We start from the raw sequence: 71,685 nt of genomic DNA on the forward strand, positions 1-71,685 counted from the left end.
AAACAGAAACCAGCTAAACCAGAATGAAATCAGCCTGCCAGAATCCCTCCCACCTCCCTTTCCACCTGGGCTTCCTCTGACAGCAGGTGACCTTTGGGTGAAGTTGGCACAAAATGGCAAGAGACAGGAGTCCCGGTTGGATGACATTTTCAGGATAGAGCAGGTCTTTGTGAGGCAGCCTGTTCGGAGCCTGCACCAGGAATGTTAGAGAGCTGGGGCCGCCCTCTGGCTTCCTCTCCCCCTCCCTCTTCCCTCCCTCCCTCTCCCAGTCTCTATTTCTGCCTTTCTGGGCAGATTCCGTGATGGGTTCTGCTGACTCTCTCACTAGTCACCTACCTGTGGCAGACTGAGGATTCCCTCTGCAGGGACCCCCCCCCCCCCACGGCCAGGGGATTCCTTTCCCCTCAGCTCTTAGTGGGCTGGGCTGGTAGGCTTGGTAGCCTCAGCACCAACAGTGATGTTCTTCATTTGCTGTCATCCTGGCTGTCATGATGCATCTCAAAGCAAAGCACGCACAGCAGTGTGATATGCCTGTCTGAAAGGTGAGGCTGTTCCTCTCTCTGTCTTGGCTGGGGGAGTAAATTAAGGGCTGATGGAAGCATGGCAGAATACACACAACTGGGTCATTTTAACCCCTGACCAGCATTAGGACACGAGAGTTATTAAGCAATGTAGGGAAAGGAAAGATTCCAGGCGACTTCCTAAGAGGCAAGGGTTTGCCAGTGGGTAGCTAAGAGTGTCAGTCTGGGCTTGGGGGTGTAAGGTCAGCCAGCCACTTAGCTGTCAATTCAGGCAAATGGCTTATGCTTCCTGAGTCTCCTCTGTCCAGCAGAGATAGTATTAATACTCACCTCCCAGAGCTCTTGTGATGGCTGACTCAGTAAAGCCTGAGGAGCTCCAGCCTGGAGACTTGTCTGTGGGGTGCAGTAAATGTTAGCTGTTATTCCCCGGGAAGGAAAAATCATCAGGAACCAAGGCACCAGCAAAGGGCAGGCTGTGTGGGTCTGGCCAGCACTGGGGCCTTTCTGGGAGTGAAGGCTGCAGGAGTATCCTCCACCCCACCAGAGAGTCCCAACTGGAGACCACAGTGAACCCTACCACCGCCACGTGGCAGTGTAGGCCACTTCGAAGAAGCTATGCCACTGTGCAAGTCTCAAGATTTAGAACTCATCCCAGGGACAAAAAAGAGAGGGGAAGCCATACGTTTGTGGGTGGAAAATATTCACACCTGCTCCACCTGTAACTGTCCTGGCAGAACTGAGGCAGGGATCAGGGCGATTTGGCACATGGAATGGCAATTCACCACCTGAATCCACTCTTCTCTCCTTGAGGGAGCAGCGAGGATCTGATCAGAAGAACAGGGGGGCCTGCTGGGGCGGTCCAAGCCTCTGGATTCCTCCGAGCTTGGCCCTGCCACTGGGATTTGGGGAGGGGGATCCAGTGGTGGTGCCTGGGTGACACTGACTTGCTGCCTCAGCACACACACTGTGGTTCGTACGAGGTTTCTTCCCTTTCAAACTCGCGTTTCACCAGTGTAGCAGGGTTGGGAATTGGTGCCTTTAAGAGGAATGCACGTCTTTCTTGCCAACCTGGATTAGTCATCTCAAGAGTGAGCTCTCATAAAGCAGGTCAGTTCCTTTGTCCCTCCTCTCTTCCACTTGCTCCTGCTCACCACTCTCACGTACCCTCTGGCCATGCCATGCGTCTGCCGGGCTATGACCCAGCACGAGGCCCTGTGATCTCACCATTGTGAACTTCCCGCCTCCAGTAAGCTAAATAGCCCTTTTCTTTGTAAGTTATCCAGTTTCAGTTATTCTATGATGGCTATAGAAAGCAGACTAAGATACAGGGCAGAGTGAGGGGCACAGGGACAGGACGGTCATCGAGCACGACAACGGAGAGGCAGGTGAAGGGGAGTGGAAAGAAGAGATGGACCGTACAGACACTCAAGTGAGCACGGCGAGGAATTCACACTGGTGGGCAGTGACAGCAGTAGGCAGGCTGGAGAACGGTGATGTGGGAGGAGGGCCGGCTGGAGTGTGAGGGAACTGACGAGCATCCCTTTAGTCAAGCCGAGGTAAGGGCTGTCGGGCTGAAGCAAGTGCAAACATCACTGTGCTGTCGGAAATGGGATCGTAGGTCTAGAGTGGCCGCTCTCTAACTCTTGATTTTAAGGCTCCTTTATGCTCTTAAAAACTACAAGTACCCGCAGGATTTTGACAGAATGGCTTTTGCCTATCAAGGTTAAATGTATTAGGAATTAGACCTGAGTCAAAATATTTATTAATTTGTTTAAAAGTAACAACACATGAATATCAATAACATTACTAAATTCTCTGAGAAAAATTGTAGTGGTCCTTTTGGATTTTTGCAAATCTCTTGAATAAAAGATTTGGTTAATAAAAGAGATTTGGTTTCACAAAAGACACCTGGGTTCTCAGGGCTTTTACCTTCAAATTGTTGTAGAGTATATTGTTTTAGCCGAAGTTCATGAAGAAGGTCCAGAGGCACACAGATGTGTATTTGGAAACAGGAGGCTCTCACGGCCCTCCTCAGAGGCTGACTGGGACCCCACTTTGAGAACCACTGGCCTCGAAAGAGGTTATGGTGCTAGGGCCAGTGTTTTGATCTGCCTGGAGGTGGAAGCTAATGCTGTGACACAAAAGAACTCTTATTGAGAGAAGAAAGAAAGAGAAAGATGCAGAAAGCCTAGGTCTGAGCTTCGGGCACATTTATACAGTTGATTCTCATGATTCATGGATTCTACCTGAAATTTGTCTACGTGCTAAAATGTATCCATAACCCCAAAGCCATATCGTTGGCGCACTTTGGTGGCCATTTACAGACATACAGATGATGCACATGTTTCTGGCTGAGGTCTGCTGGGGTCCAGGAAGCAAGTGTTCAGAATGAAGGCCTCAGAAGCAAAGTTTCTCAGTGGCCTCCCTGCCCTGCAGGCTCTCCCCCTCCCACCTCCATGCTCCCCCCAGGAAAGCCCTAGAAACTACAGTTTCTCTTCCTCAAGGAGAGTCACAGACTCTAGAACCCCTTTCCCCAAAAGCCAGACAGAAAACCTAAAAAGATTGATCCAACGTTTCCCTTTATCTTTGTGAGGAGCAACTAGCTGTAAAAAACTGAAGACCCTTGGTCCAGGGATTTAGCTCAGTGGTTCTGCCGCCTGCCTTGAAAGTGCAAGGTCCCGAGTTCAATCCCTGGTAGCCCCCCCCCCCCAAATGAAGACCCTCTGCTCTGCCATAAAGGACAAACTTGAGTCATTTGTAGGAAAATGGATGCACCTCGAGACCATAATGTTAAGTGAAATAAATCAGACACAAGCTTAAATATCTCAAGGATTCTTTTATATGAGAAACCCGAAGTATAAATAAATTATGAGCAAACTAAAAGTCGGGTAATAGGAAACAAGGAGCTAGATCTTTGGGAAAGGGAAGGGGGCCAAGCGATGGAGGGGATGAGGGGAACGGGATGAAAAAAGAACCAAGACGTGTTACGTACACGGGCCAAGTCCCCATGAGCAATGAATGCAATCACTGTGTACTGGAAACAGGCACCGATAAAAATTCAAAAGAAAAAGAAATTAAGACCTCATTTCAGAGGGATCCTGACCCACACTTGCAGGGAAGAAAGGCTACCCAGAAAGGCCAAGGAGAATCTGAACAGCAGGCCTCGCCAGCTTCCCTACTCAGTCTACCTCCATTCTGAGATCCTTGTCGTCAGATCTATTTCTACACAACTGTCCCTGCTTCACAGAACCTAAACACAAAAATAGTTCACCTGGGTCTTCCAAGCTTCAGCCAGAAGCCTCCTGTGTCTGATTAAATAAAGGGGTGATGGATTTCTCTGTGTAACCTGTCTTTGGTATGGGAGCGTCCGCCATGATCCTCTATGCTGGGGAAGAGGGGACCTGCTTTTCTGTTCCTCTAGGTCCAACAAAGGGAAGCTCTGACCTCTGTTTCAGCTCTTAGACTATTACTGTCTTTTTCGCAGTCTATTGCATGCTACTTTTTTTTTTTACATTTTTGTGATTTTTCTTTTTTGCTGGTGATTTTGTTTGTTTAAACGGTCCCCAAGCCTAGTGCTGAAGTTCCGTGCAGTGTCTCTAAGCACAAGAAAGTTGTGACACTTCTTAAGGGAGTCAATGCACAGAAAAGTTTAATCCAGACATAAGTCATAGTGCTATTGGCTGTGAGGGCGACATCAATGAACACACAAAGTGTGGTTGAAAAATACAGTGAATGTTTAACATTTAAAAAATTTATTATAGTAAAAGTCACACTGCCATGAATCCCCCTCAAAATACTCCTCTAGGTTCAAAACTTATCCCATTGTTCTTGCCACTTTCTGAAGCAGCTCTGGAAGTCCTCTTTCTTGAATGCCTTTAGTTGCACTGCTATGGCTGCCTAGATGTCCTGAATAAATTAAAAACATTTACCTTGCAGGGTCATTTTGACTTTGCAGAAGAGCCAGAAATCACGAGGTACCCAGTCTGGAGTAAGGTAAGAGAGGACACACTAATGTTTTCATGAATCTGCCTTCAGTCAGATGGCACTCGCCAGCAGCATTCTCTGTATTTTTTTTTGTACCGGGGATTGAACTCGGGTCCTTGCACTTGCGCAGCAGACGGCGAAACCACTGAGCTAAATCCCTGGCCCTTCTCTATATTTTTGATCACACCTTGTAAAGACACTCACTACAGAGGACTCCTAGAACTGCTTCGGAAAGTGGCAAGAAAGATGGGATAAGTGTGTGTGACGAGAAAGGGAGTATTTTGAGGGAGATTAATGACAATGTGTCTTTTCCTGGAATCAATTTTCAAAATTTAAAATTTACCTTGTATATTGTGATCACACCTCATATATTAAGTAAGGCAACTTTAAACAGGAGCATACACGGGCTGGGGGATCAAGGTCTTAACCCCGCCTCTCCAGGAAATATCACTGACCCACCCTTACTGAAAATCCTTGTATACTTGCTCCCCCATTTGACCCCCATTTAATCAATATTACCTGGGTGACTGTACTTGTAATCTTATTGGTTGGTCATGGCTTTGCCCCACCTCATGCCCATTCTGTAAATTTCCATTGGGTCTTACAGATTTGTCCCACTGTGTACCCGCCTCACCACATGGCTCTGCTGTTATAAAACATCTTTGAAAAGTGGGGTGGGTGGGCAATCCACTTTCCAGTCCCCCTTCTGTCTCTCTTAGAAGCTTTCTTTCTCTCAATAAATTTTTCCTACTCTTAACCTCTGAACCTCTGTTGTTCCTAGAATTCATTCTTCGATTTTAGAGAACACAAAGTCGAGTTACGGATATCTAGTAGGTTTGGGAGTTACATCTCTTCCCTTCTATCAATTTGACAAAAATGTGACCAGAGTCTTATAAACTTATACATCCATGATGAGTTGATTCCCCTATGAGTTCAAGATTCACTAATTCAGTATTTGTGTCAATGACACGGAACAAAACTACCTGGAATAGAGAGAATCCACTGTCCCTGGAAGAGGGAGAGAAGGCTAGAGGACAGGTGAGTGAAGAGAAGGTAGCAGCTCGCAGGCCCGGTCAGGGAGAGCAAAGAGGAATGTTTGCCTGTCTCCCATCCCCACCCAGAAGCAGGCTGGGCACCTTCAGCTGGCACAGGTTTCTCCCAGACTGTTGCCTACCTCCTCAATAGGTGAACAGTGTGCAGCTCGCCACAGCTGCTGTGCATCCCTACCCAGGCAGGTACCCAGGGGTTGAGCCTCCCTCTCTTATAGGGAGCAGAGGAGGAAGCAAAATAAACAGTGGCAGCAAATGGCCCTGATGAGCTTATTGAAAAGGAAGACTTCCGAGTCTTGTGCACTTTTTAAAGATGAGCTCTTTACTTGTTGAGATAAAAAGATCACATTTGTCTGCAAAGGTGCTCTGGGTTTCAAAACAGATCTTTTAAACCAGGAATTACTAGAGAAGAAAACACCTTTTGATTAACTGCAGGCTGAGTACGGCCGCTAGGGAAGGAAGTCAGAACTCAATTTTTATGATAATCCGAGGCCAGGTGAGCTCGGCCTCCACCACTGCAGACCCTGCAGCCACAGCACGCTTCCACCACCTGGTGACCACACACTCAAATTGCAAGGTCTGCTTTTCAAGAAGCCCGTAAAACGTCCCGTGGCTGAATGGAGAAAGCCGACTGGAGGAAGTGACTGACAGCCGAGTTACAACGTTCTGTCTGTAAACGGTAACTGGAGATTCTAGATCATGCACAGTGAGCACTCCCTGCTCTGGACGAACGTGCATTTCTGGTGTGTTTCTCACCAACACTTGGTAGGCACTAAACTGTTCTTGATGATGATGATGTTGAGTAAAAGTCAGCTGGCAGGGAGGACCTCACAGGTCTTTCCCTCCTGGCTTCCCCAAGACTTTCAAACCAGACCCCAGGAACAAGCCCTGGAGCCCTGTTAGCTTTCTCCAATGACAGACTTCGGTTTGGCTCCACTGGGAGGATCTGAAAAGCCAAGGAAGACTTTGAAGTAAACATATTCCTTGCTCTGAGGTACCGAAGTACCAGGAACCCTAAAATCCCTGCAGTAGTGATTGACTCTATTTCCTTTCTGAGCATTGGGCTTTGAAAATATAGACTCCCGCTGTGAAGGGTAAGCTGTTAAACCGTTGACACTTAAGTGTGAATGAGTGTCTCAGCCACTTTCCTTAGGTGGGGCTCATAACTCCCAGGGGGTCCTGGGAGGGCGTTTCAGGAAAGGGCCCAAAGTGGGAGGGGAGATCTGCTTTTTTGTGATCCTGGGGCCAACAAGGTCAGAGAGGTCCCCTCTTGCCCAGCGGGCCTGAGGAGCAGCAGCCGACCCAGGAAGGGAAACGTGAAGAAAGTCCCATAATCTGGATCTCTGGCTTTCCCTGAAAGAGTCTGAGGGTGAAGGTAATGATGGAGAGGTGGCATTCTCAGTGATGAGACCTGAATGAAGGTCTCTTCTGCTGCTGGCTGGGGGCCTGAAACCATCTGAGGTTGTGTCTCTGCTCTCAAATACTGACAGGAATAACTAAAGCGATGATTGGAAGTACTGAAAATATCAGCAAGGACCAGTTATTTAATTTTTTTTTTTTTTTTTTTGGTACCAGGGATCGAATTCGGGACCTTCTGCTTGCGAGGCAGGTGGTGGAACCACTGAGCTAAATCCCTGGCCCTATTTAATATTTCTATAAGCCAGATCCTGTGCTAGAAATATTATCCACAGATGATCTCTAATTCTCACAGAAACAATGCTATTTATATTCCCATATTAGAGACATGGGAACCAAGAAAACAGGGACAGCCCTTACATTTGTATGCTTCTTTTCAATTTCTGTTAGAACATTGCTGCCGTAGGTTTTCTGGGGTATTGATCATGTATTTTCTGTTTATTTGTGTTTATTTTCGCAGGCAGAAGTGAGGCCAAGCAGGACAGTCTTGGTTGCAGTATTGGTGCTTCAGAGCCGTACTGTTGCTTGTGTTGGAAAAGTAAGCATTCATTTTTGACCAAGTCTTGCTCAGTTACTGCCTTAGATCAGACCCCCTTTTCCCCCGTTATGTTTCTGTGTGACAGCCCCATCTCTTTCAGGCCTAAACAACAACAACAAAAGAATGTATATGAGTCTTTTTGTTCCTTTAGGTCTTCACTTCTGGAGGTTCTCATGTCACATAAAACTTACATTAAGTAAATTTGTGTGCTTTTCTTTTGTTAATCAATCTATTTTTTTTTTTGTTAGAAGGGACTCAGCTATGAGCCTAAGATGTGAAGAAAAGGCATTACCTTTTCTCCTATATCATCATCCCAATAGTGACATCAGTCTTGGTCAGGTAAGAGTCAGCACGGGTCTAGGTCCAATGGGGAGACAAATTCAGTAATCTGCACAGGGAAAGTTTAGCAGAAAGAATCACACAGCACAGACCATGCTGCAATAGCACTTTGGGAGGAGTGGCGCTGAAGAGCCCCCTAGAGGTGAGCAAGGGCACGCAGGAAGGAACACTGGAAGGCTTCGATGGCGGAGGATTTGCTGGGCTGCTCTAGCCTGGAGCTAGGCCACCATGCCTGGCCACGCAAGAAGCAGCACTGCAGGTACAGGAGAGTAGAGGACATGGCCTGGACCGGTGGGCAGGAAACTCCTCTCCAGAGAGCTGTCAAGCCAAGGCTGAGAAGCCAGCAGCCACTGGGATCCAGTCACGGGGGCACTGCCAAAATCAGTGGGGGTCAGTGTCATAGTCCCTCCATCCCCACCACCTGCTGCTGGCAACCAAACATAGGAACAGAAGGCAGCAAAGCCCTGGAACCAGGAAAAGAAGCCCTGCCTTCTTGAGGTCATTCCAGTGGCCGGCGCTAGCAAATCTTTTGACATCATGCCAGCTGCAAAAAAGCAAGGACTAAGGACCAAGGACCTGGATGTTGTCTCACAGCTCTGCAACGCAGTGTGAATGCGGGGCTGATTGAACAGACCACACACTGGTAACTGGCATAAATGTTCACCGCTAATTGTATACAAGCCACTGACTCTCCCTGGCTTTTGTAGGATGTTCCTCTCCCACAAGACAGCAACGGTCTCTGTCTAATTCTGCAACATCCGGTACCAGTTAAGGGAGGGAGATGTGGCAGCAGAGTTATCATCACTGGGGAAAGGTTACACATCTTGAAATTCGCAGAGGCCACTGGGGCCTTTTCTCTCCCCACTCCCTTCTTCCCCTTCTGGTGAGCTCACAAGTGCCGCGCCCACTCCTTCTTCACCCACTTCCTCCTGGTTCTCAGCACCCTGCAGAGTAATGGAACGCTATTGTATTAAAGCTGAAACATAAACAAGGGGCAGGCAGTGGCTGTGACACAAGGACAAGCAGGATAGAGCTCAGACCTGGGCCATCAAGCTGGAAAAGCTCCCCCGACTTTCTTTCTTTCTTTTTTGGTTTTTTTTGAGACAGGGTCTCACGCACTACAGGCTGTCCTTGAACTCGCTATGTAGCCCAGGCTGGCTTCGAACTCATGGCAATCCTCTTACCTCAGCCTCTCAAGTGCTGAGACTGTAGTCATGTACCACCATGCCCAGCTACAGAAGCCATTTTTGATACTAAACTTTATACATCCTTAAGGACTACTATTCCAGACAAATAAACTGTCTTATGAAGTTGTATTGCCTTTCTCTTTTAACTACTAGTATTATAGCTGAAAAGTATTTTTCATAAAAAGTATTTAATTTCCACTCCCGCTCATAGAATTCGTATAATTTCAACCAAGCAAAATCCTACGGATAGGCTGCCTTTCCCCTACCCTACTTAGAGTCTTACTTTATTGTGACATGACTTAAAAACACATTAAAAATCTAACACATGTGTGGCTTATGGATGGGAAACTTGATTTTCAAGGTCTGCACAGCTCAGATTGAGCATGTGCTTACCAGGCAGGACCACCTGGATTTGATCTCTAGCACTGCAATATAAAGAAAGAAGTAAGTAAATAAATAAACTATATTTGGTAGCATCTATATATACTTTTTTGTATTAACAAATGTGTCTTACATATTAACATTTGCAGTACAATTATTTGGTTGCTATGCATACTTTGTATTCCTTGGAAACACAAAGACGAGACATACAGTAAAGGCTTATGAGAGATTTGTTGAATTCAATGGAAATTTTGATCCAATTGAATTATTTAATCATTGAGACCATTTTATACTTGCACTTGTAATTATATTTTTATATAGCATGTATTCCATTATTTCATAATTAGTCACACATTGCACACCAGTGTCTCATACGGCTATTAATTACTCATCACAACATTTAGAGACCCTTTCTCTGGTTGAAACTGTATCCCAGTGCCCACTAAGGGGGCACAGACCCTTAGCACTGACCTTGGGCAGGACATTAACAATGTAGATAGATGGAGCATAAGTGGTTTTTTTACAGTAGTTTTTTTTTCCCAAATATTTAAATAGGTTTTGTCCATGCTTAGTTTTTTAAAAAATATTTCTTTTGAGGACCAAATAACTTGAGGATCCAAAGGAATGTGAAAGCCATAAATATACATTCAGATGAGTTGATTGTAAGTTGCTATCCCTGGAAAGCTGTTCAGGCCTAAAATATAAAGGAGAATCAATGTTTCCTTAAAAAAAAAAAAAAAAAAAAAGGTTGGCTTTAGTTGTTAGTCTTTACTGAATGAATAGATTTTCCAACAAGGCAAAAAATAGTTTTCTACAACTAACACAGACAGGGAAGGAATAAAATGAGTCGGAGCAGCCCAATATTCAGATGATGGCAGACCCAGGGCTCTCTGGTTAGAGGTTTAAGTGCTTCAGACTATCTGAAATTGTATTTAAAGGAGAATAAAATGGTGGCCAAAGTAACTTAAGTGGCCCACAAAGGAGCCGGAACTTAACCCAAGTTAGAATTAAGATTGACTAAAGTTTGAACATAAAACAAATACACAAAAACTGAAGAACAAAGCATATGTGCATGTTTATGAACCTTGGGCGAGGAAAGACTCGCTAAGCTAAGGTGGGCATATGAGAGGCAGGGACGGAGACTGCAGAGTTATTTATAATCAGGAACTACTCCAGATGCTCAACTGTAAAGGGTGACACAAGTGGGGCACGCTATACGGAGACTGTTTTGCTGCCATTGTGCATGCATAAAATTCTAGAACAATTTTAGAGGGAATAACCAGGGAGCACAGTGATGAACAAGAAAGACACAGTTCCTGCTCTCTTGGAGCTGACATTTCCCTAGGGAAAGCAGACAGTAAGCAAGGAGACAAGTAAGACAATTTCAGGTTGCATCCTGTACATGGAATAAGGTGGCAGAAAGTCACGACTTGCTTGGGGAGGGATACTTGGAGGATACAGAAATTTCCAAGACGCTGGAATTGGCTGTGTGAGGGATAGAATGTGTGACTGGAGCAGGGGAAAATGAGAACCCCAAAAAGCTAGAGAAGTGAGCAAGGCCAGACCCCAAGGGCCTTCTGGGGTGCAGGTGGAATTTGATTGTGGTCTCAGGATGGAGAGGAGCCTTCTTGGTCTGGGAGCTGCTCAAGGTCCCAAGGCTCAGGCAATTGGGACATTGTTTTCATCCACGTTAGGGAGAGCAGACTAGCACAGAGCAATGTCAACTATGTCATTTCCACTCTAGCAAAAATGGACAAAAATCCAAGCTCGTCTCTGGACAATCAAAATGTGATGGCTATTATGTCCAAGTGGTGGGTCACCTGTGACTTGTACTTGTTTGTTGTATGCTTTTCTGTGTCTAATTGCACAATACTAGAGGTGATTTCAGAACCTGAGTGAGTTTGTGTCAGTCATAAAGCTTAATTGCAGATGACAGAATCCCCTTTCTCCTTCAAGTTGGAGGGGAATTTTTTTCCTGGGTGCTGGATTGAGCTTCCAGGATTATGGGGGTCCGAGCTTAGATGTCCCATAGCTAGGAACGATCTGGCCCAGATCATGCCCTAATCCCATCAGACCATCCAGCATGCGAAGCACTACTGGGCTTCCCAAGAAGGCTCAGACAGAGGCCCCTCTGTGAAGACCCCATGAAATGGGGACCACCTGTCTATGGGACAGAGTCCCACACTCACAGGCACAAAAGGAGGACAGGAACAGCGCCTTGCTCCTCCACCTACCATGACAGGTGTCAAGGAGGCTAATGAAGGAGGGGGTTCTAGGCAGGCTGAGGCCTGGGTGCGAGCCCAGGAAATGGAGAGGAGGCATTCTGGGTGGAGGGGGGATGGAGAGAGAGGAGCACATGGGTCAGGGAGGGAAGCGAGCTGGGAGTGGGGCTGGGCTGGGCCCCCAGTTCCTTTGGCTTGGAGTCCCTCAGCTCTGCTCCCATGACTGGAAGACAGCAGTTCATGAGCCTCCTTCCTGTCCTTGGGGCTTTTCCTCCCCACCCTCCACCCATCTCTCTTGGGTCACCAGCTTTGACCCTGGCCCTCTGTCATGCATTTGTCCTCTATGTCCTCATTCTCCTAGCCTTCTCTGAGTTCCCAGAGTCGGTGTGTCCCAAACTGAGCCCAGCTTGTTGCCCCAGGACTGAGTCCTGCCCACGTCCTCCTTGGTGATGGAAGGGTCTAGAGGGCAGATAGATCTGGGAGCCTGGGCCGTGGCCTCCTTCAGCCCAAGCCTTCAGGGTGTGTCTCCTTGAGATTCCACTGCGGCAGCCTCCCATTGTCTCTTCCCCCCACGCCCACCTCCTCCTCTTCACAGGGTCCCCAGGTGTGGGTACAGTTACACACAAGGACACTGAGGCCACACCAGTGGTGCCTGGGGAGATGCAGGAGTACGATTTTACAGCAGAGGACAGACTACGCCAGGGTGGCCACAGGAGGGCCACGGAGGGATGCGACAGGCACACGGCCACTGCTTCTTCATCCTGGAGAGGGGACTAGTCAGAGAGCCACCTCAGGGCCCAGTAGGCTGCTAGCCTTGTGAGGCCCACCCCAGGGCAGCCTCCCGCCATCCTCTTGGGTGAGCTAGGCAAATCACAGTTGGGCAGGGTCCCTGCGGAAAGCTGCGTGCCCTCCTATCTTCCAATGCTGTCCCCAGTCGCTGGCCCTTCTCCCCTCTTCACAACCACTCCACCCGAGTCACCCATCACACCTGGCCACGTGGGGGCCATGATTCCAAGGCTGCACCTCATGGTGACCAAGGGCCAGGCCCCTGCTTCAATGCCCCTCCTACAGTGGCTCATGTAGCTACTGTCACATCCATTTAAAGGAGAAACTTGTTCCGAGGGACAAGGACCTTATCCAAGGTCACACAGGGAGCTTGTAGCCTAAGCTGGCCTCTATCCCCATCCCCAAATATCGGAGCATCCCCCAAGGGGCAAAGCTGACCCTGGGCACTTCTGGCCTCTGTGTCCTCTCTTCCTTGTGCCCCAGGCCCAGCCAGCTTAGACATCACTGATGGATTCCTCCTTACTGAAGGGTTCAGGCACAACCTGTCTGCAAGGTTATGAAAAGTTAAACTTTAGAAGTCCAAAAATCTTCCATTTAACCTGTAATGGGCTGAATGCTTGTGCCTCCCCCTTCATAGGTTGAAGTCCTGAGCCCCGATGTGATGATATTCAGAGATGGGGCCTCTGGGAGGTCATAGGTTATCTGCGGTCCCCAGGCCCTCAGGATAGGACCGTTGTCCTTACAAGAAGACACATCAGAGGGCTCCCTCTCTCCCCACCATGCCACCACAGTGAGAAGGCGACCTTGGGCCAGCCAGGAAGAGGCCACAGAGGAACCTGCGGCCCTGGTGTCCTGATCATAGACTTCCAGCCTCCAGACCAGGGAGAAAATAAATCTCTATTGTTGAAGCTACACAGTCTGTGGCATTTGATCATGGCAGCCAGAGCAGATTAGTACTCAGTTTAAGGAAAGCTAAAGACCAGAAATGTGAAATATCTATTTGCAAACATAGATGTTAGGCGGCAGGTTCATAACCCCCAAATACTAAAACAATTTAAGACAAATCAGCTAGAAAAATAAAAATATCCCAACAGAAAAATGATCAAAGGACCCAGAGAGATAACTTACGGAAGAATTACAAATTGTCAATAAATGGGACGTATTCTCTGTCATCACTGTGAAAGAACAATGCCCCCAAATCTGTCCAGGTCCTGATTCCCACAACCTGTGACTACTTAACTTCCGTAACACAAGGGATTTTGCAGGGGCGATTATGTCAAGGATGTTGAGACTGTCCTTGATTGTCCAGTGAGCCCAGGGTGACCACAAGGGTCCCTAAAGGGAGAGAAGGCAAAAGAGTTTGCATTTGAGAAGGGGCTGAGAGTACGGAGGCAGAGGTCGCAGGGCTGCAGCTGCAGGCTTTCAAGCTGAGGTCACAAGCCAAGGACTACAGGCAGCTGCTATGTAGAAGCCAGAGAAGGCCAGGGAACGGATCCTCCCCTCAAGCTTCTAGAGAGGAATGTAACCTTAAACCTGTTGGATTTCAGCCTGAGAGCCATTTTGGACTTCCAACCTGCCTTGTGAAGTAATAAATATGTATTGTATTAAGCCAACAACTTTGTGGCAATTTGTACAACAGCAAAAGGAAATGAAAGCAATTCTTAGTCAAGGAAATATAATTTAAAAGAATGATATTTAGGCCATTAGATCAGTATAAATGGAAAGCATCGATATGGTGGAATATAGACACACACATGTTTTGGCAAGAATGGGGAGTGTCACTTGGGAATATGTTTAAAATCTTTAATGTACACATCTTTGAACTCAAATTTTTTTCTGTGACACACCCTAAGGCACTGGGTCTCCAGCTGCCAGTTCCAGGGATCTCTTTTTTCATGCCATGATGCAGAGAAAGCAGAGCTGCAATTGCTAAGCCATGTCTAGGGCTGGTGCTCTGGTTCCCAACCCACATCTCACCCCTGAAGGAACCCCAAGGGACCCCAGGGGATAGATACACTTTGAAAACCACTCTCCTAGAGGAATAATTGGACAGGCGAACAAAATCTGTAAACGAGGATGTTTACCATTGTTTTCAGTTGCAAAAAATTAGACACCGCCTATGTGCCCCTCAAAAAAAGTGACTTTTTAAGAGAAAGTGCTAAACGTCACATAAGCATCAGTAAAGCAGAAACTGAAACCACAGTGAGATACTTCCTCATGCCTGTTAGAACTGACTATTACCAAAAAGTGAACAATTGTTGGGGAAGACGCGGAGACAAGGAATTCTTGTACATGGTGGTGGGAACACAAATTAGTATAGCCCTGAAGGAAAATGATATGGAAGTTAAAAATAGAACCATTCTATGATCTAGCAATGCCACTACTGGGTTTACACCCAAAGGAATAGACATCAGTGTGTCGCAGGGACATCTGTACTCCAGTGTTCACTGCAGCTTTATTCACAATAGCCAAGATGTGGTATCAACCTAAGAATCCATCAATAAATGAATGAATAAAGAAAAAATACAGATAAGTGGGTAGCTATGTGTGTGTACACACACACACGCATATAACGTATATGCACACAAGAACACTATTCAGTCTTTAAAAGGAAGGAAATCATGTCATTTGTGATATCATTGATGAACCTGGATAACAGACACTATGCTAAGTGAAATAAGCCAGACACAGAGAGACAAATATTACATAATAATCCTACCTTACGTGGAACCTGGAAAAGTGAAACTAATTTAAACAGAATGGCGGTTGCCAGGGGCTGAGGGATAGGGGAAATGGGGAGATGTTGTTCACAACATCCAGTTTCCTTTAGACTGGAGAAATGAGTTTGAGAAACCTACTGTGTGGCAGAGTGATGACAGTTACTTTTTTTATTTTGTGGTACCCGGGATTGAACTCGGGACCTTGTACTTGCGAGGCAGGTGTGGTGCCACTGAGCTAAATCCTTGACCCAGATAGTTACTATTAATATAATGTATGCTTATAAATTACTGAGACTCAGTCTAAATGTTGTCCCAACAAAAACAAGTATGTCAGGAGACTGATATGTTAATCAGCTTGATTAACCCTTTTACAAAGTGTATATATATATATATATATATCAAAATATCATGTTGTATACTATATATATTTTGTCAACTATAATAAAAATAAATTTTAAAAGGTTAGTAAGATTTCTTTATAAAATAAAATGCTATGCACCCACTAAAAATAATGACATATTTTTATACTGACATGGAAAGAGTTGTGCAATTTACTGAGTGTCACATCTTTTCGTGGTATAATTCATTTCTCAAATATATATACAAACGTGTAGAAAAGATATATAAAGGGATGCAGATCACAGCATTAACAATCATCACCTCTGGTTGGCAGAATTTAGATGATCATTATTTTCTTCATACTTTTATGTATTTTCAAAAATAAGTATATATTCCTTTTACAATAAAAAAGCTGGCTATACCTTGAATAATGAGTGAACAAACCTAGACTGTGAGACAGAAGCAGAGCCAGAGTCGGAGAGAGCAGGAAGGCGGTTAGGCATTCGTCCATGAGTTTGGGCGGCTGCTCCAGTGAGATGTAGGCGTGACTGTGACAGAGTTTTCTGACTCCAGTCTTAGCCTTTTGCTCCCTGCTTGGGACCCAGGCCGGCTCCGCTTCTTAGGGTTAGCTTTCCTGGAGTCCGATGGAGATGCGAGTTGCTGCCCGCAGTGTGCTGCAGGCCACAGAGCCCTCCCTTGAGCGCCCTCCCTAGCCCTGCCGGACCAGCGTAACTCTCCTGCTTTGCTCAGCCTCAGGGTACTGCATGGTCCCTTGCTGGTTTCTGCCCATTCTACCCATCACTCCGAAAATTAGCTATTTGGAGTCTGTGACCCATTATTCCATCTAGAACCCTAGTACACAAGCTATCTCCCCCACCCACATTTATCTACTAGGAAGTGGGGTACTTTTCTTCAAAATATCTTAGAATTCTTAATTAAAAGTCCTGGGTTTTTTTTCCCTCTATGTGGGAAGCAGGTATCATACATCTCAATTCACAACTATAAGCACTTAAAAACACTGTTTTCATCATTTTCTATAATCCAACTTAATTCTAGTTTGCATTTCCCTTCTACTGAGGAGGCAAAATGGGCACACTCTGTTTGGAACTTTCTGGCCCACCCACTCCTTCAGTTTTTGGCTAAGCAATGGGAAGCTTTCCATACGTCAAGGCACAGGTATGTGGGATGTTGCCTGGCTGCGTGGTTTTCTTTCAGGGGGAACAAAACTCCTCGCTGGACCCTCCACCCAATTTGCTGGTGGAGATGGTAGAGCCTCTTTGGAAAACAGTTTGCTAGGATCTCCCAAGGTTAAACCAATATCTGTCTGCGGGACCACCCAGCAAGTCCACCCCTAGTATTATCCCCTAGGAAATGAATCTGTGTACGAAAGGAGAATGTTTGTGACAGTATTTTTTTTTATTTTGAAAAGATTTTTTGTATTAGTACATACTGATTACATTCATTGCAGAGAGCTGATACATCTACAGAACACATCTTAGATCTTTTTTTTTTTTTTTTTTGGTACCGGGGATTGAACTCGGGTCCGTGCACTTGTGAGGCAGGCAGCGGAACCACTGAGCTAAATCCCTGGCCCAACATCTTAGATCTTTTAAAAATCCCCTTCCCTTCCTCTCTCTCCCTCAGCTAGAAACAACTCAGTGTCCCTGGAGATAAATCAATGCTCACACTATGGAATTCTGTACATCAAATGAAAATGAACCATAGCCACATGCAATGACACAGGTGAATCTCACAAATGCAATGTGACGCAAAAGCAAACAAGCACAACCGGATACACACTAAGTAACTCCACTTGTACAACCTTTTATTGGACAGGAAGTGCTCATCTCCAGCACTAGACGTCTAGAAGCTAGGGTGCTGCCGGAAGGGGAGGGGCTGCAAAGTCTTGAATCTGAGCTGACTGACACCTATGTGAGCTCACTGGGGATAGCACCACACTATCATTTATGACATCTGAACTTCATGCCTTTATACTTCAAAAAGAAGTTTATTTTAAAAATAGACAAATAGCTTATGTCCTAAATCCTTTATGGTCCCTAAAGAATCAAGTTTTCATTTTTCTCCTCTGAAGTAATGAGCCTGAAAGAGACCCTAACTGATACACGAGTGAGGAGGCAGGGGAGAGGAACTTGGGTTAATTTTTAAAACATACTCTGGGGCCGGGGATTTTTAGCTCAGTGGTTCCGCTGAGTGCCCAAGTGCAAAGTCCCGAGTTCGATCCCCAGTACCAAAAACAAAAACATATTCTGCTCAGTCAATATACTTTAACCTGTAAGAACAATTGTACTAATTATCAAACTGACAACAAATCTAATAACATCAAAAGGTTGCACATCAGATGAATATTATGTCGAGGTTCATAAAGAAAATCCTGATTTTCTGTGTTACACACCATATACAACTATGTATGTTTAAAACTTTGGAGGAAACAGGCTTAAGGTCAGCTTATGTACTCATTAAAGATAACACTGTACCTGGGCGTGGTGGTGCACAACTATAGTCCCAGGTACTGGGCTGGGTGAGGCAGGAGAAAGAAAGTTTGAGGGCAGCCTGGGGAACTTAGCAAGACTCTGTTTCGAAATACTGTAAATAAAAAAGGCTTAGGGTGTAGCTTAGTAGTAGAGCACTTGCCTAATATGTGCAAGGGCCCAGGGTTCAACCTCTAGTACAGATGGAAAAAATATTGCAATCCCCCAAATAAAAAAGCTGTAGCTCTGTTTTCTTTCCAAGCAATGTAACTCAGAGTCCCAATATAGGTACGTACGAAAGTTTCACAATTGAGAACTTTTCAGCCATCATTCCGGGAGCAGACCGGCTGGGACTGCAGGTATAACTTCATACCACTAGATGGCTCTGGGCCTCGCTGTGGCTGCGAACTGCGCTTCTATTTTTAGCCGGACCGCCGCCCGCGGGTTGGTTTCATAATCCTTTTATGTAACGCGCCGGCCAGCGCTCAGGAGATGGGCAGGGAGACCCTGAGGGCGAGGCCCAACACTTACCCTGCAGCCCCATCCCAGCTTTGGCCTCTGTGAAGCGGCAACAGCATGGGGGGAGCTGACACTCAGGGCCTACATCCCCCAGCTCCGGGGCGTGGTAGGAGCCAAGCAGCGGCCAGTAGAGAGGCCCATGGATGCCTGCAGTCTGACCCTTCCGTGTACCTCGGACACGATACCTAAACACTCTCGGCCTCAGTTTCTAAACTTACATAGAGTGGGGCTAAAAGTACTTTCCTTATACGCTTGGTACAGGGAATACCTGAGACAGCAAGTTACTAGTACGTACTGGCTACCGCTGTTAGCGCTCCTCACACGTAAGGCGTTAAGTACGCTGACGCTCACCTCCCTAACACGCGATCCGCATTCGCAGATTCAGCCAGCTGCGGACCGGCACGTAGGTAAGGCCCCGGTGGTGGCATCCTTACTGAACGTGTAGGCTGTTTTTCCTTGTCATTAATCCCTAACCAGTGCAGTGTAACGATGTCCGTGCCATTTACACAGTATTCGGTACTGTGAGTAATCTAGAGCTGACTGAGTGTACGGGAAGGCGTGTAGGTCATAGGCAGACACACACCATTTTGTATCAGGGATCTGAGCCCTGGGAATCCGGGAAACAGTCCCCTGCAGGGCAGTCTTGTTTTCTTGAACTCCTAACTTTTGTGTAGTTTCATATTTATTATCCTAATCCTGGGGGTGGAGGTGATTAGGGAAACAGTTGGATCTCAGTATAGACAGGTGCCAAGGTGACCGGGGGAAGCCGAGAGGGGAGAGTCTTGGATGGAGCGAAGGAGAGGGTGCAGAGCCTTCGGGCGGCTCTGGAGCTTTATCCCTGCCAGTGGCGCCCACCCTTTTCTAGCTGATGGGGTTGTTTATGGCTCTTCTAAATAGCAGCAGCCGGTGAAACCACTGAGCTAAGGGATTTAGCTCACTGTTTTCACCGCCTGGCTTGAAAGCTCAAGGACCCGAGTTCAATCCCCGGTACCAATAAATAAATAAATAAATAAATAAATAAATAGCAGCATCTGGGGGTTTAGCTCAGTGGCACCGTGCCTGCTTCACAAACTCAGGGTCCTGAGTTCGATCCCCGGTACCGCAAAAAAAAAATTAAAAATAAAAAAATAAAAAGCAGCAAAAGCCATGTAGAAAACTGTCCATTCAAACCCCACATTCACACAGTCTGCACAGGGTCAGAGTGAGATCAGGGCTGAGCTGTAATTTGGCAGCCCTTTCAAGTTAAATTTTGAGGCAAATACCTTGGTATTTATCAGCAGTGTCAGAGAGGAGCTGATTTCATACTAATAAACCATGCACCTCTTTGTGTTTGAATAAGAATTGGCCATAGACATTCAGTGTTCTAATTTTGTTTTTCTTTTTCTGAAACAGAGTCTTGCTTTGTAGCTCAGGCTGGCCTTCAATTCACTGTGTAGCCCAGGCAGGCCTCGAACTCGTGGTGATCCTCCTGCCTCAGCCTCCCAAGTGAGGGGTCACACGTGTGCGCCACCACACCCCTGAATTTTTGACTCCTTTTAAAAATTAAACAATTGGCAGCATCTTGGTAGTTGGCACAGGCCCATAGATTATTCCGTTGACAGTGAGCATTAAGGGGCTGTCACTGGCTGGGCACTATGCGAAAGTACTCAACAGATGGAGCCCAAGGGAGGGGCAGTCTCCTTTGCTTCCACATGAAGTGGAAATCGAGGGCAAATCAGAGTCTTCCACGTAGGCAAGGATTACACATAGGAAAGTTGGTTATCGGGCACCATCTTTCCAGTGTGACCAGTGTCCTTGGGGACACTCTCTCTATAGGTGAACACCACAGCACCTGCCCACTACCCAAGCTTCATTCCACACCTGGGTTCAGAGTCCAGACTAAGACACAGAGACAAAATCCAGGCCGGGGCTGCACACCAAGGAGGCCTCCCAGCTCTTTGTATGTGCAAAGGCCTTCTCTGTATGGGAAGTGTACAGTGAAGGGAAGAGGTGGCAAAGAGGAGAGGGGACAGTAGGGAACGTCCTGCCTGGAAGTCAGGGGGCCATGTCGGCTCTGGGAAGGGACCCCTGTCGGGTGGGGCTGCCCGGGTGCCTTGGCTCCATCTCTCCAGTGCTGACTCCCTCGAACGCTGGCCCAGCCTCTCTCTGCAGTCAGTGCCCTAGTCTGGACCTGGGATACCCTGAGGAGTGTTTGCTTGTGCCTCAGCTGTAGGTCTAGTCTTGATATTAGCTGGCTCAGGAAGCCCTTTCTGGGCGTGGTGGAATCCTAGTACGTGGGAGGCTGAGCCAGGTGGGTATGGCTATGAGGAGGTAGGGCTCGGGAGGCTGAGGCTATGAGTGTGAGGCCAGCCTGGGTTACATAGTGAACTGAGGCCAGCCTAAACTACTTAGTGAGACTCTGTCTCAAAAAACAAACAGCCAGGGATATAGCACAGCGGCACCACCTCTTCCTGGCAAGCGCAGGTCCTGAGTTCAATTCCTGGTACCGAATAATAAAAAATAAAAACCAAAAAGCCCTTTGTAGACCTCTTGCCTGCCCCTGCCCTATTTGAGGGCCTCCATTTGGGGTGCCTGCCAGAGGGTGGCCCTAGGCAGGTGTCGGGATGTCCCTAGGAGCTGGGAATCCATGGCACTGATTGTCTGGGTTTATCCCCAAACCCAGGCAGTGCTTGTCAGCAGTCTGCAGGGCAGAGGTTGTGTGTGTACAGAGACCAGGATCTGTGTCAGAGGCCTGGGCCCTCTGGGGCCTGTGCTGTCAGCTTCCAGTGGCCTTTGCTGACCTGGCCAGCACAGTGCTAGGAGGGGAATGCAAGGCCCTGGGGTTCTCAGCCTGGCTGGTGGCAAACCTGAGCGGTCACTTGGAACAGCACCATGCCTCAGAGGCCTCAGGAAGGTCACAGGAAGGAAGGCATTGATTGTCAGAGTGTGGTTCCTGAGCAGAGGTAGCAACGGTTGTTCCTGGGAGGCCACAGTGCACCCTAGGGAGTCAGCAGGCTCAGGTTACCTCGGGGACACCCCTCAGCCTGCCTTTTCCACTGCCATGGTCTGAATGTGGGTTCCAACACCCCCACCCTGCAGCTACCTTGGAGTCTTGGGGATGGAGCAGGGAGCTGCTGTCTGGCCCAGGCCCAGGCTTGTTATACCTGTGCCAGCACAGCCGCCCCAGGGGTGGGACCTGGAAACCGGAAGCCGGAAGCTGGCGAGTCCTTGGAGGTCACCTCTGCCTGGCTCCTTGAAGACACTCCACCCCCACACCTCTGTGCTGGGGACAGCAGCAGCTGGCACAGGGCCGGGGTGGGGACAGACGTGGGAGGTGAGTGGTGTCCTGGGCCCCTTGTGCTGCCAACTCATCCTGCAGTGAAGGCGCTGAAGAGGAGGCTGCACATTTCTGTGAATCCCCCTAACAGAGCCAAGAAGACCCCAGACGTGGCTGCACATGGATACTTCCGGTGCTTTCTCCTCTAAGCCAGGGGAAGAGCGCTGGGGGCCAAGTGAGTTTTCTTAGCTAATACTGGTGAAGGGAGCAGCCTGGAGGACACAGCTGAGGAGTGAGGCCCGCAGAGGACCTGACCCTGACAGCAGCAGCCATGCTCTGGAGAGCTTCCTGTAGATCGTTTTTATCCCAACTCTCCACTTCCTGGAACATAGTTTTCTCAGTTTGAAAACTTCACAAGCCTCTTCGATTGGGCGAGTCCAAAACAAAAACGACTGATCAAATCAACCGCTCCCATCAAGCTCTACAGCTCCTTGAGGTCACCTCTAAGTATCTATTTGGTCCAGGGGGCAGCACCGTCCTTCCATACCAGTTACACATACATAGCCTGGAGTCAGACTCTCCGGGTCTAAAGCCCAGCACTGTCTGTGTGATGTTAACCTCCCTGTCCCCAGTTTCTCCATCTGTAAAATAGCGTTACTACTAATAATAGCTACCTCATAGGAGCGTTATAAAAATTAAGTGAATTATATACATAACGATAGCTGGCATGTAGTTACCTGTGTGTGACATGAGTATTAAATATACTATGTAATGGGCGGGGGATTTAGCTCAGTGGTTTCGCCTGCTGCGCAAGCGCAAGAACCTGAGTTCTCAAGGACCTGAGTTCGATCTCCAGTACCACAAAACAAAAACAAACAAACAAAAAACCTCCCTACCTGCCCATTCACCCCCACCCCTGCAAACTACTGGTCTTTTTGCTGTCTCCACAGCTTTGCCTTTTCCACAATGTCACATAGTTGGAGTCCTGTGGGCTGTAGCCTTTCCACGTTGGCTTCTTTTGCTTAACCACATCCACTGAAGGTTCCTTGTGTCTGTTTGTGGCTTAACAGCTCATTTCCTTTTAGCACCAAGTAGGATTCCATTGTCTGGATGTACCACTGTTTATCTATTCACCCCTAAGCAGACATTGTCACAGGTTTTTAAAATTTTACCTGTGTAATCCAGATGATTAAAACCAGTATCTACCTCATGGAGTTGTTCCTAGGATTAAGCAGTGGGATGCTGGTGCTTAATGAATGGTCTGGATTGTGTCACGCAGAATTCTCAGTTGCAGCCACTCCTGCCGGCCCACAGCTTTCCCTTTTTCCTATTCTGGCCTTTCTGGCGTTGAGGAAGAGCTGGGGTCTGGGTCTGTCACCTCTGGGCAGAGAGAACGTAGCTAACAGGCCACGGAGCCACGGACACAGTCTCTTCCTGTTTGGCTCCAGGGTCTCCTGGCCTTCATGTGGGACACAGGGTTTAATCTAGAAGTCACTGGAAACATGAGCTGCTTGCTCTTCTTTTCTTCCCAAACAAAAGTTTATTTTTAAATAAATTGTTCCTTTCAGAACAAGGCTTGGATCATCCTGTTCAGTCTCTTTATTCCAAAGCAGACACAATAGTTTACCTCAGCTCACCTCAGAGCCAGGGTGCTGAGCAGTGGCTGCAGCAAGGCTGGCTCAGCCGTCATCTGTCCTCCTACTGGACAGCTGTCAGCTGTGTCACGCTGCTCACAGACTGTGAAACCCTCTGCTTTGTAGGAAGAGTGAGGATGAAACAAAAGTCCTCCTTGGGCTGCCCTTTAGGGATCTGATTGTACTGGGCTTGCCTTTTTACCGCCTGTGTCAAAAGAAAGCACTCCGAATTTAACTTGCTCCTCAGGGAGGGGTGTCTATGTGACCCCAAAATGAAATTTGTGATTCTGCTGAGGGCTGATGGCTTTGTGAATGTTTCACTTTCTATCCTTGGGAAGGAAGCCTGGGGATCAGGCCTGACTGTCAGGCTTTGGTCTGGTGTTCTGGTTTTGTTTTTTGTTTTTCGCATTACTGGACATTGAACCCAGGGCCTCACACGTGTTAGGTAAGCACTCTACCACTGAGCCCCAACCCAGCCCTTGTTTTTTGATTTTGTCTCACTAAGTTTCCCAAGCTGACTTAGAGCTTGAATCCTCCTGCCTCAGCCTCCCAGGTAGCTGGGATTAGAAGTGTGTGCCACCATGTCCAGCTAATCAGGTATATTTTTAATGCAAAGTGACAGGATTGCAGAGTATCCTATCACTTGCCCCCCACCCCAACTCTCCAGGGAAAGGGACATCACAGAGTCTGCTGTGGCTCCTTAGGCGAGAATGCACATTTTCTGGCCCTTGGCTGTGCCCCCAAATCCAGCCGCCTGGCCCAGGCTGGGCCAGGTACCCATCCCCCTTCTCCCCCCATCACATCAGCTTTTGAGGTTTCCCTGCAGGAAAGGAGGCCTATGGGGAGGCTTCTGTCCTCGAAACCCAGATGAGCCTGCAAGCTGAGCAGAGCCCAGGCTGAGGTGCTCCTACCTGGTGGGACAGTCAGGGAACCTGGGCTCCTCTTCTCTGACCGCACTTTGGCCCTGCTCTCTGCTCCTTTCTCCAATGAAGCATATTCCTTAATGCATGGCATAGGAATCCTGGAACTGATCCCAAGCCTTGGGTTGTGGGGGAGGAGACCAGGAAGCACCCACCTAACTTGGCAACACATGGGAGGCCTGTGAGGGCCAGGCACAGCTGAAGGTGTCATGGGTTACACCTGCTGTGGCCTGAATGTTTGTGTCCCTCCACATTCATAGGTTGACACCTAACCCCTGATGTGATAGCATTAGGAGATGGGACTTTTGGGACATCTTAGGACCTGAGGATGGGGCCTGAAATGAGATTGGTGACCTATAAAAGAGACTCTTAAGAGTCAGGTAGCCCCTTGCACTACGTGAGGATCCAGCCAGAAAGTGCCATCTAGGAGAAAATGGGCCTTCACCAGACACTGAACCTGCTGGCACATGACCTGGGAGTTCCTGACCTCCAGAACTGTGAGCAGTACATTTCTGTTGCTTATAAGTTACCCAGTCCAAGGTGTTTTGTCATAGGAGCCCACACAGACTAAGGCATGTCCTCTTTGTCTTCTCTTTCTGCAGATACTCTGGGGGAACAGGCAATGACTGGTGACCTTGAAACCATGCGTGTTTCTCAGTATAGAGAGAGGTATTTAAAAAAATTATTTTTAAATTTAGTTTTGTCTTTATTAGTTCATGTTTGCAGTACATAATGATTACGTTCATCATGGGGAGTTGGTACACGTACATAACACATCTTAATTCTTTTTTTTTTTTTTTTGGTACCAGGGATCAGACTTGGGTCCTTGCGCTTGCACAGCAGGCAGTGAAAACACTGAGCTAAATCCCCGGCCCCCATATCTTAATTCTTTTTACTTTCCCTTCTCTCTCTTTCCTCCTTCTATCTCTTGTTTCCCTTTCCATTTGCAAAAGATCTCCTTTTCCTATTATCTTTTATTTTGGTCTTTAATTATTATATTTTGGGTTTTTCATGTAAGAGAAACCATAAATATTTAAGCTTGTGTGTTGGATTTATTTCACTTAACATTACGGTCTCAAGGTATATCCATTTTCCTACAAATGACTCAAGTTTATCCTTCTTTACAGCAGAGTGGTACTCTATTGTGTATAAATACATTTTCTTTATCCATTCATTTGTTGATGGACATATAGGCTGCATCCAAGATTTAGCTATTTTGAATTGTGCTGCTATAAACATGAGTATGATTATCATACTGTAATATGATGTCTTTAACTCTTTCAAGAAGCTACCTACAAGGGGAACAGCTGGATTAAATGGAATTTCTCTTTTTAGTTTTTGTGGAATCTCCACACAGATTTCTATAGTTGTTGTACTAGTTTACATTCTCATCAGCAATGTAGAAGGGTCCTCCCCCCAACCCCCAGCCCCTGGCCAGAATTTGTTGTTTTCTGATTTCTTGATGATGACCATTCTTTATGGAATAAGAGGAAATCTCAGTGTTGTTGGTATTTGCATTTCTCTAATGGCCAGAAATGTTGAACATTTTTTTCATGTATTTATTGGATACTTGTACTTTTTCTGACAAATGTTTATTCATTTCAGTTGCTCATTGTTTGATTGGTTCTTTTATTTTAGGGGTCTAATTTTTTGAGTTCTTTATGTATTTTAGACATTAGTCTTCTGTCTGCAGAATAGCTGGCAACCTATAGAATGGAGAAAATAATGAAATGTCACAAACAAATCCATACCTTTCAGTAGTAACTCTCAAGGTGAATGGTCTCAACTCTCCAAACATAGATTGGGAGATTGGATTAAAAAAATAAAATTAACAGTAAGCAACATACAAGAAACATATTTAATCCAAAAAGAAATTCATAGACTAAAAAATCAGAGAATGAAAAACCATATTTCACACAGTAGAAGCCCAAAAACAAGCAGAGCAGCTGTCTTATTTTCAGGCAAAGTGGATGTGAAGCCAAAACTGATCAGAAGAGGCAAAGAAGATTAGCACATATTGGTTAAGGGAACAATTGAACAGGGGGAGATAACAGTTGTAAATATATATGCACCAAATACTGGTGGACCTGACTTCATAAAATATATACTACTGGACATAAAAGGTCAGATAAATATCAACACAATTATCCATAGAGAGACCTCAATGCCATACTGTCACAAGTAGATAAACTAGACAAAAAAAAAAATTAAGCAAGAAATATCAGAGTTGAACCACACTTTTGAACAAATGGTCTTAATAGTTCTCTATGGAGGGAGAGAGTTCTTGCCAGCAGAGAAAAGCTTCTTGGAACCAAGCACGGGCCAGAGGGCCTCGGGGGCTGAGGTCAGGCTCAGCACTTCCTGCTGGGAGGAGAGGGTCTTCAAGACCCTGCCACCTTGGTTCCAGCAGCTGGAGAAGGCACTGGCTTTTCCACAGAGAGCCGCCCTTCTTCTCCCAAACCTGTGCTGCCCACTGACGGCTGGAGGGCGGGTCTTGTTGGCTCTGACTTGGAGAGTCTGGTCCCTGAGAGACCTGCCCCTCTCACTGGACTGCTAAGTCCTCAGACAGATTCGAATCCAAAGGTATCTGCCCAAGCCTTTGGGTTTCCTTTTTCTGCTCTATAGACAAATGAGGTTTGCTGGATGTCAAGGATCGTAAACAGCTTTTAAAGACATAAACACTTTGAGAAAAAAATCAAGAAGATTCAAAATGCATTTTTTCCTCAGAAGTCAAGGAGGAGTACACCCCCTGGACCTGGGAAAGGAGGAGTGAGGGAGTGAAGGAATGAATTTATCCCCTTCATCACGGACCGAGCTGTTTTTCATGGACCTGCACTTTCTCTCCTCCCCATGTGCAGTTCCTGAGGAAGTTGCAGCCTTCCCTACCTGGAGCAGCGGAGTGGGAAGTCCGAACTCTGATCACTGAGTCCCAAGACAAGTCACTCAGCCTTTCAGAGCCTTGGGTGGGGGGCGCTCTGCCTCACCGAGCTCCAAACAAAGTGGTCTTCAGGGCGTGATGAGCCTCATAGAAGGTGAAGCATCTGCAGGTGACGTGACCAGCTCCACCTTAGGCACAGGGGCCACTCGGGAGAATGTCTCTCCATAGGCAGCCTGGTCGGGCCTCCTGCACTGTGAAGCCCCTGAGATACCTGGGGTGAGAGCCACTGGTGCCCAGGAGATGAGGAGACAACACAGTGCACAGGGCCTCAGTGCCCAGCAGCTGGGCCGAGCTGGGCATGGACACCTTGCTGCCTAAGCTAGTGTCATCCGTTGGATTATCCTGTGCACATTTCAAAAAGAAAGCCACCGGCTGAGTGTGATGGTCCACGCCTGTGACTCCAGCACTCTGCAAGGCTGAGGCAGAAAGATCTAAAGTTCAAGCCCTGATTGAACAACTCAGTGAGACCCTGTCTCAGGGCAAAAAATTAAAAAATGCCTGTGCCACAGAAAAAGAGACAAAAAGAAAACAGCAAAAGAAAAAGGGAGACAAGGGACCACCCATATCATTCACAGGGCATTATCTCTCCACACTGGCACAGCCTGGTGGGATGGGTAACCAGATCTAGCCCCCCCCGTGTCTCTCAATCTCTTTCTCTCTGTCTCTGTCTCTCTCTCTCTTGATTTCTCTCCTCTCTCCTCTCTCTCTCTCTCTCTCTCTCTCTCTCTCCCAAATCCTAGGACAGAAGGACACAAAGTCAAAAGCAGTTGCTCTCACCTAACCCCTCTGTGCTGTCCTGATGCAAGCCCCTCCCTGAGCTCCTTGGTTTCCCACCGAGTTCCTTTTTAGGGGCTAAACTGAGTGTCATAAACAACAGAAATTTTATTGTTGCACAGTCCTGGGGTCCAGGAGTCTGTAATCAAGGTGACCCGAGGCCTCTTCTTTGGTTGCGGATGGCCATCTTCATGTCCTTGTGCTGTCATTCTTCACTGAGGAGCCTGCCTCCAAATTGCCCCTTTTTATAAGACGCCAGTCATTTGGACTAGCACCCACCCTAATGACCTCATCTTGATGAATTATATCTTCAACAACTGCATTTCCAAATAAGGTCAATCCTGAGATACTGGAGGTTAAGGGTTCAACATACAGCCTTTGGGGGTTCCATTCAATTCCTAATACTTTCTTTTCCTAGCCAGTTCCCTGCCACCCTGTCAGCTCTGGGGACTTCCTTAAACCTTTCTCAATGCATTCTCTTTGTTTCTCGGAACTTCTCCAAAGTCTGTTTGTGTGGCCAGCAATCCAAGAACTTTGACCCACAGGCCTACCAGTGGCAGAGGTGTGCCCTGCCCTTGACACGTCTCTGATCCTCTGGGCACTGTGACAGGTCAGATGCCATCTCAGCCTGCAAGGCTTCCTTGCAGGAGTCAGGGGGAGTTGCCAGGCCAGTGTGGCTCCGAGGCCATACCTCAGAGGGGGCTGCCTAGGGACCTGGATGCAGGCTGCTGGGGTGCAAATACCCCCAGAAGGTAAGGAGTCTGGCAGAGCACTGATGGTCAGCCACAGTCTTCCAAATTCTGAGCCTGGGGCCTCATTTTCTACAACAAAATCTCCCAAGTGTGCCTTTCCGATTGGACCTGTGGGCCAGCCTGGCTGGGAGGGGCCGGACTGCTCTGCTGGGCCTTGGTAACCAGAGCAGCTCCAGTAGCCTCTGTCTCCAGGTCCTGCACTCTGTCCTGACCCCAGCAGGGGCAAAGCCCACGGTGTCTTCTCCTCCCCTCCCCAGCCTTGCTGAGTGAGAGATGCAGACCATTCTGAGTTGTGGGACCCATTAATAACAGCAGCCAAATGTATTACACCAAGCACTTTACATGTGCTGTCTCACACAGCCTTCACACCAACCATACGGCACATGTGCATTATAACTGCATCCTTTAGATGTGCCAATGAGTGTTCAGTTACTAACTCAAGGTCAGGTTGCTAGGGAAGAGCAGGAGCCGGATGCATCTCATGTGCAGTCACTTCTGGCACCCTCTTCCTGGCCAACACCCTACCTCTGGGCTGGACGATGGAGTAGCTCAGAGTGGGTTCGGGTGACGACAGACTTCACAGACGTTCCTTGTACTTTGGGTTACTTCCAAAGTAGGTGTGAAGTTGAGGAATGCAATTTTGATGCAGATAAGTAGATATACAACCCATCCCTTCCCCTGAATTTCATGAAGGACCCCCAAAATCCTGGGGTTTGGGGAGCCCAGGTGTAAAGAGCTGTTAGCTGTCTAGAGACACATTGAAATGTGGGCTGACTACTTGAATATCCTCAGCCACATCAGCACCCAGAAATAACTTGAAATGCCTTATAAAGCAATAATTCTGTGATGGTGATTCACATCACCAAACCTCATGCAATGTGGGGGTTCCAGGCCTTGAATTCTTGTGGTGTCAATCCTAGGGGAGTTTCCTCTTTTGGCACCTGTGTTGTGTAGGGCCCAGAGTTTCCTGTCCTATCCACTTGAGGACTTTCTGTGCACAGGGCTGGACTTTCTGTGACCCTGTCCCTCAGGCCTGTGGCTGGGGCTAGGGCCCATTGACAGAAGCTCTGTGAATGAGGGTGGCCATTCACCAGTGGCAGCGTCACGTGTCCCTCTGCAGTTGAGGAACTCCTGGAAAGGAAGCCTAGCTTCTGAGTACGTCAGAAAGCCCCTGTGATGGTTGGTTTGTATCCATTTGACTGGGCTATGGGATGCCCAGATAGCTGGTCAGACATTATTTCTTGGTGCGTTTACAGGGGTAGGTCCAGAAGCAATCAGCATTGAAGCAGATAGATGAGTGCAGAAGATTCACCTTACTAACATAGGTGAGCATTATCCAGTCCATTGAGGATCCACGAAGAATTAAAAGGCGGAGGAAGGAAGGGCACATTTGCTTTCTGCATACACTGGGACACCCTCTTCTCCTGCCTTTGGACATTGGTGCTTCAGTGGTGGGTGACAGGTCCATGGGGTTTCTCAGCTTGCGTAACCACGTGAGCCAATTCTTCAACACAAGTCTATTGCTATGTATCTGTATCTATGTTATTGGTTCAGTTTCTCAGGATCAATGGGACTCGCAGAACCCCTTAGCAGGTTTCACGTCAGAGATGCTCCCGGGCCCAGGCAGGCAGCCGCTCCTGCCCCTCCAAAGCCCTCTCAAGAGGGCTGGCTGGGAAGAGCTGCCCTGAGGAGTCTCATTCCGTGCTGCAGGCTGTGTCTGTTTCTCCTAGGGCTGCTTCCTACGCCCAGCCTCTGCAAATAGCTGTGCCCAGCACAACTCTAGAAGTGTTGTGTCACCACACAGGCTTGGTGGCGGGAAGGGTCCGTCCCAGAGATGTGCCGAGCACAGTTCATAGGGCTGTGCCTGGGAGCCCTGCTGCCATCTGCCTGCCCATTGTTTTCAGTCCCCATTCTCCTGAGGTTGCTCTCTCTTGCCTCTTTGGCTCTTTCCTCATTCTCAGCCCTTAGGACCTTAGGCCCTAAGGCCCTAGACTGACCAGAGCGGATGCCTAGGAAGTGAACCGGCAGAGGCCAGAAAACAAACAGAAGGTTTACAAAGCCAATTTACCCTGGGAGGGGCCAGGCAGAAGGAGACAGGAGCTGTGAGCACAGAGTTCCATGACAAGTATTGTGGGAGTTGGGAGAGGAAAAAATTCAGAGAAAGGAATAGCAGCCCTGAAATAATAAGTGGGCCTTCCAGGAGGAAGGTTTTTGGAAGTCTAGCAATTCGATCTCATTAAGAATCTTATCTATAGAGATATTGAAAGAAATGGCAAAAAATCACATCAGACTGATGTTTTAAAAGATGTTGCCCAGTGCTTCTGTGGGCCATGAGGTGGCCCAGGTAGAGCAAGGAGAGATTGTTCTTTGTTAAGGGTACAGTCTAGCTGGCAGACAGCCAGATGGAGTCTCTACTCAGACTTCAGTCTCTTTGTACCTTTAGGAGCCCTCTTTTCAAAGCGTTAATGGTTTACCTTTTCCTATAGGAGATAATCGCAAATGGTTATCCTGGGGGCCCTTCCCTCAGCCAGGTACCCTGCCTGTTCCCTGAAGTCCTTCACTAGCCACATGCTACTTCTTCAAGAGTTCCCAGGATCAGTTGGCTGGGGATTTAGCTCAGTGGTTTCGATGCCTGCTGCACAAGCTCAAGGATCTGAGTTTGATCCCTGGTACCAAAGAAACCAAAAAACAAACAAAAAAAGAGTTCCCGGTATCAGTTTGCACCTGTGAAATGGGTATACTATCTACTTACTGCATTTGCAATTAAGTACACAGAGAGGTCTATGACTATTACCCATAACAGTGCAGAGGAGGTTCTCAATAAAAATCAATCCAAAGCCACCCTTTGAAGCACTTGACAAGTTTTTACCAGACCTAGGTCCAGCTGCTCACTGCTCAGGAGCCAATATTGAGAGATGAATGTTGGTGGGAAGGAAAGCAGTTTATTAAAGAGCTGGCATTTTGAGAACATGGGGAGGGAGCACTGCCTCAGAACCCCGCCTTGGGGACCTCAGGGGCACAAAGGGCTTTCATAGGGAGGGAAAGGAGGAGCAGAGGACGCAGGATGCAAGACAGAAGATGACATGTTGGGTGGGGTCTTCGTCATCCTGGGCACAGGCCTCCTTTTGTCCTTCTTTACTGGCCGGCACATTGCAATGGAGCTCTAGCTCCTGGGGTTACTTCCTGCCATTCTTCAGGCAGACACAGTGCTCTTCCACAAGTGAAAGCTCACAGCACTTTACATGCTTTCTGGTAGTTGACATACAGTACTAAAGAATACAGGAGAAATTTCATGTTCCATGTAATCTGAGGGCCACTAGACATTCTGGGTTCTGTAAGCCTAAACAAAAAAGATTTGGCATTAAACAGCTTACTGGTTTAGGCGTAACTTCTCATTAGAATTTAGAATGCTGGGCAAGGATGGGGGGTAACCTTGCAAAGGGCGACCTGCAAAGGAGACAGGGCCTGTCCCATCCTCCAAGGGCAAATGTTCTCCACAGGTACCTTCCTGTCCTGGGCCCTGGGCTTCTCATCCCAATCCTGCTAAATTACCCCTGGCCAATACGAGTTTTTAATTAGAAATGTAAAAATGGAAGTTTCCTTTCCTATAACTAAATTTAACTCTGCTCATATTCTCTTTTCTGTGCAGCCTGGATGATCATCATCTTTCCCTCCTGCTGGTAGGACACTCATTCCCCCTTTGTCAGGGACTGGAATATTGACCTCCCATCACCAGCCCCTCTGCCCTCCGCCCCGTGTTATACTCTATGGTTTTTGGTGGCCTTTTTCTAAAAAGGGCCAGGGGGTAAATACTTTTGGTTTTGTAGAACATTCTGTTCCTGGGATAACTACTCATTCTTTGCATCTTGAAAGCTACCTATTCAATATGTAACTGATGGGTGTGGATGTGTTCCAGTGAATCTTTATTTACAAAAACAGATCACAGGCCCTAGTTTTTGGATCCCTGGTTTTTGGTATAAACCCTGCAACCCCAGTCTTGGAGACTTTATTTTCTGATATCCAGAGCCAAAGTTCTGAAATCCACTAGATCCCTTTCTCTCTCAAGTCCTGGTCCTTGCATCTGTGAGTCACAGCTATTATTAGTTATTAGTTATTGCTCCTCTAATAGATTTGTGAACATCCTCTCAATGATCAGGAATCAAGAACCTGAATTTTCATTTGTTGAGTAGTTCCCCTCTCCCCTGAAATCTGCTGAGCAGGAGTAAGGATGTATGGGAAATACTAATTCTTGGCCTCTCAAATCTTATCCCACTACTTAAATCTTATTATAGAGGTTCTTAAAGAATCATTCCCAGGGCATCAGCACGAGCTCCCCTTGAGAATTTGTTTGAAATGCAAATTCTCAAGTCTACCCTAGGCCTACTGGATGGGACACCCTGGGAGCCCAGTAACCCCTGTCTTTCCAGTCGTCCTGAGGAAATTCGATGTCCCTAGTTTTTAATTCCTGCACCAGACTTTCGCATCCTGCACCTGGTGCTTTCTTGCCTTCATGCTTTAGTCCATGCCATTTCCCCTCCCAGAATCGTTCTCATGTGTCTCCACCACTCTCCTTCAAAACCTTCTACCTCTAAAACACTTCTAAAAATCATGTAATACCCATTTTCTGGTCCCACACGATCACCACTGTTCTTGCTTCATTTCCTTTTCACTTTTTGCTTGTTCAGGCCTTGCTTCTGTAAAGGACGGAGGAAGAATCGTGTCTTGAACATTTTGGCAGCTCTCGAAACACCTGCAGGTCAGTGTCCCAGAGGGGATTCCAAGAAAGCATCTCGGAGCTAAGGGTGCACTTCTAAGGGAGGGGAGGAAGCAGGGAACTGGGAAGGGGAGGGTGTTGAGCAAGAAAGTGGTTCAGGGCAGTGCTGGCCGGCCTTGATTTTCAGGAGGATAAACCATACCAGACTTAAGGCAAGGAGTTGCGACTGTACTCCATACCAGTCAACCATGGTCTGGGGCCACTTCCTGGAAGAGGAGCCCATTACAGGAGATCTCCTCCCAAGAGGGCAGCAGCCAGAGGCATCTGCAGCTGCCACACACAGCAGCTGTGGGATGAGTGCTGGAACCCAAAAGGAGAATGTGGACAGGGCTGTAACATCGTCTCTGGAATACAAAACAGGTGTTCAAAGAATCATTGGTGATTGATGGATGCCTATTTCCCCACCCCATTTATACAGAGACTCCTGCTATGAAAGAATACTGTCGAGTGGGTGAGCTGTGTAGTCCCCAAAGCACTTTACAGACACACTCTGTTGATGAAATGCCAGATTCGCCCTGTGAACAGAAATGGAAGAAGGCTTCCTGTCCATGGGGTGAGTGTGGACAGGGGCAGGGGGAAAGAAAAGATGTACCATCCAGGATCGCGGAGGGGCAGGGCAGAAGTTACAGCCCCAGCTACCATGACCCTCCCTGAACAAATGCAACTTCTGTGCTTCATCTGGAGGGTGAGTCATCGCCTGCTTTCCTTCCTTCAACCTCCTCAGAGTCCGAGTCAACCAAGGAGGAGCTCCAGATGGCTCACCCACGAGCAGGTCTTCTTGGATGGTTCCGGGAGGATTAATTAGTCACCGCCACAAGTATGAAGGCCAAATCAAGAGGCAGTATGGCAGAGAGGGAGGATGAGAGCGGCTTGTGTGTGACACAGATGGTGTCTCATCCACGATCTCTGCTCAGAAACACCGACATGGGGAGGAGCCAGGTGTATGCAACACATCAGCTCAAAGACTCACAGTCCTGACTGCACATGGGAGTCACTCGGAGAGCTTTCAGAAACACTAATGCCTGGGCCCTCCCCTGGAGATTCTAAGTAAGTGGTGCCTTGCAGCCTGGGGATGAATATTTGTTTGTTTAAAGCTCCCTGGGTGATTTCGATGTGCATTTAGCATGGAAGCACACTTTTGCGAAGCTCGCCATTCACCTGAACTGCAGCCAAGGCTTATTGCATTCCCTTAGTATTTATTATTTGCATCCCTGTTTGGCAAGATGGAGAACACAGGGCAATTGAAGCTGGAAAGGGGGAAGGAAGTGGGGAGTCCAAAGTTTGGGTTCAAAGTCCAACTCTGTCTCCTCTCAGGCTTGTGACCCTGAGGAAGCCACTTAAGTCGCTTGGTTCTCTTTCTTCATCTCTAAAGGCTGGGGTAGCTGGGCATGGAGGTGTGTGCCTGTAATCACTGCACTCTGGGAGGCTGAGGCAGGAGCTAGTAAGTTTGAGCCCAGCCTGGGCAATTCAGCAAGATCCTGTCTCAAAATAAAAGGTAGGTCTGGGGATGTAGTTCCGTGCAAAGGCCCTAGGTTTAATCCCCAGCACCACAAAAACAAACAAACTACAAACAAAAAATTAGAGTCGGGGCAGAGAGATGAAGTTGAGGAAAACTATGGGTCACTCTTCTGCTCCTAGCTGAGTTCAGAGATCGCATCAACACAACCATTTCCAGAATTCACCTCCTCCAACTGCACAGAAGCCATGTCTGGTTGGAGTGGGAAGGCAAAGGGACCCATATCCTTGAGGACCGTTCTTCCCCTTTAGGCAATCTCTGTGGCCACTTGAGGGGACCCATTTGAAATGTCCCAGCCTACCAGGTGTCCTCCTGGGCACCACCCTGTGAAGCTCTGTGGTTCTGCCTCTCACTGGCTCTGGACAAGGCCTCCACACAGTGCCTTCTGCCGTCAGTGCCTGTTGACCACTTTCAGGTGACCATGGGAATCACTCCTGGATCTTGTCCATGGGCGCATCTTCCTCCTAAGTGCCTTGCTGCCTCCACTTGCATGAGTTCCTCTTGCCTCCCAACTTTGATTAGTTCTACTTGGCAGTTGTGCCTTCATTTCCAATTCTTTCTGCCAAGTTCCTTTTCCTTGTAGGATAAGCTGGCTTGGAGGTCAATGAAACATATGTCCACTGGGACTCCAGAGCACAGGGGACTTCCCAAAGTAAGTGTCTCTGTGGTCTCCACAATTCTCCTCCCTAGGGCACTGGCCCATCTCACTCAGCCCTGCTCTGGGAGAGCAGTACCCGAACAATGGCCTTGAAGGCTGCAGCCTGCATTATAGGAGGAGGAGACAGTGTTTCCTGATTGATGATGCCTTTATTGAAATTGTATACCTCCAAAGCCATGACAGCACCTGAATCAAACCCGGGACGTGTGGCCACAGGGCATTAAGAGTTGTCTCCAGCTTCTCTTCTCAGTGAGTTTTCCGAGAAGTGGATACCAAAATGGGATTCAGTGTGTCCAAGACACAGGGAGGGAAATGACTTTGAGGATAAAAGGGGAGGAGCAGGGGCCACCAGGGAGAGCTTCTATGTCTGCGCAGGGAGAGCAGGAAGGGAGCAACCTCGGACTGCATCACAGCTCTGGGGAGTCTGGGCCCAGCAAAGGCTGTGGATGGAGGGTCCGCCTGGCAGGAAGGCCCGGCTGTGGAACCTCTGTCCTGCTCAGGCATTGGTGGGAGCAGCACGGTGTGGATGTGGACGCCCTGGTGAAGACAGAGGCACAACTGGAGATGGTCAGTGACCTCTGCTCCCACAGGAGCCCAGAGGGGGCTCCTCCCTGGCTGCCACTCCTCGTCCTTTGTTTGGCTGGAGTGGATTCCACCCAAAAGCCTGAGAAATCACAGCACCCCTGACATGGTGATACAGCCTGTTAAAGGGGGCTGGGTCTGGGGACAGCTGGAGATGTGGCGGCACTGGTGGCAGATGGAAGACCCCAGCAGTGTAATCCTCCCTTCCCTAGACTGCTGTTGGACAGTGAAGGCATTCCACAGGGCGAAGGCCCTTCAGAGATGCAGACCTGGTGACAGAAGCCCCCGCACTGCACCATCAAACTGGCATTGTCGGTGACCACAGCCCTGGAAGGAAGTTTGGGAAAACATCCTTTCTCCCACTTTCTGAAGAGAACACTGAGGCTCACAGAAGCTGTGGCCACTGACCCAAAGCCACAGACTCAGCAAATGACAGAGGGCGGAGAGCTAGGTCCTGATGAGGTGCAAACACTCAGAACACAGCCGAATCTTGTTGACAGACAAAATTCCTGCCTTCAGGGAGCTTATCCTGGCTGCCGAGGCAGAGGCAGTAAATGCACAAGCTGACCAATTTCAGAGAGTGGAAGAGCTAGGAAATGCACGGGGACAAGTGGACAAAACGTGATGGGGAGGAGAAAGGTGGCCTGGGCATGGTCAGGGAGCCTGCTCTTTGGTGGGAATTTGCTTAATCCTGAGCCATGGAACGTGCAAGCCACAGAAGCTGTGGGACAGAATGGTTGACCGGCAGTGCCACAGGTCCTGTGGCTGAACAGGCTGACCTCAAGTGGGCAGAGGGGCTGTGGGGACCCGGGCACAGGCCTGGGACATGGACCTGAGAATTGGCAGAGTTCCCAGTGAGTTTGGAGTTTTGTTCTAACTTCAGTGGCAGCTCATCTAGGAGAGGCACTAACAGGGCACTGAGGTCAGTGAGAAGGGGAAGAATTTCTCCTGGTTACATTCTGCCTGTGGCCATCTCTTTGGTGAGCTGCTGGGTCTTGGCGAGGGACCTGTCTTCCCGAGGTGGCTCCAGGCGCAGAGATGATCACCGTGGGCATTGCTAGGAGGGTGGAGATTGCAGAGGAAGGGCAGCAGCTGGCTCCCTTCCTTCTTCACCCTCCTCTGCAGAGAGCTTGGGCTCCCTCCCAGAATCACGGTTCTTAACTATGACTCACATTTGGGGAGCTTTACAAAAATTACTGTAGCCTGGGTCCTACCCTCACCCATTCTGATTTCAGAATCTTGGGTAAGAGGCTGAAAACACGAATGGACAATAATCAGACCATTGATCTAAAAATAAGAGATATAATAATAGAGCTGGGCATGGTGGTACCAGCACTCTGGGAGGCTGAGGCCAGAGAACTGCAAGTTAGAGCCTCTGCAACCCAGCAAAACCCTGTCTCAAAAAACAAAGAGGGCTGAGGATGAGACTCCCAGTAGAGTAGCTCTGGGTTTGATCCTTAGTACCACCAGCAACAGAACCCTCACTCACAAACTGCAGCATCCAGTCCAGGAAGCCAACTCACAGCGGGCTCCAAACACTCACGGCTTAATCAGTCACTGTCAGCTTCAACTCAGGGCCCTGCAGGGAAAGTCAGGTATGCACCCCAGACTGAACACACAGGACACCCACTTCTAGCCGCTGCCTGGAGCTTCTCTACGCTCATGAGCCCTGAGGGCCTGGGGTGCAACAGTGCAAACGGCAGCAGTGCCACTCCCCTCATTACCGAAAAGCAGGAAGCAGAGAGTGAATAAGGAGGAGGGCACTTACTATTCCAAACTAAGGACAGCTCTGGGTACTTCCTGAGCAATAGAAACTGATTGCTAGAAGTCCAAGGTCAAGGCACCCGCAGACTCAGTGTCTGGTGACAGCCTGCTTTCTCTGAATGGCACCTTCCGTAAGTCCGCACATGATGGGAAGGACAAACATGCTCCCTTCAGCCTCCTTTAGAGGGGCACCACTCCACGACCCAGTCGCCTCCCAGTGACCCTCTCCTGATCCAACTGCGCTGGGCATTAAAGGTCACATGTCGGTAGGGTGGGGGCAGGACACAGACACTGACTCCATAGCCGAAGGTGGTGGCAACTGTGACGTATCCGGTGCTCTGCTTTCCACCATGCCTCGGGGGCAGGGGTTGTCAATACCTGCAGGCGCCCTTGGGACTGCACGCTTCAGGCAGCAGCTGCCCACCGCTCTTGTGTCAGGTGAAATGTTCAATTAGGTCGAGATTCTTAACCTGTCAGGGGTTGGGCACTCCCTTGAGAATCTAAAGAAAGCTGCTGACTCTCTCCTCATGAAGATGCAATAGCACAACTTTTAATAAAGCCCTGTGTAATTCAGGGAGCATGGATCTCCTGAAACGCACCCCAGAACTTCAAGTTAAGGCGCCCTGCCAGAGAACATGATACTTCAACCATTCCTCCAGCTCAGCCCTGGCTTACTAATTGGTAATGCAGCTCCTTGAGACTCTCTGAGTAATACTGAAATTCATTTTGCTCGCTCCCCAGTCCCTGCCCTTGAGGCACTTGTGAGATTAGCTTTGGGGAGCAGTTCAGATGGGCAGGCGCTCTCACCTGAGGTCTTGCCAACACTTGTGATTACAGTGAAAACTGGCTTCTTATTACAAGGTTATTCTCCCTTCGATAATTTCAGAAATCCCTGAGAAATGGTCTCATGGCCGGGGACGCCTGTCTAGCTACTTCTGAAGCCCACTCCGCCACACCCTGGGGGCCAATATGCTGGCCAAGGAAAACACGCCCGTGGACCAAAGCAAGGCTGCAGCTCATTAAAGGCTGCTTACGCAACTACTCGGATAAGAGTCCTGAGCTTGTGGTGCTGCTGGTGGGGAGTGTGGTATGGATCAGGCCCTCCAGGTAACACATTGCCCATGTTCTGCCCAAGGTGTGGACAGTACGACATGCATTTCATCAGAAGCTGCAGGATGGTGACTGCTCATGAAATTTCCCATTCAGTAACATAAATAGATAAATCCAATGTATTTAATTATGCATTAAGCCATTTAAGTGATTAAGAAACGTGTAATTCCCTGGCATGATGGTGTGTACCCACAGTCCCACCTACTTGGGAGGCAGGGACAGGAGGATCTCTTGAGCCCAGAAATTCAAGGCCAGCCTGGGCAACATAGTGAGACCCTGTTCAAAACCAGAAGAAAAATAGTAAGAAGAATATAAAGGAGAAGGAGAAGTAAGAGGAGGAGGAGGAAAAGGGAAAGGAGGAGAAGGAGAAGGAACAGGTGGAGGAGAAATATTTCAAGCCAGTTATCTATTAATAGTGCACATTCCTTGTAGCTTGTCCAGCAGAACGATTTTCGCCTACAGATTAAGCAGACGGAGGTCAAGAGTCAGGGCAGAGGAGACGGGGTCCAAAGATATCTTCATTCCACCCCTCCGTGGAGCCCGAGTTGAACAAGTGAGGTACACAAATACCCGGCAAGGGCGCCTGACCAGGCAGCTAATAGTCAGCCTTCATTGAGGATTTGCTGACCCTCCTCCCACGGGTCTTTCAGAGCTGAGAGGCAGAGAGGCACAAGGTGGGGTGGTAGGAAGCGCTAGGCAGAGCCAGGGAAGGACAGCAGTAAGAGCGGGGTGGGCAGAGCGCCTGGGGCACCTGGGAGGCAAAATGGGAATGAGGGAGAAAGGAGAGAGACATGATTTCCAGGACCAATCTCCCTTGCTTCCCAGTTAGGCCCGGGCTAGTGGTGCACTGGCAGATTTCCCTGAGAGACGTTACCATCGTGCAGGGCTCAGGTGAAAATATGCCCCGTAGCCTGGTTTCTTTTTTGCACTGGCCTGTGGTGAATGTTAATCTGCAGACTCGTTTTACAACCCCTTGTAAAACAAGTCATCCCAGAACTCAGCACTGAAAAACAACCATCGTAACTATCCTGAGCAACACTTGACCGAGTATTCGGACTGTTTACCCTGAGGCTAGAGATAAAAGCTAGCTGTAAACATGGAACTCAAATGAGTAGGGTTCGGGTGTTGTTTTGCAGGGGTTTGGGTTAACAGTTCTGAAAGCACTCTCTAGGATTAAGAAAATGATACCATGGATAATAGGATCCATGGTTTTTGCTTTTGGAAACAGTGAGCTCATGGTGTGAACTAATGGTATTTAAAACAAAGAGACAGAGAGAAAAATGAAGAATGGACGCATGTATACGTGTGTGTGTGTGTGTGTGTGTGTGTGTGCGCGCGCCCACACGTGTATTTCCTAGGTCTCTCCGTAAAGGGAGCCAAGAATAATGGCCCTCAAGTGGCAGTGAGCAAGCCCCCCCCCCCATCTTGGTCTGTCCATGTGCTTCCCCACTACCAAGAGTCAGGGCTCCTTGGGGAAGTGATGGCTTCAAAGACTGGGGCGAAACAGTACAAGGTGAACTTGAAATAGTTTGTGCCACAACAGTAGGAAGTGCTCAGGGAATCATGGAAGCATATGAAGAGGCCAGAGTTAGGAGAGGCTCTCAGAGAACAGCTCTGGGACAATTTAAGCACCAGACAAAATTATGGTAGTAACAGGTTATAACCCACTGAATAAAATGGAAATCAGTGCCTTACACGGATATAAATAAATAAATAAAGGGGGAGAAAGGAAGGCTTTTTCTTAGAGTAGAATGTGAACTAATAGAGGCAAAAGGAACAACAGAGGTAGAAAATGGCCATTTGGCAGCCAGCATTGTAATCACTGATTTGTTAAATGGATTGATGCATGGGCCTCATGAGAGGCTGCTAAGGTTAGTACATTCAGTGTCCTGAGCAACAGGCCAGTAACATAGCTTCAAAGTATCTCTGTAAGGTTTACTTAGTAATTAGAAAGAAAATAGTAACCCCATAAAGCTGTAAAACTGTCAGACACCATCATAATCAAATATTCAAATTTAACATCACCAGTAACGGGAAAGATTCACATTGGTTTCCTCCTGGTACAAAGCATCGAGAAAAATACAGCATTCCTTTTGTTATATTTCTGCCAGAAACATGTAACCTAAACTTAATCACCAGGAAACACGAGGCAAACCCAAAATGAGACTGTTTTACAAACAAACTGGCCAGCACTCTGCAAAAGCATCACTGTCAGGAGCCGCAAAGAAACCCTGAGGGACTGGGCCAGGCCAGAGGAGGGTGTGGAGAAACAGCGAATGCAGTGTAGGATCCAGGGTTCGCTTTTGGTGTAATGGACATCTGGAGGCCAACTGGTGAATTAGAACAAGGTCTACGCATTGGATAATAGCATTATCAAACGCAATGTTCTAGTTTTTATAATTTACCGAAGTAGGAGACCAGGGCATGGCAACGTGGCTGGAGCAACTGGGCATGAACCTGCCTTTGAAGAGACTTGTTAACCATGGGCCTAGAGCAGCAGCTCCGGAGCATGACACCAGATCAAGCCAAGCACCCAGAACCAGGAGAACAGGCTGAGCCTAGCACCGGAGGCCCATCTTCTAGCATGAGGTCAAGGGGGCCACTCAGAGCAACTGTCCATGAAGACCTAACAGGACGGCAGCAATTGACTTTGCGCTATGGCCCTCTCGTTCTGGGCTAGGTTTGTCATTGCTCCCTCTCTATGTGTTTCCGGCTTAGACTTGAGCCATGAAGCATTTGTGTGAGCTCTAGAAGGCAGAAAGGAAGGAGTGACCAGGTCCCCTGCAAGTCACTGTGGTTCACAGGCAGAGAGAGACTGATAGGGAGGTGCTGAGGTTTCAGCGTGTCCACACACTCTCTCTGGCTGTGTGGCCACCCCGTCCTCCAGACTTTCCCAGCCCCCTCATGGGCCCATTCTAGCAGCAAAACACCCCTGGCTTCTCAGGTTCCCTCACCAGCTTCAACCTGTCCACCCCTGCCCTCGCTTCAGCGGACCCTCCAGCCCACCCTTTTACTTCCTCTCCCTCGGTTTCTCCCACAGTTGGGCAAGGTCTGGTTCCTTTAGTGAACCTTCTCTTCTGTGCCATGCCTAGAGGCTCTGCTTCCTGGTGGGACTCTGGTTGTTATGGTTTCAAAGCTGGACTCCACATCTGCCACCAGATAACCTTACCTCCTGTGAGTCGCTTCACTTCAGTTCCAGTTGGCCCAGGGGCCCTTTGGATCAGCAGAACTGCACTGCTGTGGAAATGACACATGCCTCTCCCAGCATGGAGACTCAAGAAGCTCTGGTGACTTCCACATTGGCACTTTAGGCACCCCAAGCCACCATGTGAGAAGACCAGCTCCCCAGCTGGAGGGGCCGTGTGGAGAAGCTGACAGGGGAAGTTCTGAGACTACGTTGCAAGAGAAGGCTCCTATTCCATTGTCCCAGCCACGTCCAACCTCCCAGCCACGCACACCAAAGACCACGCGGAGAGGAGGTGCCCCTGGAACCAGCTGGAACATTCCTGCGCCAGCATCTGTTCTTATTGTCCCGTTCTATGAATTGGTCAGGACAGCTGATGAGTGTGAATGATTACTTGCTTTAGGGCAGAAATAAGAAGAAGAAAAGTAAAAGAACTGCAAAAGAAATGCTCAAGGAGAAAAGGGTGCTTTGAAGGGAAGAGAGAAGATATGTCCTGCAAGCAGAATGGACTACTGCTTGTTCTCTCTGTCTGTGAACTGCGATGACTTGCAGGGGACCTGGTCACTCCTTCCTTTCTGCCTTCCAGATCTCACACAAATGCTTCACTGACCAAGTCTAAGCCGGAAACACATAGGGAAGGAGTTGTGACAAACCTCACTCAGCCTCGGGGAGGTGACACAGTATAAAAAGAAGACACTGCAAGAGGAAGAAAGAGAAGATTGTAATGGAGGGCTCGCAACGTGGCTGGAATCTGTGTGCACATTTCTTGTAGCCAGAAAACGACCCCAGTGCAAAGGGGCATAACATTGAGGACATTTGTTAAGCCTAATAAATGAATGGAAACCATAATGAAGCACATCACTTTTCCATGGGTTAAACTAAACTTGTGCCAGTGGTCTCCAACAGAACCTCAATTACCAAAAAACATGGCTGAGGTTTAAATCTTAGGCTAAATTCTTTTAAAATAGCAAAAGACTGCAAATTCAGATTAGGAATTTATCCAGCCCCAATTTCTAGCAGAATGGACAATACTGATGATGATGATGATGATGATGAACAACATTTTTATTCTCACTGCTACATTCCAGGCACTATTAAGAGTGTCCACCCTTGCTACAATCGTACAAAACAGGCATAATGATCATTATCCCTGTTTTAATAGATGAGGCCATTGAGGCACTGAGAGGTTAGAAGCCTGCCCAAGGGCATATGCAGGCAAGTGGCAGAGTCAAGGTTGGACTACAGAGGAGCTGAAGGCTTCTCAGAACCAGTGGGCCGAGCTGCCTGTCATCCCCACCTCCCACACCAGGCACCGTCAGGACCCACGTTCACAGTACAGCCTCGGGCAGAGACAGAGGTGTTTGTTGGTAATAAACTCTCTGACTCGTTCAGCCAAACAGATTGACCCAAAGCCTGCCATGTGCTAGGCACCATGCTAGGCTCTGAGGTTATGATGCTGAGCAAAGCCTGACCCCACCTCCTTCTGGAGTCAACAGATGGTGGAGGAAGAAGCCATTATTCCCAAGCTCCCAAAGGAGAGCGTGATTGCAGGCTGGCGTATATGCTCTAAGGAAGATGAGTCAGCTACCTGCAATTCCATTATTTTCTGCGTGTAACAACAGGAAAGTGTATGTTTTCTGGAGAACTTTTGGATCAAAGAGCCAAAGCCAGTTACTGTCCTCTGAGCAAACCTACTTTCCAACTGCCTGTCCCTCAGGGGTCCCCTCCTGCCCCTGCATGGAGCAGCAACTCCTCAGTCAGTCTTGCCCCTCACCCTGGCTGCTCCTTCTCCTGTCTCTTGCTAATATGGCTCTCATCATTGGGGTTGTTTGGCTACAGCGCTCCACCTGCCTCTGCTACAGAACTGTAATCTCAGAAATCAAATGGACAGTGGTAGCTGGCTAATTATTCAGTAGCTTTTCCCAAAAACACTGAGGATATTTTGAAATTGTACACGATTGTTCTCCTATTAGATCCCATAGGCCTAGAAAACAGTAAGTGGCTTTAATCTTTCATAGGAGGGGATGAGTGGAAAATGAACAATTTAAATGGCCTCTCTCAGGCCCTGAGAGAGTTTAGAGGAGCTCTCCCACAGTTTAAAGGAGGAGAGCCTTATTTTGGCTCATGGTTTCACTCTGTGCTCGGTTGGCTGGCTCCAAGGCAGAAATGGCTTGGCAAAAGGGTGTGGTGGAGGAAAGCTGCTCCCCTCATGCACCCAGGAAGAAAGAAAGAGAGGAAGAAAGAAGGGAGGAGCCAGGGACAAAGGCTGAATGTGGTCAGAGTGTTCCTTTATTCCAATGTCCTTTCCGGGGACAGTTGAAGCTGGGCAGACAGCCTGTGCAGGGAAAAGGTTTATTTTTCAAGTGAGTATCTGGCTTTGCATCTTAAAGCCCAGCGCTTTCTTCTGGGCTATTGTTCTGCCTTGGGAGTTATGATCAGAAGGTGTTATGGACTGAATACTGGTGACCCCCCAGAATTCCCATGTTGAGCTCCAGGGCCCAGTGATGGTTTATGAGACCAAGCCTCTGGGGATTATGAGATAACAGAATGGAGCTTCTTGAATCTCCATCTGGAAGAGGCATGTGTCACTGCACAGCACTGCAGTTCTGTTGATTCAAAAGGGCCCCTGGGCCAGCTGGAATTGGAATGTGATTAATGAGCTCATAAGAAGAGCTGAGAGAGACGATCTCTCCAGCATATGAGCACACAGCGAGAAGACAAAAGAGATCTATCAGGGAGTGGTTGTAGTTTAGATCGAAAGTGTGCCCGCATTGTGACTGGAGGGGTGGATCTCTTGGGGCTGTGACTACAAGGTGTTTTCCTGTCCCCTGCTCCTCCCTTCTCTCTCTCTGCTTCCTGGCTGCCATGAGGTGAGTGGCTTTTCTCCCCTTTAAATTGCAGGCATGAGTATTTTGTCCAGCAGTAGGAAAGTGCCTAATACAAGAGCCCTCACCGAGAACCTAGCTACCACTTGTACCCTGATCTCGAACTTCCAGCCTCCAGAATTTCAAGACATAAAGGCCTGTTGTTTGAGCCATGCAATCCATCCCATATTTGTGATAGCAGCCCAAACTGACTAAGACATAAGGGTGAAAATCTAAGGAAAGAGAAAGGAACATTTCCATAGGCTTTGTGAGTTCTCTGAAGCCCTTATATCGATTCCTTTCACACATGCGGAATCTTGGTATTCTCAAAATGAATGCTTCAGAGTCTCAGCTCTTGGAGAATGATGTGAAAGTGACACAGCCTGCGGTGACTAATGACTCACCAGCTGAAGTGGTGTCCCTGAGGCTGGTGGGCAGCACTGAGTCATCAAGAGTTGAGTGGGGTAAGTAGGGTTCTCGAAGTCCCCGCCCAGTGTGGCCATTTGGTTCTCAGCTATTACTTGGTTTCATTTCGTCCTCACATCCGCCCTCCGGGATGGAAGCAGGGTGGTGTCCCTGGTGTTCACAGCTATGCCACAGGTTCTCCTGCCTCTCCAGCAGGAGGATCGTGCTTCCCTGCTCCCACTGACATTGGGCTTCTCCAGCTAACTTGCTCTGGCCAACGAAGTGTGAGTGAAAGTGACCCAGTTTGTGTGCGGGGAAATATTTCAACTCTGTCTTCCGCTGCAGTGATTTTGGAAGCCCGTGTTGTTATAGAAGAGCTTTAAAACTTCCGGGAAGGCTGAACCAACTCGTGGAAATCAGAATCTTGGAGAATAACCTGCACCTGGAGTAGAAATTTACCATGCATGAGAGATAAACTTTAGTTGTCTTAAGCAACTGAGATGCTTAATAATAATACAACTGCTGCTGTCTGACACAAGCAGATATTACTACCCTGATTTTAAAGATCAGGAAACTTTGTAAGGGATTTGTGAAGGTAAAACTTTTAAATCCAAAGTTATTTAAGGCTTTTCTATCTCTTTCCCATAACTTATGCTTCTTTCTCTTCCTTTTCTTCTTCTTTTTCCTTCTACCTCTAAACAGCACCCAAACTTCACCCAGAACCCCATCTCCTGCTGACGTTGGTCCCCATGCTGCTGGGACAAGGTCCCCAAAGATGGAGATTGTGCCATGAAGAGTGGAGTATACAGCAGATGCTCAGTAGAATTTCTTTAATCAGATTGCTCCCAACAGTGTCATGCTTGCATTACTTTTTTATTTGGAGGTACAAAACAGCCTATTATGTAATGATTTGTCTTAATTGGGAAATCAAACATTTTGAGAAAAATAAAATCTTTATTATATTTAAAAATTATTTTTGACAAACATTTCTCAAATGCCAGACCACTGTGCTGCGCACTCTACATAACGGGGATCGAACTTGGGTCCTTGTGCTTTCGGGGCAGGTGGTGGAACCACTGAGCTAAATCCCTGGCCCTCTATGTGAATTTTTGATTTCCCTTGGTCCTGGTGTGGTGGAGTCTCCAAGGACAGCTGCCGCCAGTCCTCTCCTCCCTGTTTTCCCAGGCCCAGAGATGGACTCCTTTTCCCCAGACCTTGGGCCTGATCTGGACTTGCGACTCGCTTTGACCAACAGAAAAGAGGAGGAGGTGCAGTCCCAGTTCCAGGTTTATCTCTGAAGAGATCTGGCAGCTTCTCCTTTTACTCTGAGGAGCCAGGAACTGCGCTGTAGGGAAGCCCAGGTAGACGAAGGAGCCCGTCACAGCTGTGGTCTCAGCCGTAGTCACTGATGGGCTGCAGGGACGCGGGAGCGAGTGAGTCCATGGATCGGGTGCCCTGTGACTCCAGCCGTGCATGGCGCATCTGTAAAGACTATAGAAACAGGGGCTGGATCTTCCAAATTAGTTTTAACTATGTTGCGTGTTCATGGGGAACACAGTTATCGAGTGTGGCAGGCCACGTTTCCCAGCGATGGCCATACCACTGTCCTCCAAGGCACACTCTCTTCTGCACTGTGAGCTCTGTCAAGGGGAGGCCCATCTCCCCACTCCTCTGGGCAAGGAGGACGCCGTGCTTTCTTTCATCAGAGTCACATGGTAGAGATGATCCCAAGCCAGTCCCGTCATAGCCTCATACTGGCCTGGCTCTCAGAAGCCAGCTGCCACACAAGCAAAGCCGCCTCCCAAGGTGTAGGAAGTCAGGCTGATGCATAGGCCCTGAAGGATGAAGCGACACTTAGGGTAGAGGGAGGCCAAGGAGCACAAAAAATGGGTCATGCACTTCAAGGGAAAACCCTCCAGGAAGTGGTTTCTCCTACTGCCCCAACTGACACCACGTACAGGATGTGATCAAAATATATGGTGAGAGTTATTATTTGGTAGGGAGATCGTTTACAAATGGGAAGGGGAACAAGAAATGCAGGGAGGGGAGAGAGAAGGAAGGGAAAGGGGATTGAAAAAGAATTGAAGAGAAAACTGGAATAGAGCTTTTGCAAATGAAAGGGGGAAGAAGAGTTGGAGGGAACAGGGAGGAATGGGAGGGCAACAGGACAAAACAAAGAATTAAATGTGTTATATACTAGTTCATGTACAAATTCCCCATGATAAATATAATCATTATGTACCACAAATATGTACTAGTAAAAAAGAAAAATAAAAAATGTAGGGCCGGAGATTTAGCTCAGTGGTTCCCCTGCCTGCCTCACAAGTGCAAGGTCCCGAGTTTGATCCGTGGTATCAAAAAAAAAAAAAAAAAAGAAAGAAAAAAATGTATCACAATGAAAATCACCAGAGCTCCAGTGGCTCAATCGGTTAGCTCGAGGTACTTATGTACCAATAAAAATCACATTGCCATTGATCCCACAGAAAACTCCCCCTCTCTTCAAACACACTTATCCCTCCACTCTTGCCTTTCTGAAGCAGTTCTGCAAGTCTTCTTTCCTTAGGGTCTTATGACACGTGATAAAAAAATACAACAACAGTGGCTATCTCATGCCCTCCAATGGGAAGGCAGGCTCATAAAAACTTTGTGCTCATCCACCTTATTCACTGGATCTGGCACTGGGACTTCTGGCTCTTCCCCAGTGTAAAACCGACCATGAAAGTAAATGTTTTGAACGGACTCAGGACATTGTGGCAGCCATGACAGCCCCAGTAAAGACCCTCAGCAGAGAGGACTGCTTCGGAAAGTGGCAAGAACAATGGGGTAAGTATGTTCAAAGCGAAGAGTGTTTTGAGGGGGATTAATGGTAATGTGTCTTTTATTGTAACACATTTAAAAAAATTTAGACACTCACCGTATTTTTTGGTCATACCTCGCAAAACAGACATAAACCATCCAACTGAGCTCTTCCCAGATTCCTGCCTTAAAAAATCATGAGCAAAATGAGTGGGTGTGTTAAGCCATTAAATGTTGGGATATTTCTTTTCATAGCTATAGACAACCAGAACACTGACTGATAAATACTAGAAAGTGATAAATAATTCACTTTTTGATCACCCTGTATTTAGGATATGAATCATATGTTGCAGGCTTCCACTGGCTATGGGTTCTGAGGAAAATATATTAACATTAGTGTCCCAAAGTCAGTGACTCTGGGTGGCCGTCCCCTGAACTGCAGCTCCACAGCCCCTGCCATCACCACTGATGCTCAGCTCTACCAGGCTCTTCCGGGAGCCCATGTGTCCCCAGGTGGATGAGCCCAGGGCCTCACAAAGTCTCTGGTGAAGACAGTACCTTAGTTCTGGCCCTCTCCCCAGCAATGGCTTCTGTCCCATTGAAGGTGCCAGGTGGGGAACAACCAGCACACTGTTGACCCCACTGTTCCTGTCCCATCCTCCAGCCCTGCTTCTCTTCCTGGCTACTACCCAGTAAGGAGCCCCGCTCACAAATCCCACACGTCCCAGCCAATCAGTGGGTACAAAGGCGCTGTCAGGAGAAACACTGCTAGTCCCTCGCACTAGTTCCTGCCGAGATACCCTTGTTAGGAATTTGTAAGGATCTTGGGAAGAAAACAAACAAAAACCAAACAAATAAGACAATTAGAAATGGACCTCCATACAAACAACCCCTTTGTAAATATGGCAGGGAATGAACAGACACCTTAAATACATTTTTCCTCTCAAGCTTCTATCTCTGCTCATGTCAGACAGAGAGGTATGGAGTTGGTAACTATAAAGTCTGAAAGGTTTGCAGCCCTGAGGACAGGGACCAGCCTCAGAGGAGGCACAGGCAAGGGAGAAGGAACTGGAGGGCAGTGAGAAGGTGCCCTGGGCAAGGCGTCCTGGGGCCAGTCCCTAGCACTTGGGGGCAGGCTGCAAGAGCCCGTCAATAACAAATGGGGAGAGTCTGCTCCCCAGCACCCCTGGGGCCTCTGTTCCCGAGATGGTCAAATTATTGATGGGAAATATAAGATACTGTGGTCTGAGCTGACAGCTGGAAGACAGCAGTCTAAATGCACAGGGCTTACAGTCAACAGGAGGTCACTCTGCTCCTCAGAGATGTCCAGGGTGCCTGCCAGGAAGGCTGCTGAGGCAGTTGGAGTGGGCCCTAAAGGGCCCTGGCCTAGAGGTAGGCCCAGAGGAGCAGGAGACCCCAGCCAGAATGGTGGGTTTATCCAGTGATGCTCTTTATTTATGCAGGACTATTTATTTATCCCAGGACTTTGATGGCTCCTCCAAGCCTCGGTGCAAAGGATCTGGCTCTGGGCTTCTCCCAGGCTGTACACTTTTCCTCTTCTGATCTGCCCAGTCTGCTGACTTGGGCTGAAGCCCATCTTGGTTGGCTGCCGCCACAGGAAAGGTCCACATTCTGGGTGGCTTCAACAGCAGAGGTCTCTGGTCCCAAGGTTCCACCCCCATGATGCCCGCAGGACGGGGTCCTCTTGGGGCTTTGAGGTGGGATCTCTTCATGTCCCCCTCCTAGTTTCTGCTGGTTGGCTGCCAGCTTCCGTGCCCTTGGCTTGTAAAACATCAGCCTAATCTGCTCTCACCTTCATGTGGCATCTCCTCGTGTGTTTACCTACATACCCCTTTGTATTAAAGACCCAGGAGTATTAGATTACGATCCGTTCTCATCACCCCTTCTTAACTTGTCTGCAAAGACTATTTCCAAATAAGCTCACATTCACAGAGGCTAGGAATTAGGACTCCAACATCTTCCAGGCGACTCAACTCAGCCTTTTACTCAGTTTCTCTGAACTGGCCTTGAAGTGTGCATTCTCCCTAGTTCTGGGTGCAACTTCAGGTCACCCTGGCTCATACATGGAGCCCTACAACACACCTGGGCCCAGCTCTAGCTCCTGAGTCCCATTTGGATCAGGGCTGCGACCTGGAAGCCCTTGGACTTAGGAAGGGTACAGTTCCTGTGACACTGTAGTCAGTCTTGTGGGCTTCTAGAGGGCACAGCCCACTTCTGTTCCCCATGTGCCCAGGAAGGAACCAGGCTGTCGGTGGTGATCATCGCCTGTAGGGGGAGGTGCGTTTGCATCCCAGTTCAAGTTATCTCAGAAGCCTGAGGTCACGACCAGTCTCTGCTCTCACCCGGCCTGGTGGCTTTGAGCCAATCACTTACCCTCCCTGGGGCCTTCTTCCCTCGCTGGTAGATCACACACATTGCGCTAGGTGTTCCTAAGCTAAGGTCTGTGGGTTCTGTGATTCAAGATGGGCAGGCAGAATAGGGCAGGAAGGCTGTGTGAGGTGGGATGACAAATATTCCTCCCCAGCCTGACCCAGGGCAGAGAAAGTCTCAGTTGCTCATTGGTGAAAGCTCAGAAGCCAGCACATTTCCAAGGGCATGAAAATGCTTAGTTAATATTTGATGAATATATAGAAGCATCATCATCAAATTAATGAATGTTACAGAACAGCAATATTTTCCATGAATTCTGACCTTTTTACCCTTTCTGAGTCAAACTCGAGGGACAGAATCTCTCGTAGTCAAACTGACTCTCCTGAACAGATAGGAGCAGCAACAGCCTTACAGTCTGTTGTGACCCCATAGACAGCATGGACTCTGGGGAAGGGACCTGCTGCCCAGAGGGTTTTCAGGAGCACCTTTGTCCTCGAGCTCTTCGTATGCCCTGTTCCCCAGAACTGCTCCTTATCTTCACGTTGACCAGCCACTCTCTTTGGTGGTGCTCAAAGGTGAGCATGTGAGATCCTAGTGCTCAGGAAAAGTCCCCAAGGTAGGGTCTGATCCTCTAGTAAAACCCAAAGTGGATGGCTTCCCCGTGTTTGCTTGGAGGAGCTAATCAAGAAGAATAAAGAATATTCTCTGAGGACAAAAGTTCATAAGACCTTTGTTCCTCCTCCTCAACAACTCCTACCCTTTGTCCTCCTCCTGCCCTCCAGTGTGGTCCTCACTTTCTTCCCCAAGTTTAGAACAATGAGACCAAGGTAAAAGAAGAAGTTCAGAAGGGATGGGGCAAAGGGGAAGGAATGACCCAGAGAGATGAACAAAATTCTGGAGAGATTTTCTTATTTCCTTTCTGGAAAGGAGAGAACTTTATGTGCAATGGGCATCTCAGCAAAAGAGCACCAGGGAGCCCGAGGCCCCTCCTCATCCTGCTAGGCCTTTGCCCAATGCCCAGGACACTCAGCCACTCAGGGTGACTGTATGGCCAAGGCCCCATGACCTCCCTGGGTACCCGAGCTCCCTCCATCCTTCCAGGCTGCCCAAGGACACAGGCCCAGTGTCACTCAAAGAGTAGGTCCTGGGATGCCGGGCCGCACATGGGGCCAAGCCCAAGAGCTGCAGAGAGGGGAGGACAGGGTCCTCAGCTGCCAGGGCTGGAGGGGAGTTCTGTAGACACTCGGGGGACCCGCTGGAACGAGTTCTTAAGAGGCTGAGACTTAAAGGCTAAATGGTGTTTGCCAAGCAGAAAAACAGACAAAGGCCACAAAAGGCAAAGGGAACAGCATGTACAAAGGCCCAGAGCCATGACTAGCCCTTGTATCCGATCTCCTGGGATCTGTGAAGCATTGAAGGTTTGCAAAGCTGGGGCTCAGAGGAGCAGGAGGTAAGGTGAGTCCGACAAGAGGGCTGGATTTTTTTTTTTTTTTTTTGCTATCTCCCTGTTTCCAATTGTCTCCCTTGGTTTTTTGAAAGTATTTATACTTTGGGTTCCTCATATAAGAGGAGTTACATGAAATTTAAGCTTGTTAGTCTGATTTATTTTACTTAAAGATCATGGTCTCAAAGTCCATCGATTTTCCTACAAATGCCTCCATGTATCTTTAAAGGGCAGAGCAGCACTCTATTTTGTATAAATACCACACTTTCTTTATCCATTCATCTGTTGATGGACACATCGCCCAAGACTGTTTCTTGAGGTGCTGAAGGAGTGTGCAGGAAAGGGACAGGGTGAGCTCTGGAGTCCCAACCGAGCAGCCCCATGGTCGTGCAGCCAGGAAGTGAAGGCAGATCGAAAGCTCTACGGCAAGGTGGAGGCCAGGGCTGCTGGAGTCGATAACATCGGGCCACTGGGCAGATTCCTTAGCCGCCTCTAGTCTGCCCTGACTTGGGCTGCCTCAGTCTGTTTTCTGCTGCCACAAGAGAATACCACAGACTTCGTAACTGATACACAACCAAAGTTTATTCAGCTCACTTTTCTGGAGGCGGGGATGGCCAAAATCAAAGGAGCTACGTCCAGTGAGGGGCTTCTTGCCATGATGCTAAGATCCCGAGAACCAACCCCTCCCCTCATAATGACATGAATCCTGCTGGCAGGGCCTTCGTGGCCTAATCACCTCTTCCAGGCACTCCCCCCAACACTGGTGCATTGGGGATTGAGTTTCAGAGCACGAACTCTGGGGAACATGGTCAATCACAGTATGAGTCCAGCAGAATCTATGCTTCATGGCTTTGTGATGGGGAGAACAGTGCAGGTGAGCCATGCTGGTCTCAGGGGTGGCCCTCCGGGTACAGAAGCCTGGGTGACAGCAGCACCAGCGAAGACCCTGATCATGCCAAGCTTATGCAAGTGGAACCAGCTATTACTCAACAGCCCACTCCCTAGAAATACAAGAGAAAAACCAGGTTTTCATTCTCCTTATCATGGCGCATTAAAGACAGCTGCAAATCCTTGCCACTTGTCTCATGGATAGGTGTCCCTCGAGTTTGGACAGGGCTGAGACTACTTTGACCCACAGAATACAGTAATAATGGTGCTCTTCCCGTATCCAGACCAAGTGTTACAGAAGTACCAGCTCCCACATGCTGCCTCTTGGAGCCTGCTCAGAAAGCTCAGGTCAGAGTCCAGCTGCCCTGAATCCGTCATGCTGGAGGGACCACCCCTGAGGCCATCTGGCCATCCAGGGTCCCCCAACAGAGCACATCACCAGCTGAGTGCCACCTAGTGGTCACCTTCTGTGCCACCCAGAGCAGATGTTGTGGTCTGAGCCCTGCCTAAATTCCTGACCCACTAACTCCTGAGATGTAATAAATGGTGTGTTTTAAGCCAATACATTCTGGGTGATTTGTTACACAGCAGCAGCAGCAGCAACAGCTAACTGAAGATATGCGTCCTGGTAACCCAGTAAGATAGAAACTATTATTATCTGCATTTGATGGATGAGGAAACTAAGTTAAGGACAACAGATGGATGTGACCTCCCTCAGTCATCCAGCTGGTAAGCAGTGGAGCCAGACACCATCCTGAGAGCCAGTGCCAGACCAGGGACTCTGAGCCCAGAGTTTCAGTCTCTATTCCCAGAAGCCCTTGGCTTTCTTGCCACTCCTGGGCAAGTCTGACTCCTTCCTTTGTCCTCCAGGGTGCAAAAGGAATAGAAAGGGAGAGCAGACCACCAGGCAGAGGGCGGTGCCCAGGGCTGGAAGACTGGCTCATCACTGCTCACAGTCGCGCTGCTCTCTGGGGCTAGGCTCCGTGAGTACAAGGCAGGTCACCTTCTGCTGATGACAGAAGCGGGGTGACAGGAAGAGTCTCTGCCATATGTCGCCCTCAGTCCTGCCAGCCTTGCTTCAGTTCCACTGTCATCCTGGTGGGGAGGCACTTTAGGTGCCCAGAACGGGGCAGATGTCCTCGAAGGTGGTGGCCAGTGATCCCCTGGGAGGGGATTAGTCAGGCTGTAGATGTGAGCGAGGTCTGGAGAACCCAGGCCAGCCTGTCTGCTCAAAGCTTGGCCTCATTTCAGTTAATGACTTAGTCATTATCACATCTCAGTTTGGGGGGTAAATACAATTATTCCTAATTTACAAATGGGAAAACAGGCTCAGAAATGAAAAGAAGACAGGTTGAGTAATCAGCTGGCTTTGGGCTCCATCCTGAGTCTCATTTTGTGAAGTCATTTTGTGGCTGGGGAGGGACAGCAAACAGGGGTCCCCAGCACACCTCACTTGGTTTGTGGAGCTGCCTGGGTGGCCCCAGAATAAGCAAGGATGCCATGAGCTTACTGCTTGGTCCCAATTCACCTGTCTCAAGTGCTGAACAGATTCACTCCTAATTTTGAAATGAAGTTAAAAATGGACCTAAAAAATAATTCAACTTGTCATTTTGGAGACTGAGTGGGACGGGTGGGGGTGTGCACTGGCTGTGGGCAGTGACACACGCTGCTGGCGGTGGGAGGATTCTTCACTCTGGAAAGTGGAGCAGAGTTGGCGTTCCAGAGCCAAGCCAGCCCGGAGAGGGGGCAAATGTCCCCAAGGGGGGCGGGGTCAGGGACATGGGCTTCTAATCCTGGCTTTGGCCATCTAGTGGCAACTCACCAGCCACTCTAGATTCCATTTTCTTAGCCCTAGAATGAAGGTTTGCACTTGGGGGATCTTAAGGATCATTTTAAGCTCACTTTCCTTGCTTCTCTGCTTTTGGGGGGCTAGGGAATCATTTGCTGTTTCTATTCACCAGGAGTCAGACTTTTAATTCTTCCAGAGCATTGGTGTAAATGGGTGATCTCTGATCAGCATGAACACAGCCTGGAAGCTAAAGTTCAGGTTCTGGAATTCAGCAGATCTGCCTCCAAATCCCACCTTGGTCTTTTAGGGGTGTGACTTTGGACGAGCTATTTCCCCTGCATAGCATTAGTTTTTCAATCTATGTAATGGGAACATAAGTTGTTAATATGCATCATTTTGAAGCCTAATACCCAAGATGATAACATGTGGAGGTGTGGAACATTTAGGCAGTAATTGGGGATACATGAAGTCATGAGGATGGGGCTCCCACAATGTGATTAATGTCTTGATCTTGGAGTTCCCTGCTTACAGAACACTGGAAAGTAAATATGAGCCGTTGAAGCCACACAGCTCACGATGTTTTGTCATAGCAACCTGAGCAGACTAGTGTGTGTTGTGAGGAAGGTTCAGTAGAGAATGCACAGCATTGATCTTTGCATCCAGGCTTTAGTGGGCAGGGAGCCCACAGTGCCTTTTATACATGGCTGTGTTGGCCTCACTTTTGGAAGGCAGCTGTGTTCACCACTATACCACCAACACAGACCGGCCTCACTTTTGATTAGCACTGATGTCACCCTGATTTCTCCTGACAACTGGATCGCTTCCTGAGAAATGTCTGGCCAGCCCAGAGTACCCTGGCAGTTGCTTTTTGTGGCATCTTCTCTATGTATGACTGTCCTTGAAAAGGCATTGCTCAGGACATTTAGCATCCCTGCCCCGTACCCCTTTGATGCCAGCTCTGGCTTCCCCCTTTCACTCTAGTTGCCATGACAACCAAAATGTCCTCCACACATTTCTGAGCCCCAGGTCATGGTGGATTCCACCTCGAGCTGCGTGCTGTGGAGACATACCTCATCCTCTGTTCCTGGTCTTTGGCCTGGCTTCCTGGTACCTCTGGTGCACAGACTCTGATCTGCTTGGTTTTGAATGATGAAAGGAGCCACCACAGACCTTGGTGGGCCAGAAGCAGAGGGACCTCATCAGTCAGAGATTAATGAAAGGATGGCAAAAGGCCCTTTCCAGTTTCCTATCGCTGACATTTCATTTATTCTTTTTTCATTAACAAAAAATGGATTCAGCATCATCAGCAAATCAAAACCTCAATGAAGTACCACTTTACACCTACTTTGATGGTTCTAATAACCAATACAGAAAGCTGCAGATACTGCGGCTCAGTGGTAGAGCTCTTGCCTAGTATGCACTCTGGGTTCAATCCCTTGCATGGGGAAATGAAACAGTTCAAAAAAAACAAATACTAACAAGTGTTGGTGAGGATGTGGGGAAATTGAAACCCTTCTATGTTGCAGGTAGAAATATAAAATTATGTCACTTATACACAAATATATATATATACAAATGTTTATAGCAAAGCCAAAACATGGAAACCCAAATGTCTATCAATAGATGAATGGATAAAATGTGGCATAGCCATACAATTGAATATTATTTGGTAATAAAAAGGAGTGAAATACTGACACACTACAACATAAATAAATCTTGAGAACACTGTGTATTGTACAAAACATTGCTTTTTTTGTTTGTTTGTTTTATTTTTTGGTACCGAGGCTTGAACTCAGGTCCTTGAGCTTGCGCAGCAGGCAGCGAAACCACTGAGCTAAATCCCGGCCCCACATTGTATTTTTTTTAAATAAGCCAAATGCAAAAGACTACATGTTATATGATTCTGTTTATATCAAAGATCTCAGGAAAGACAAAAACTGTCTGATTCCACTTACAGGAGACATCTGAAGTCGCGAAATCCATAGATACAGAAGTAGAGTGGTGGTAACCAGGGGCTGTAGGCAGAGAGAAGAGGGGACTCTGTTTAATGGGTATAGGGTTTTAGTTCTGCAAGATAAAAAAAGTTGGGGTCAGTTTCATAATAATGTGAATATACTGCTGAAATGCACCCTTCAAAATGGTTAAGATGGTAAATTTAGGATATATGTATTTATCAACATTTTTTAAAAGTTAAAAAACCCACACCATTTCCCATAGGTGAATTTGTGGTGGCTGCCTTGGACGGAGGGGAGAAGCAGTAGGGAGGGACGGCCTCAGGGGCGGGCACTTCCTGGCAGAATGAGGACCTGCTGGGACTGGGTAGACCCGGTGGTTGCGGAAATGGCAGATGTGGTAAGTGCCACTGATGTGTTCACTTTACAATGTTTAATTATTTTTATGTAAATTTCACTTTAATTTTTAAAGTGGCTTTGTGAAACAAAAAAAGAAGGCATTAGAATTTGGGGCTGGAGGAGTAGCTCAGTGGCAGATCCTGCCTGGGCTCAGTGTAAGTGAGGTCCTGGGCCCTGTCCGCAGCACCAAAATCCTTATCCTCATCCTCTTCATCCTTCCCATATAAGACGTTCAGGGAATGCTTTGCATATATCCCAGATGATCCATACCAGATCTGTCACGCAAAACTGAGTGCAAACATGGGATGAGCCGTTTCCCATGACAAACCTGGTAGCTTTCTAAGTTTTCCAAGGTGTTATAATGATTTTCATCCTATTAATCATTGGGATGTGCCCAGAATATTTGTTTACTATACAATACAGTCCTCCAGTATTCTATGCTAGAATACTTTATACATAGAAAAAGTTCACAAATGTGAACACTTAGGGTTCCACTTAAAATCCTACTGAGAAATGTTCTCTTATTAGGAGGGGCAAGGATTAAAGGGCAGCATTCTGACACATCAGTGCTTCGGGAGAAACAGCGCTGGCACGAGTCGGGTGGGAATGGTGCTTGCTGCGTCGAGTCTGCATGCTTCATTTAGCATTCATAGTGGCCGTGAGAAATGAGGGGTGGGAATGAGGGGGGTGAATCAAGGTGGGGCCCCAGGAGCTGGAGAGGTGGGGGGCTCACAGCCTGACTTCGGTGGTGCCCTGAGGGTTACTGGCCTGGGGGAGGCACTGCTGGTGGAGCCCCGAGCCCGCAGCACTGCCCTAGTTCCTGGAGAGACCGTGTCCTGTTGGACTGTCCTGGATCTGCTGATCTGTCCCCAGTGTTGCATGAGGACTCTCAGGGGCAGGACTAAAAGACTTCAAGGGTTATCTTTGTGTCTTGCGGGGCGGGGGGGCACAATCTGTTTAAGATGGAGGTAAACACAAGGATGCACATTATGCATACAAGAAATATCTTGGGGTCGGGAGACCCATGATGTCACCAGCTGGGCAACGACAGGCAAATTGTCACCTTCTGTGTTCCCCACTGCCTCGAGTGCCAGGTGAGGGGCAGCAGAGAAGGCCCAGCTAGCAGCCAGTCCAATTAGCATCCTTCCAACAATGCGAAGCGGGCACCAAGCTGATCAGGGTCGTTCTAAAGGCATATCACCTTGGGGCAGGGAGGAGCGGGCGGCCACTCGTCGAGTAAGGACCAGGACTCATGCACATCTAAAGCTGCTGCCCGGGACGTGAACCTGGGCACCTCCAGCTTTGACAGTGGGCACCCGGAACGACCAGGTAATTACGTTGCACCCAGATACTCACAGGACGCTTACGGACATTATTACTAATTAAATACACTCTTCTTTATTGTCTCTCATGAGACACCAGACTTGTAGCCCTTGCATTCCTATCCAACTACACTAGGAGTTTCCCTTTAAGCGACTTTCATTAACTAATGATTTAAGAGCTTTTTGCCTATTCAACCTCCCACTTTCCCTGCTCCTTCAGAATACTGATTCAGAGCTATGGCTCCTGAATTGCAATTCCTTTCTCTCTCTTTTTTTGTGAGACAGGGTCTCATCATGTAGTTCAGGCTGGCCTTGAACTCATGGTGCTACTCCTTCCTCAGCCTCCCGAGAGCTGGGATCATAGGTGTGTGCCATCGTGCCCAGTTCTGAATTGTAATTCCAAAGACCCCAGATAATTCTTTTACTGTTTCTGAACTTGAATTGATCGACGTCACATAATCTACAAAGGTAAAGGCTGAGCAGTAAAAGCCACACAAGAGTGAGGGATTTTCAGTGGAGACTGAAAACCCTGGGAGTATTTCATTCTCTCTACCGGCAGGCATTGCTGGGGCAGCAAAGACCTAGTGAGTGGCACTGGGTGCTGGGAATGGAGGAAAAAGGAAAAGAGACTCCTGCATTCAAGGGGCCTCGGACCAAGGAGAAGATGGCAAAGAGCAGGGACAACTCCCGTGCCAGGGCTGCGGCCGGGGTCGTGCAGGGGCTGAGGGGCCACAGGGACGCCATCTGTTCTGGCTGAGGCTTGTTGACTTTTGTCACCAGATGGGGTGGGAAGAGGTCCTCCCCAGGAACAGTTGGAGACCCCAACTCGCCCCCGAAGGGTGGGCTCCTCAACTCTCACCACGGAAGGTACTGCAGGCCTCACCGGCAGGAGGCGCTGTGGATTTGCCGGCAGAGGTAGAGCCCAGAGGGAGCAGGGAGACTTGGGCTTGAGCAGCGGAGGCCACAGGCCTGGCCTGGCACAGGAGGCCGGGTTTCCTGGGTGTGACGGCGGGCGAGTCCCACTGTTACCTCAGCGCAGCTCTGGTCTGCGTGTGGCTTGGGAGAAGTGCTTCTCTTTTTCACTTTTAACTTTTATCAGGATATGTCTGCAGTACGGGATCACACTCCCCTCCCCGGGAGAAGCTGGCACGTGAAACTAAGGTGTTTTTTTTGTTGTTGTTTTTTGTACCAGGGATTGAACTCGGGACCCTGCATTTGCGAGGCAGGAAGTAGAGTGCTTTTATTCTTTTTACATTTCTGTCCCCTTCTCCAAACCCACCCCCCACCCCCCCCATCTCACGATCAGTTTCCCATTTGCAAAAGATCTGTCTTCCTGTTTCCTGTTATCTTTTACTTTGCTCTTCAATTTATTTCTACTTTGGGCTTCTCATATAAAAGAAATGGTGTGATATTTAAGTTCATACATCTGATGTATTTCACTTAACGTTATGGTCTCAGGGAGCAGCTGTCTTCCTACAAATGATTCACATCTATCCTTCTTTATGGCAGAATAGTACTCCACTGTGTATAAATATCACATTGCTTGAGGGGGGAATTTTGTTCCCCTGGGATGGCTGTTTCTTCCTGGGGCAGTCTGTTTGGCAGAGGCTCTGCTGGAGTCCAAGGTGACTGCAGGTTTAGGGCAATGACTGGAATTTCTGGATGCTCACTAGTGGTTGATGGTCCCTGTAAATTTCTTGGTGTTCTCAGTCTTGAAAGGGGTTGAGATAAGTTCTGTAAATTCAGAGCTAATCAACCTCGCTTTGCCAACTTTCAGGCAGACATTCCCTAAATGACTAACATGCCTGTAGGGAGAATGGAGCAAGAATCTGACCTAAAGGCTTGCAGGTAATAAAGGAGGCATACAAAATGAATTTCAGACTGTGTTCTTTTAGTTACCTATTAGTAGGCACAAATGAAGAGTCACTGTCTTTTTGTTGTTATTTTGTTTCGCTTTTGTTTTTTATCAAAAACCACTTTTAGGTGCCTGACCGCCTCAGAAGAAAACACAAATTATATTCTCAATAAAAAACAGTTGAAGCGTCCAGAAGTTTCTTTGTCTTCTGTCTCTATGGTGGTGTCTGTGTCAGTCTCAAGGAACAAAAATCCACAAAGTAGCAAAGGAGAAAAAGTAGCTTTTACCATGAGGATCAAGGGATCTCTGACACTCAAGGTCATGAAGTGAGTAATGAAGGCTGGGAACTCTGAAGTGGAACGGCCCACTAGGAAGTCTAAAGATCCAGAGTAGATCCCCTCTGCTCCTTATTCCTACCTGCTCTGTGCGGCTTTGTTGTTCCAGTCTCCATGTACCGGCTTCTGCTTGTGCATTAGCTTATAAATGACCCCAAAATGGCGGCCATAGGCCTCAAGCCTAAAATCCTGATCCATTTCTAGTACCATTTGTTTTCTTTTTATCACTTACAGGCCACAATTCACAGAATTAATTCACATTCTAGAGAAATAGCAGCCTGATTGATCTAGCACAATTCTTCAATCCAGGTAACCCAAGTCACTAGCCAGCCAATGACCACTGTTGTTTTGGGCTTGGGCAATGGACTCTGGCTGTAGTAGAGGGACACAGTCAGTCTCTCCAGCTCCCTCTGGCAAGGGAGAGGAGCCCAGTGCATTATGGGAGGGAGTGGTATTTTGTCCACAGACAGTGAAGAGACTGGAGGAGACATAGAAAAGGAAAGTGAGGGCCAGGACTGAGAGTGACTGGTGAATTGAGGTATCGTGAGAGGCCCAGCCAAGGCTGCCTTCACCCAGAGGTACTATTCGAGTAGTACCTGGTATGGCACGGGCACCAGTCACTCAAAACAGGCCACATCTATGAGCAGCTGGCATGGCAGAAATGCCTGAATGTCAGGCTGTCCCTCCTGTGCTATAGAGCCTTGCTTTGTGTGTGGATTTTTACTGACGGTTGTGGCCCTCTCTTATCAGCTTGCTGCAACCTCACTTTCTCCTTTCCCAAGTGAGCAGTTCTGAGACTCCAGGAAAAGTGTTGGCTCTGTGGGGTTGGCCCAGGCCAGGGGCACCCCCAGGCCCTCTAGCAGCTGCTTGGGTGTTAGGGGACTTGATCTCTCTGGGGGAGTTTAGAAGCTCCCTCTTCTCTTCTCAGCCTTTCTGGAAGGTTGTGTAAACCCCAGTACAGGCTACAGAGAGCTCTGGATGAGTCAGCACCAACATGTGGGCCATTTCTGAGCAAGGCTTCTCTCCTAGTTACACTTCTGTCCCTTGCTCTGGGAGTGGCTGCCATTCTGTGTGTATGGTGACTCATGTGAACAACCGTCCCTCCCAGGCTGTCTGCAGTGCAGTGGACAGGGACGAGGACACAGAGGACAGGAAGGAGTGTGTATGGAGCATTCCTGTGACCAGACCCATACCAGCCTCATGCCCAGCCTCCTAGTGACTCACCCTAGTACCTGTGAGGATGTGGCCCCGGATGCTCCATCTCCCAGCCCACGTTTGGATCCACTCCACGAACACCTCCACTCAAACTTAGCTCCTATGCAGCTCCAGGGATTGACAGGAAAAGCATGCAATGCATGAAAATCAGGCCCAGACAGTGGCCCACACACCCCGTCAGGGTCATGTCCGGTAAAAGGCCACCTAAGAGGGCCGGGGTGCCGCTCAGCGGTAGGGTGCTTGCCTAGCACAAGTGAGGCCCTACGTTCTGTCCCCAGCACTGTAAAAATAAATTAATTAATAGTCACCCAAGGGCTGTCTGGAATCTTGTGTCCAGTAAATAGCTTTTGACACATGGCCAGTCAGAATGGAGATGTGCTGTGAGTAGAATCTGATTCCAAAGGCTTAGAATGAGAAAATTCATAATAATCTTTTATGTAGAATACCTGTCAAAATGATACTACTTTGGATATATTTGGAAACCCAAATTATAAATAAAGAGCAAAATTAGAGCTAGATAATAGGGAATGGGGAGATAGACATTTCTCAAATGAGAAGGGGATCAAGAGACGGGGGAGGAGCCGGGGATGTAGCTCAGTGGTTCTGCTGCCTGCCTCGCAAGCGCAAGGTCCTGAGTTCGATTCCAGGTACCAAAGAGAGAGAGAGAGAGAGAGAGAGAGAGAGAGAGAGATGGGGGAGGAGAAGAGGGAAAGGGGATGAAAAGGAATTACAATGTGTTGTGTACATGTACCAACTTCGCACAAGGAACGTAAACCTTATGTACTCCAGACGTGTACTAAGACAAAAGAACAATGTGGCCACTAGAAAATTTAAAATTACATATGTGTCTTGCCTTATATTTCTGTTGGACACTGTCAGGTGGGATGTACTTAGCGTATCTCACTGTTTCCTATTAGTTGAAGGTCCCAGACTTATTAATTTGCAAATGTTTGTCCAGTAGAGATGCAGCTCTACGATCTATTGGGCATTAATCTGTTTTACATTTAACCCAGTAATTGTATCCTAACATTTTGTTGTTAACTTACCTATATATATCTTAGGACATCTCACATGGTTTTTATTTTTGGCACCGGGGATCGAACTCGGGTCCTTGTGCTTGCACAGCAGGCAGTGAAACCACTGAGCTAAATCCCCGGCCCTCACAGGTTTTTTAAATACTGGTCGTAACATTATTTTTGGTTCCCTGATTAATTAATGAGTTAAGTAATATCTCTGACACGTGTTCATTTTATGAGTTTTTTTGAGAATTGTGTTTTACCTTTTATTTATTTACTTATTGACTTTTAATGTTTTTTTGGTGGTGGTGGGTTGTCTGGCTATGTAGGCCAGGCTGGCCTTGAACTCGCTATGTAATCCAGGCTGGCCTGAGATTCTCAATCCTCCTGCCTCAGCCTCCTACATGAAATTACACCTTTTAGACCATCTCTGTGTTACAGAAATAGAATGCAAGCTACATATGTAATTTAAAATTTTCTAGTAGTCACATTTTAGCAGGGTTTTTTTTTGCTTTGTTTTGTTTGGTTTGGTACCAGGGATCAAACTTGGGTCCTTGCCCTTGCGAGGCAGGCGGCGGAAACACTAAGCTAAATCCCCGGCCCAGTAGTCACATTTTAAAAGTAAAATTAATTTTCAAAATGAGATTTAACTCTATATGCCCAAACTATCATTTTTGCCTGTAATAAACATAAAAAGCATTATCAGTGAGATTGCTTACATTCCTTTTTCGTACTGTCTTTGAAATCCAGCATAGCTTGATCTGCACTAGCCACATTTCGAGGTGGCTGCCATATTGGGCAGTGGAGCCTTTAGCCTTGTCCTTAGATGTCAGTGACTGGTACCATAAATAAAGCTCATGTCACATAGGGTTCAAGTGTGAGCTGGAAGGCAGATGTCTTTCTGAAGGCTTCTTTTTATATCCAGAGCAGTCACCCCCTGAGTAGATGCCAGGGCTCTGGAAATCTATGTCTCACCTTCAGACATTTCCCTCCTCCCCATCACTGGCTGCAGGACCTCATTTATGAAGTGAAGGTGTTGGAATTGAAGGTCTCGGAGTTCCTTCCGCCATTGACGCCCCCCGCCCCCATGCCAGCAGGGCAGCACCCTCACGGGAAGGAGCCTCAGCTTGGAAGCTCTTGGTGGCTCTGAGAGTTTTCCCTCGGTTCCCACTCACCTCCTAGCAAGTGGGGCTCAAGGGCTAGGCAAGGGACGCACCATGGCCTTCCTACGCTGGGGCAGCCACTCCCTTTGGGCAGGTGGGGACGCAAGAGTCTGGACGTATGATTTGAGGACATGTAGACTCCGGGCAGTTGGTTACCTTCCTCTTGGGGCCGTGCATGTGAGGGTTTCAGGGTCTCTTGCTTCCGAAGCTGCTGTAGTCCATCTTAAGCAATAGATGAAGGAAGTGCAGTCATTGAAGCCCCTTTTGAGGATCCCTAAGACAGTGTGAAGGAAATGAGGAGTCCGGGCGTGACAAAGAGGAAAGGGAAACTGGGCGCCGATAACCACTAAGGAGCTGTGACTAACTCACACTTTCTGCAGGTAAAAGTCACTACAGCCTTAGACTAAGATAAGGGACTAGGTTGCGAATAATTTTTATAAATATATCAGTGAGGGACAGCAAACTGGACTTGTCTTATCTCGACACAGCAAGATAGATCAGGAGAGACCTGATCTACAGTGTGCCCCAGAAACAGGACCTGTGGGAAAGAAGCTACTGGGTGGTTGATTCCTGTCCTTTGTGGATGGAACCTCTAAGCACAGGGACATCCTGGAAATCAGTGGGTAGCTTGATGGCAGAAGATGTGGGTCCCTGGAAGGCCAGGCAAAGCTAAGGGACTCCCTGGAAGGAATGGTACATGCGGAGGCTCAGGTCCTCTTCTCTGTACTTCCCCAGTTTTGCCTCCCTACTATATTGCCTCATAAGAGTTATTATGTGCATCAAATCATCACACTGCACTGCATAACATGTTCAGTAGTGCATACCTATGGTCTCAGCTACTCAGGAGGCTGAGGCAGAAGGGTCACCGAGTCCAAGAGTTTGAAGCAAGCCTGGGCAAAATACTAAGTCTTTGAAAAGATAAAAATAAAATAGTTTAGAAATGATAGCCGGGCATGGGGCCTGGTGGTGCACGCCTGGTAATCCCAGTCCTCGGGAGGCAGAGGCAGGAGATTGCTGTGAGTTTGAGGCCAGCCTGGGCTACCTAGTGAGACCCTGTTTCAAAAAACAAAAACAAAAACAACAAAAAATGACTGAGTTTTGAGGCGGGAGAAATGAAAAACTGTAAATTAGGAAAAACTATGTATCAGTAGACATTCCTATTAAACATTAATATTAACATAAATAAGTGATTTGAGCTAAAAAAAAAAAAAATAGTGACTCTGCTTGAGTCCTTATCAGACTGCAGGGTCCTGGGCATTTTTCCTCAGCTTCTCCATATTACTTAACTAAGCAGCTTCCTTATTAGATGTTGAATGAATTAAATGAATAAAAAAATCAAACACATGAATCAATGGATACATCAATTAATAAAGAGTGAATTAATGGATGAATAAATAAATATGTGATTCTTATAGCACACAGGTAGTTGGACTAGGTCATTTTCTGTAAGTTTGAGATGCAACAGTTCAGTGTAGCAGAATGGGATAGGGTAACATGACCCTTCTCTTGCTAAGGCCTGCCCTGCAGGAGGTTCTGGTTGGCGACTTCCCGGAGCCCTCTGTGACAGAGCGGTGGGAGGAGCTCTGGCTGCGATGCCTTCTGTCACATGGGCACTTTTCCATCCAGGCTGGTTCCATCAAGTGACCAGACCAGGCCTCTGTGTGAGGGACTCGGTGACCACTCAGTGGCACAAAGCGTCTCCTCTACTGCTGCCCCAAATGCCAGCACTTGGGACACATGCACGCACGTTTCCTGTGTCCGGAAGGACAGGGATTTCAGGGTTCTGTGAGTGGGACACGCTAGTCTGGAAGAAGGCATCCTCGCTCCTCAGTGCTGGCCGAGATAAACCCTGCTTCTTCCTCCCCTGCACTGTGGCACGCGGCCAGGGCCCTTCCCTCCCAGGGGTGTAGGGACATTGCTCACCCCTCTGTGGGAACATCCAGCAATGTCGGAACAGCAGGACCAGCATGGCCTCCCAGGGCAGGGGTGGGAATCCAGGAGTCACCTCCAGGGTGAAAATGTTTGAGAAGTCAAAGTGCCACACAAAAGTCAGGGGATGCCATGACACCAGTCCTAAAGGACTAGAAAACACAGGCACTGATGTGAACTTGGAGTTTTGGGGCTGCCATTGTAATGTTTTAGAAGGAATTTGACCCTTGGGTCCCCTGGGTGTGAGGTGGGGGGAGCAGGTAGCACATTCCTCTCTTGCTGCAGGGGTGTCACACTCGAGGGGGAAAAATGTGAGGGGAAGTAATATTCTTCAGGACATTTTCCCTGCTCCATTTTTATCATGAAAATCTAATCATAGTCCTCTGGACCTTGGTAGACAAATTCACAGTGGATTTTCTTTTTTCTTCCTTTCAGGTTAAGTCTTTGAAGTGAAAGACACTGGATTCTGAGGTACCAAAGAGTTGACATGAAAAAGTCATGAGTAATCGATTCCATTTCTCTCTCCCCTTCCCTCCCCTTTCCTTCTGGACATTTGATGAACAGCAAGGAGCAACAACAAAAGCCATTACCCTCCTGACTCCTCCGCCTTTCCTTTGCACTCTCAGCCCCTCAAAAATCTGCTTCCTGCTCAGAGGATGTGGATTCTAGAGCCCATGACCAGAATCCTTGTAACCAGGCTCAAAAATTCAAAAATTTTCAAATAGATATCCTTCATCATTGAAGCACCCACGTCTTCCAAGAAGAAAGCAAATGTCTTTGTTTCCTGAATATTCTTTCAGAGATTATTTGATTTATATATAAATCTTTTGACTTTTTACACAGCTATCCTCCTCTGGTTTCTTTTACTTGGTGATCTATTTTGTAGGTTTTTTCACAAGTGAACACACAGAGCTTCCTTTTTCTTTCTATGGCTGAGTAATATTCAGAGTATCGTGGAGCTGCAGGTGACTTCCAGCCACTTGGTATTTAGACAAAGCTATGCTGAGTAACTATGCCTAGGTGTTTCCACCGGACGCCATCCCAGAAGTAAGCTTGCTGCTGGGTGTCATGTTTTGTGTGCCCCTGAAATTGACCAGATACTGCCCAGTTGTCTTTCTCAGCTGTTACCACCGGGCCCCAGTGTCTCCATACTTTTAGACCCATGCTTTCAGCCTAACTAGGCTCACTTCCTTTCATACTCACGTGACCTCCCAGTTAGTTTAAAACCAGATGTCACTCCTCTGGCGATGAATGAAATGTAACCTTCCAGAAAAAGCAAAGCCAGTCCTTCCTCCACAGTCCCTTGTAACTCTATCCCATCAACCATTCCATTGTGCAGTACAATTGATTCCTTACTGAAGCAAACCCCTTCTTGTGCAAGGCTGCATGGCTCCGCACAAGGCCTGGCTCCTCCATGGTGCAGGGAGTCTGACAGAAGACCCTGGGATTTGAGGTTCCTTCTGCGGAGCCCCTGCAAGGCCACCTCGAGTTCGCCTCCTACCCCCTGGGAGGCAGTAAGGACAGGGCTTCTCCACAAGTTCCCAATTCAAATGGGGTGTGGGGACTGTGTGCCTGGCTGCCTTCCAAACAGGGCTCGGGACGCAAAGGTCCCTTGCTGCTGGCAGACCTGGACCCTCCAGAACAGCCCAGCAGAGGCAGCCAGCCAGCCCTCATTGTGTTATCTCAGTGCCGTCTTTTCTGTGTGTGTGTGTGGGGGGGCAGATCTTGAGCGCTGCCCCTTTGCCTTCTTTGTGCTATGTCAGTGATAAACTCACTGCATCTCATGATAAATCTCTCTCCCTTTCTTCCTTCCTTCCTTCCTTCTTTCCTTCCTTTCTTTCTTTCTCTCTCTCTCTCTTTCTTTCTTTCTTGCTTTCAGACAGGGTCTTGCTGTATAGACTGGCCTTGGACTCACTGTGTAGCCCAGGCCATCCTCCTGTCTCAGCCTCCCAAGTTCTGGAGTTACAGGTGTGTACAGGTGTGTGCCAGCACACCTGGCCCATTATATCATTCAGCTTTCCTTCCTGAATCCACTAGGCCTTGGTCTCAGCCTTGCCTTGTGTTTCATGTGTGACTTTACACCCTGAAGCACTTGTGAGTTATTTACTTACTTAATAGCAGATACATACATCACACTTGCTACAGGCCAGGCACTTTACAAGGCTTGACGTAACACTTGTGGCAATCCTATGCCATAGATGCTATGATTATCTCCACCTTGTGATGTGAAGTCCACAGTGGTTAAGACACACACCCGGGACAACACAGTAAGTGGCAGAGTCAGGACAGCCACCGACAGGCTGCTCTGGGATTGGTGCTTTTGACCACCACATTTTGCTGCTTTATGTCAGAGTCTACACTTTGCTGCTTTTTTTTGCAAGCTGTGGTCCATACAACACTTACATCAGTCACCTGAATTACTCATCTGAAATTCAGTTTCCCAGGCTCCAAATCTGTGTAATGATACTCACAGTTGAGGACTTCAGAAATCTCCAGATACCTAGAGGTGCAACAATCACCTTTGCAGCAACGATGTACCCAGAGGACGACAGACAGGAGGAAACTGGGTCCCCAGAGACCCACAGAGCCACTGGTCACACCCTTAACTGCCAACTTCCACCTCTAGACTGTTTTTTTTCTTTTTCTTTTTTTTGGTGGTGGGGACTGAACCCAGGGCCTTTTGCATGCTGGGAAGAGCTCTACCACTGAGCTACACCCCTGATACTATCTCCAGACTTAGGTTTGGAGAAAAATTCATGCTTCTTTGAGTAAGCCACCATAGCTGACTTTTGTTACACACAGCTAATTCTAATGAATGCAGAGTTTCTTTAAATAGGACCAATGTATCTACTGCAAATTCCCTTGTCTGAGGAGGCTAGGGAGATGTACACTGTAGAATAGAAATATGATGTAAGCCACATAAATAATTTAACATTTCCTAGTGGCTACTTTTTAAAAGGCAAAAAGAAACAAAGTTAATTTTAATAGCACATTTTATTGAACCCATTACACTCAAAGCATTATCATTTTAACCCGACAATATAAAAATTAAAAATGATATTTTCACATTCTTTATTTTTCCACCAAATATTTGCAATTCAGCCTGCATTTTATGCATTTCCCGGCTGGTATTAGCTCAAGAGCTCAGGGACACACGCCGCAGCTGGGCTGCTGCCCCTCCGCCTCCACCAGTTATATGCTCCTAGTTCCCAGCATCTCCCAGCCATCCTCAGGGCGTGGTGAGGATGTCCAAGTGTGCGGGAGTCTGGAGAGACTCCAAGTTTTCCAAGTGGTTCTAACAGGCAGTCAAGTTTGAGAATCCCTGCCTTCAAGTCTATTTTCTGGGCCTTGTTCTCAGTCCGGAAACAGTTTGCTGCTGGATTTCTCAGGAGTGGCCCTTTCCCAATCTGAACTATCAACTTCCATTGGACCCAGTCTCTAGGTTTCCTTTCCCTGTACACACGCATGGCCCTGGATGGTGAGTTGGTGTCATGTGTACAGCAAGCAGATTCTGGAGCTGTTCTAGGCCCACCAGCCTGGATCTGACCATCAAGACATCCTCTGCATCCTCACAGGAGACGAAGCCACAGTGGGATCTCGGCGGTCAGCAGGCAGAGACAGACGTAACTTCTCACTGAGGGCTGCAAGCAGGAAAACAAGTGCCCAGGCAGGCCCAGCACCACACAGGACAGACACTGGCAGGGAACACACCTGTCCCTCCCTTCCCTTCCCAATTAATCAAAAATCCAAACTGATGCTAGGGATCTCTGTGAGTCATTTATATCTGTTAAAAAACCAACAACTGTTAAATGCAAAGCAAAGCAAGCTTTCTTTCTCTCCCCTTGCCCCTTCTTTCTTTCTTCTCTATGTAGTTCAAGCTGGCCTTGCACTCACTATGTATCCCAGATTGGCCTTGAACTCATGGTGATCCTCCAGCCTCAGCCTCCAAGTGCTGGGGTTATAGGTGTGCTTTATCCTGGAAATGGTCTTGAAAGCTACTCAAGTGACGTTCACTCCCTCCAACCCAACAAACAGCTTCTGAGCACCTACTCTGAACAAGCCACTCTGTCAGGGGTTTCGCAAGCAAGAAAAGGTAGTCTTTTTGTCACCAGGCAGCACAGATGTCAGAAGAGGGTTCAGGCTGCTTCATAAATGTTTGCTCAGTATGTGCTCTGTGCCAGGGTCTCCACAGGGTACTGAGCCAGGGTGAGGTGTGGCGAACAGGAAGGACATGGTGCCTGCTTCTGGAAGCTTAGCGTTTTTGTCTCCACTGGGTGTGGCTGTGGCTGGAGCATCCACAGATCGCCAGCCTGGAGTGGCAGGCGTGCCCCATGTCTCCCTGAGCCAGCTTTGTCACCAAGACTGTTGGAGGCCAGGCAGGTAATTCCTGCAGGTCAGAATGGCTTCCTGTTGGAAAGGGGGCAAGGTGAGGCAGATGGCAGTTGATGTTGTACTTCTATAATTTTAAGATAATGAATGAAAATGTTGAATAAATAATGTGTCCTCCAATGAGGAACTACTCTGCCATAAAGAAGGATAAACTTGAGTCTTGTAGGAAAATGGATGCACCTCGAAACCAAAATGTTAAGTGGAAAAAAATCAGACACACAAGCTTAAATATCTCATGGATTCTTTTATATGAGAAACCCAAAGTATAAATAAATTGAACAAACTAAAAGACGGATGATAGGAAACAAGGAGCTGGATCTTTGGGAAAGGGAAGGGGACCAAGTGATGAGGGGTCAGGAGAGAGAGGAGGGGAAGCGACGAAAAATAGAATCAAGATGTGTCATGTAAGTGTGCCAACGCCCCATGATGAATGTAATCAGTGTGCACTGCAAACATGCACTAATGAAAAACAAAAGAAGAGAGAGGCTTCTGACCCAAGAGAAAAAAGTAATACAATCTTTAAATATTATAAAAAAATAATGTGTCCTCTACTTTGAGAAGTTCCTTTTCCTTAACAGCATGAGTAACAGAACAGATACAGTATGTGTCTCCTGTTAGGATGCCAAAGGACCTAACCATCTCTCAGCAAAATTAAATCAAGTGCCTAACCTGAAATTCATGAGAAAGCATCAGAAGGGGAAAGAGAGGGACATTCAATGAATTTACTGTTCCGTACTCTTCAGAACTATCCAGGTCATTGAGGACAAAACCAAGCTATTGTTCCCAGTTTAAAGAGACTAAAGAGAAATGACAATGAAATGTAACTAGAGCCCACAGTGAGATCTCAAACCCAGAAAATTTTCTTCCCTTCATCATAAAGGACATTGGTAGTGCAATTGGATTTAAATAAGGCCTGTAATTAGGTAATAATATTGCACTGTTGTAAATGTTTTTTTTTCTTTCCTGTGTTTTGGTTTTTTTTGAGGCAGGGTCTTGCTGTGTAGTCCAGGCTGGCCTTGAACTCAGTATGTAGCCCATGTTGGCCTCCAACTCCCTGTGATTCTCTTGCCTCAGCTTCTGGAGTGCTGAAATTACAGGCGTGCACAACCATGCTTGGCTTTACATTTTCTACTTTTGATAAATCTGTAATTTTATATGAGACAACGTGATTTAAAGCAATG

The 71,685-nt window shown here is 47.8% G+C and overlaps 1 long non-coding RNA gene across 14 annotated transcripts; it reads left to right on the plus strand.

Moving 5' to 3' along the window:
* The first annotated feature begins 18,371 nt into the window (after positions 1–18,371).
* Positions 18,372–46,594, plus strand: LOC101721717 (uncharacterized). Of its 14 annotated transcripts, none has more exons than XR_015442854.1 (7): positions 18,372–18,897; positions 19,883–24,797; positions 24,903–24,969; positions 33,450–33,520; positions 33,957–34,091; positions 34,263–34,585; positions 38,945–46,594. It is a non-coding gene; the product is annotated as an uncharacterized LOC101721717 (long non-coding RNA). The 14 variants fall into 14 exon arrangements; XR_015442864.1 differs by lacking the exon at positions 19,883–24,797 and adding an exon at positions 27,159–27,347 and having other exon boundaries at positions 18,436–18,897; XR_015442853.1 differs by having other exon boundaries at positions 18,444–18,897; positions 24,561–24,797.
* The last annotated feature ends 25,091 nt before the right edge of the window (positions 46,595–71,685 follow it).

This window comes from Heterocephalus glaber, unplaced genomic scaffold (assembly GCF_053883595.1).
Source record: "Heterocephalus glaber isolate CG9 unplaced genomic scaffold, H.glaber_assembly_v1.0 deba00001555, whole genome shotgun sequence".
In the NCBI taxonomy this organism is placed as follows: domain Eukaryota; kingdom Metazoa; phylum Chordata; class Mammalia; order Rodentia; family Bathyergidae; genus Heterocephalus; species Heterocephalus glaber.